This window comes from Bidens hawaiensis, unplaced genomic scaffold (genome assembly GCF_021521415.1).
Source record: "Bidens hawaiensis isolate Kalapana, Puna unplaced genomic scaffold, B.hawaiensis_p1.1 tig00034591_1, whole genome shotgun sequence".
Taxonomy (NCBI): domain Eukaryota; kingdom Viridiplantae; phylum Streptophyta; class Magnoliopsida; order Asterales; family Asteraceae; genus Bidens; species Bidens hawaiensis.
Genome location: NW_027505329.1, coordinates 64,753 through 136,494, shown reverse-complemented (window position 1 = coordinate 136,494; position 71,742 = coordinate 64,753). Strand labels below are relative to the sequence as shown.

At 36.9% G+C, this 71,742-nt stretch overlaps 5 protein-coding genes, 1 non-coding gene and 1 pseudogene across 8 annotated transcripts in view; 3 read left to right on the top strand and 4 right to left on the bottom strand.

Annotated features, from left to right (window-relative positions):
- Nucleotides 1-2,536, bottom strand: part of LOC143612461 (peroxisome biogenesis protein 5-like) — a 9,229-nt pseudogene extending 6,693 nt beyond the window's left edge. Inside the window, exon 1 of the transcript XR_013149947.1 lies at nucleotides 2,324-2,536. The product of XR_013149947.1 is annotated as a peroxisome biogenesis protein 5-like (transcript). The remainder of the gene's footprint in view (nucleotides 1-2,323) is intronic.
- Nucleotides 2,537-19,257: 16,721 nt separating this feature from the next.
- LOC143612462 (putative WRKY transcription factor 2) lies at nucleotides 19,258-22,732 on the top strand. Its single transcript, XM_077086445.1, has 5 exons — nucleotides 19,258-19,761; nucleotides 20,538-20,669; nucleotides 20,776-21,332; nucleotides 21,417-21,575; nucleotides 22,216-22,732. Exons 1-5 carry the CDS (start codon nucleotides 19,339-19,341, stop codon nucleotides 22,688-22,690), a joined length of 1,746 nt encoding a protein of 581 aa, XP_076942560.1. The 5' UTR covers nucleotides 19,258-19,338; the 3' UTR covers nucleotides 22,691-22,732.
- Nucleotides 22,733-23,580: 848 nt separating this feature from the next.
- LOC143612446 (AUGMIN subunit 7-like) lies at nucleotides 23,581-28,735 on the bottom strand. 2 transcript variants are annotated; one of them, XM_077086433.1, is made up of 9 exons: nucleotides 28,574-28,735; nucleotides 28,417-28,490; nucleotides 26,942-27,003; nucleotides 26,576-26,667; nucleotides 26,369-26,494; nucleotides 25,592-25,682; nucleotides 25,408-25,515; nucleotides 24,796-24,894; nucleotides 23,581-24,103 (listed from the first exon to the last, which is right to left on the bottom strand). In XM_077086433.1, exons 1-9 carry the CDS (start codon nucleotides 28,690-28,692, stop codon nucleotides 23,888-23,890), a joined length of 987 nt encoding a protein of 328 aa, XP_076942548.1. In that variant the 5' UTR covers nucleotides 28,693-28,735; the 3' UTR covers nucleotides 23,581-23,887. The 2 variants fall into 2 exon arrangements, with proteins under 2 accessions (XP_076942548.1, XP_076942549.1); XM_077086434.1 differs by having other exon boundaries at nucleotides 23,893-24,096; nucleotides 24,788-24,894.
- A 1,541-nt stretch (nucleotides 28,736-30,276) lies between these two features.
- LOC143612444 (chloride channel protein CLC-f-like) lies at nucleotides 30,277-35,297 on the bottom strand. Its single transcript, XM_077086431.1, has 9 exons — nucleotides 34,887-35,297; nucleotides 33,644-34,034; nucleotides 33,381-33,575; nucleotides 32,849-33,303; nucleotides 32,668-32,772; nucleotides 32,386-32,598; nucleotides 31,665-31,874; nucleotides 31,354-31,586; nucleotides 30,277-30,526 (listed from the first exon to the last, which is right to left on the bottom strand). The coding sequence occupies exons 1-9, from the start codon at nucleotides 35,238-35,240 to the stop codon at nucleotides 30,439-30,441; spliced, it is 2,244 nt and encodes a 747-aa protein (XP_076942546.1). The 5' UTR covers nucleotides 35,241-35,297; the 3' UTR covers nucleotides 30,277-30,438.
- Nucleotides 35,298-37,390: 2,093 nt separating this feature from the next.
- Nucleotides 37,391-39,082, top strand: LOC143612455 (uncharacterized). Its single transcript, XM_077086442.1, has 2 exons — nucleotides 37,391-37,626; nucleotides 38,471-39,082. Exons 1-2 carry the CDS (start codon nucleotides 37,488-37,490, stop codon nucleotides 38,926-38,928), a joined length of 597 nt encoding a protein of 198 aa, XP_076942557.1. The 5' UTR covers nucleotides 37,391-37,487; the 3' UTR covers nucleotides 38,929-39,082.
- Nucleotides 39,083-45,337: 6,255 nt separating this feature from the next.
- Nucleotides 45,338-45,409, top strand: TRNAW-CCA (transfer RNA tryptophan (anticodon CCA)). The gene has a single exon. It is a non-coding gene; the product is annotated as a tRNA-Trp (tRNA).
- A 1,141-nt stretch (nucleotides 45,410-46,550) lies between these two features.
- Nucleotides 46,551-53,111, bottom strand: LOC143612445 (phosphatidylinositol/phosphatidylcholine transfer protein SFH13-like). The gene is made up of 15 exons (XM_077086432.1): nucleotides 52,908-53,111; nucleotides 50,633-50,739; nucleotides 50,259-50,556; nucleotides 49,658-49,757; nucleotides 49,258-49,524; nucleotides 49,067-49,144; nucleotides 48,872-48,976; nucleotides 48,748-48,797; nucleotides 48,575-48,674; nucleotides 48,383-48,481; nucleotides 48,188-48,301; nucleotides 47,913-48,036; nucleotides 47,444-47,826; nucleotides 46,859-46,933; nucleotides 46,551-46,780 (listed from the first exon to the last, which is right to left on the bottom strand). Exons 2-15 carry the CDS (start codon nucleotides 50,637-50,639, stop codon nucleotides 46,763-46,765), a joined length of 1,818 nt encoding a protein of 605 aa, XP_076942547.1. The 5' UTR covers nucleotides 50,640-50,739; nucleotides 52,908-53,111; the 3' UTR covers nucleotides 46,551-46,762.
- Nucleotides 53,112-71,742: the final 18,631 nt, after the last annotated feature.

The following is a 71,742-nucleotide window of genomic DNA, read 5'->3' as shown; positions in this document are numbered from 1 at the left end:
TCTCGAACTTGGCTTCTATCATTTGGTGCTTTCATTCCTCGAATCATGCCTCCCCGCAAAGAAACTACATCTACCGACGATCCTCTGCAGGCTCTCCTCGAGAGGTTCGACCAGTTCCTTTCAACTAATGCCCAGATCACAGCCCAATCTTCTGCTCAAGCCAAAGCTCAGTTAGAGTCCTTGCAAGCCACCATGAACCAACAATTGGAAATATCCAACAAGCTCCTAACTGCCCTTGTTAAGGACAAGGACACATCCTCCTCCTCCGGATTCGGTTCTTCGTCCAACAACCCACCACCACCTCCACCACCACCACCACCCGGTTACCGTCCACCACCACCTCCACCACCACCACCTGGTTACCGTGCACCACCACCGCCCGGTAACAATCAGCCCCGCCCTCCTAAAATATTGCTCCCCACTTTCGATGGATCAAACCCTCTCGATTGGATATTCCAAGCCGAGAATTACTTTACCTATTACCAAGTTCCGGTGGCTAACCGTCTTAGTCTGGCCGTTTTTTATTTCACAAAGGACGCCCTAAGTTGGTATAAGCATCTGGATAACAACAATCTGTTGGGAACATGGACGGAATTCAAGGGGGCATTGGAGTTGCGTTTCGGTCCGTCCACCTACGAAAACCACCAAGCTGCACTTTTCAAACTTCGCCAGACTACTACTGTTTCCGCATACCAAACCGAGTTTGAACGACTTGCCAACCGAGTCGTTGGTTTATCCCCGGTGATTCTGATGAACTGTTTCATCTCCGGACTTAAACCGGAAATTCAAAGTGAATTGGTTGTCCATCATCCTCAAACGCTCCATCAAACCACGGGTTTGGCCCGTCTAATTGAAGACAAGCTTCTTGCGGGAAATCTCGCTCCTACCGGGGAACCTAGTACACTTGCCCCACCATCATCATCGCAGCCAGCTTCTCCTCCGTTGAAGCGTCTCACTCCCACGGAAATGCAAGCCAAGAAAGCCGCTGGCATTTGCTTCCTTTGTGATGAAAAATTTCATCCGGGGCACCGTTGCAAGACACCCCAGTTCTTGTTGTTTGAACCACCAGCAGAACTGCCATGGGAAAGTTTGACTGCTCCACTTGTGGGTCGTGAGGACACGACCCGTTTTAATGGGGCGGGTATTGATACGGATCCTCCATGATGCACAACTATTGGCTCCATGTTCTCTAGTCAATCCCATGTTTATTTGCATTAGTTGGTTAACTCCTTTATTTTAGTTGTTTCATCCTAGAAGTATTAGTGGGTAGTTATGCCACTAACCTATCTTCCTTATTTCATGCATATTTACGTTTCTTGTAAGCCTATAAAAGGCATATTTGGTTTTTAATGGAGAACATGAACAATTTGATCAAAACAAGTATCTTTACATTTAGTGTTATTTTGTTTTAGAAGGAGATTAGCCAATCTCGAACTTGGCTTCTATCACAACAACAACAACAACAATAATAATAATAATAATAATAATAACCTAGCAGTTCGAATAACTAAATAACTATCTACCTATAAACTCTTAACTTCACGATTGAATTTCAACAAAATTAACTACAATTAGGTCAAAATTAACAGAAATAGAACCTCAAATTATGTACAGTACAATTCAATTCTGCTTTAGAAATGATCTCCAAGCTCATGTACAATCAAATTAAGCATCATAAACATAATTCAACTTCAATAATAATAGCAATAGCAATAACAATAACAATAACCTAATAACTATCTACCTAACTATTTCTAATTTCACAATTCAAAACAACATAATTAGGCACAAATAGGTCAAAATTCGCCAAGCTCATGTACACTCAAATTAAACATCATAAACATAATTCAATTCCGATAACATCATCAACAACAACAACAACAACAATAATAATAATAATAATAGAACAACCTAACGATAAACTTTTGGATGAGCACAAAACTCAATAAATATAACTCAATTCTGCTTTAGCAATGATCTCCAAGCTTATACACAATCAAATAGAACATCATAAACATAATTCAATTCTGACAATAATAATAATAATAATAACAATAATAATAATAATAATAATAATAGAACAGCCTAATGATAAACTTTTGGATGAGTACAATAATCAACAGATACAATTCAATTCTGCTTTAGAAATGATCCTCAAACTCATGTACAGTCAAGTTTAATTCAATTCCGATAATAACAATAACAATAACCTAATACCAGCAGTGCGAATAAGTAAGCAACTATCTACCTATAAACTCTTACACGATTCAAATCAACATAATAAACTACAATTAGGTCAAAACTAACGGCAAATAAGCCGTACCTTTTGAGACGAAGAGCCAATAAGAGCGTTCGCAAGAGCACCGAGAGGATTTGACGACGAAGAAGAGCCAGGCACGGCACACGCCGCACCGCCGGTGACTAAATCTCGCATCGCCATCGGTCAATTGATTGTGAGTTCTGGTTCGATTGAGCTAGGGTTTGGACAGTAATGAATCTGTAATCTGTTAGCACACCGATGGCAGTAGAAGAAGCAGATAGAGATAATGGACCAAACAATATTATAATTATATTTTCAGCTGTGTATAAATAAATGTATAAAAATTATATAAAATTGCATTGCTAACGAACCTGGTATACATAACTCGTATGTGGTTGTTATTTGACCGTGTTATTAAAATGGGTTTGGAGTTGAGTGTAAGTACGGTATGGTTCGGTGTGGTTTTTGGTTAAAATCAAATTGAAAAATCAAAATTTCGGTTTTTGGAGTTTTTGAAACCGTTTGGTTTCAGTTTTTTTGGTTTCGGTTTTTTGTTTTGGTTGTGGTTGGGTTTTGGTTTTTTCGTTTTTTTCGGTTTGAGCTTAAAAATTATAGGCCGAAAAAAAAAATTGACAAAAAATAGTGAATTTAGATATGCATAATTTTGTTAACTGTAAAATAATAGACTGTTATATATTTGCTCAAAAATATTGGTTACATATTTATTAAGTTCATATAAATTACTTAATACAAAATATAAAAAAAACAAAAACTCAGGAATTCGGTTCGGTTTTTTCGGTTTTTTGTACATGCAAAACCAAAACCGAACCGTTAGTGCGGTTTTTACAAAAATATAAAATCAAACTGTCGGTTTTTGTTTCGGTTCGTTTTTATCTTTTTTTTGAAAGTGAAAGTCAGGTTAGTCCCTTCTTTCAATTCCAAAGATGCTCTCAAATTGCTGTTAAAGATTATTTTACTCTAAGGCTTCTCGCGGTCAGGCAAGCGTGGCAGAGCGTAGCATGTATCCAGCCATCCGAACTACTTACTGAAGGGCAAGCACCAACGAATTACTCACTTCATTCACAGCGCGGGGGAGAGACAGAGAGGGGTCAGTAATAACTCACAGCCGGGGTAAAAAGGTCCTACTTCCTTACTCACTCAAGTCATTGCTTTGACCGGCCGAAAAGAAAACATTTTTTAGATACTTGTTACAGGCCTGGCCAAGAGCGTAAAAGAGCTTTATTTATAATTAGAGTAAGGGCACGCCATTTGCAATGCCTTTTCTTGCTTTCGACAGGACCCCCTTCCGACAGGAGAAAAAAGATTACGTCAATGCCAATTAATTAGGGAGACCCCTACGTTCAGATCGGTGCTTCAGGAGATCATAAACAATTTTTCGCTAGGGGTTGGTTGCCCCTCAAAAATGATATTTGGATTCGGTGGGTTCATAAGGACTTCAGTTGTTGACTTCTTTTACTTACTACTTTATTTTTAGTAATAATAAGCAGGACTTGAGAAAGGGCAATAGGTCTTTCTTGGAAAAGATCCTTCTCTCCAGAGCGTAAGCAAGGATTTCTGATGCGCGGAGGGGCCCTTAGGTTTTCGGGGCATTGGATTCTCACCAATGTTTGCGTTACTCAAGCCGACATTCTCGCTTCCGCTTCGTCCACTACCGCTCGCGCGGGTGCTTCACTCTAAGGCGGAACGCTCCCCTACCGATGTCTTTTTCCTATCTTCAATTAAAGAGACCCATACATACAAAGATCTAGGTAGTTTATCTCCTTCTAAGAAGTAAAATACCCTTCCCGTGCTAAGAGCCTTTCGAAACTCTTGAACTGTAAGAGAGACTTCATTTAGGAGTGATCTTTTCATCCAACTAGAAATATCATAAGATAAGAAAGAGAGCTTTAGAAGCATCTTTTCTTTATGCCCAACAACTCCCATGCCTTTCTTGGTCGGACCAAGCCAACTATTTCCGACAAGTCTTTCCTCATTTTTAGAGCAAGAAGCGGAACTACAAGAAAACTATCGGAGAAGGTCCCACTCTGCTTGCGTCCGCTAGCTGACGACGTGTGTAACGCATGCTCCTGTTCCGCGGTTGGTGTTATATATAGAAGTTCTTGGTTGAGAGTATCGGGTCTTCGATTAGGGCTGATCTCCTCAACGCATCCGCTGTTCAATCATCTGCTGCTGATGGTCTTGTTGTCGTAGACGGTCTTCTGTTGGCAATTGAATCAACTCTTACTGCTCGAGTAGACGGTCTTCTTGGTGAGTGAATCATCTTCATCCTATAATAAATAAGGACATTTACACCACCTATTACAGGTCAGGTCCTAAAGCTATAGTGTAATTCCCTGTGACTATTGACAGGAGATCCTTCTATGCTTTCACCGATAATCACATCCAACTACATCCAGGAATCGCATCTGCCAGATGTGGTTTCGTGGATTTTCGGTTTTTTTGTTTTCAGATTGGTTTTTTCGGTTTCTTGCACACCTTACTAGAGTGCATAAACTCACTACATGACTTTTCCGACCAATAAACGTTTTTCCGGCGATATGTAACTAACAGCGTTAGGATTCTGTTAGTCGCGTACTGTTAGGAACAAATACGTTAAAAGTTGGGACCGTCAGCAGTCAATTCGTTAGTTGGGACCGGCAGTGACCAAAAGACGATAGTTTGGATTAATAAAAATCTATATAACTTCAACATATTAAACTTGTGAACTCGAAACAAGTTTTGCTGTCTAATTAGAACTTTTAAATTATTATTATTTTAACACCATATACTCAGGTCATTAACCGGTTTAAAACTCAAAATCGGTTTTGGTTGAAACCGGTATGGTTTGCTCAAAAAATGTCAAAATCGGTTTATGATCGGTTTTGGTTTGGGGTGAAACTGGTTTCGTGACCAAGTTACGATCTGTTTCAATTCGGATTTTCACAGGTTTTTTTTCCGGTTTGAGGGAGAAAATTACAAACTGGTTCTAAAGATATTGTTACAATTGCTTCCAAACTGGTTTCTACATAATTGGTTAGGGTTCGGTTTTTGGGTCGGTTTCGTTAACCGGTTTATATGTCCACCTCTAGTTTGGACAAGAGGTGGGAAAATAAACCAGTTAACTAAATTGACCTAAAAATCGAACCAAAACTGGTTATGTAGAAACTAGTTGGACTCGACTGAAACCATAGCCCGTAGGTTCAGAACTGGGTTGTAACTTTCTCGACCAAAGCCGGTTAACCGAACCAAAACATGGCATAACCTGGTCAAGAAACCGGTTTCAACCCAAACCGAAACCGATCATAAACCGGTTTTGACTTTTATCGACCAAACCAAAACGGTTTCGAGCCTAACCGGTTTTAAGTTTTAAACCGGTTTGTGCTATCTAGCATGGACCAATGATTCGTGAAGAAACTCTTGTCCGCATTCACAAAACAATTTGATCATGAAGTGGAGGAGTTGAGTTTCGAAAAAGGTTATCAACTCTTGTTGGCTTATCAGAAAGAAATTTCGAAGTGGGCTCGGTGAATTGTAGACTTTGTGAAGACTATGAAGAAACTAGCGAATAGGGATAAGATCAAGACAGCACATGTACCGTACTTGATTGTATAAATTTAAAAGTTATGTAAGGAAAGATTGCTGTAAAAACACTATGCAACTTTCGTTGTATTTATTGACTTTTGGTATCTAGTTAGTTTGAATAAAGTTTGTCATTCAATAAAAATTTGTTAGTAATTATTCATGATATGTTAAATTTATATTATGAGTTTTATTAAAAACACTTATTCCGTATTATCTTTTATTAACGTTTAACCAAATAATTAATTATCATTATTTTTGTAAATAGAAATAAGTAATAATCTACGATTATTTCTCCTAAATATGATTAACTCAAAACGTTTAAACTCTTTAAGCATGTTGATTAATTTACGTTGCTAGTTGTGTAACCTTTTTAGGTCATTTTCATTAGACATGTAGTCTATGTTTTAGGAACAACTATTGTCTAGTCTAGCGTGACACATAATATGTATCTTTTAGATCCAACTATCAGAATAGGCTTCGTCTAGACTCTAGACCATCATTGGACTTTAAGGTATTGTAAATTTTCGTTCAGATTTGGCTTGTTCTAAAACGTTGATAAAAAAAGCCCTTACTCAAGGTAGGATTTTTAAGAAGAAAAAAACTCAATACTAATGTATGATTTAAACCTAGACCTCAATTGTGTTGTTTTCTCAAATCTTGAAATTGTTCTTTCATTTGAATATGAATAAATTTGGTTCATCTCATATTTGTTTTAGGGGTTTTAGAAAGAGATTTTCACATGAGCAATAGGATTAGACTTGCATTTCAAGCCTTGAAGGTACATATTTGATTGCTGGCCCAGTTATAGGACCTTATATGCAACAAAACTTGGGTTTTAAGTTGTTTATCTACAGGCCCAATTTTTTGTTACTTATGTGTAGGGCTGTTTACGAGCCGAGCCGAACCGAGCGAAGGGTTGCTCATTGCTTGGCTCGTTTACAACCGAACCGAACCGAGCGGCTGAAATTCGAACCGAGCGAAAACCGAAACGAGCCAAAATCGAATCGAGCATTTTTCGATCGAACATCGAGCGATTTCGAGCATTATTTATTATTTTTCACTTTAAAAATTCAATAAGAAACAAATTTAAATGTTGTAAATAATATATTTTATAAATAAATTAGTAGTTTTTAGACAAACATTTAATATATTGTAATTTTTTTATTATAAATAAGTTTAGAGTGAGATATAATGATCATGTAAACAAACTTTTAGTTTTCTAAAAACTTGAATTGAACAAATAAAACTATAAAATTAACGGAATATGAAAAATTTTAAAGGGTAAAAATAATTGTAAGCTTATATTTATGTGTTTTGTCTATATATTTATATATTTGTTCATATATAATTATATAAAAAATAAATTAAAAATATTCGAGCCGAGCCGAACCGAGCATACCCTTGCTCGTTGCTTGGCTCGTTTACAAATCGAACCGAGCAGAGCGGCTCGTTTTCAATCGAGCGAAAAAACGAGCGAGCATTTTCCGAGCAATTTTCGAGCGAGCGGGCGAGCGAGTTCGAGCGTCGAGCGGTTTGGACGGCTCTACTTATGTGTAGAGGTGCACACGCCGGTTTCTAACCGATTACTAACCGGTCCAATCCTAACCGGTTACTAACTGATCCTAACCGCCGGTTAGTAACCGGTTTTTATTATTGATTTCAAAACCGGTTAACCGATTTTTTTAATTATTATTTTATTAAAAAATCGGTTTTTTCTGGTTATTAACCGGTTAACCGGTCAAAACCATTTCTCTAACCGGTTAATACCGTACTCGAAAAACCGGTCTAACCGGTTATTCCCAAAAAAAAAACATTTATCAAATTAACCGATTAACTGATTTATGCCCCTCTACTTATGTGGAGATTAAATAGTGTATTGTAATAATATTTGAATGATACTTGCTCTTTAATTACTATTACTAGTAATGTTGATAAGGACCAATAAATCTTTTCATTATATATTTACTATGATATCTTTTGTGCTTTTTCAACTTTTGAGCTTAAATCTCTCCATCAATTATCTATGAAATCAATTTATCAACTAGATGACAATTTTATAATTTCGCTATTAGAGCACACAAAGTGGCCTTGGTTTCCCCAAAACAATAATTTTCACATTTTTTAGGGGGGAGGGGGGTGACCCACTTTTTTCCCATATCAAAATCTTTTCACCTTTTCCCGCCGAATCCCTCTTCTTCTTAGGCTGAGTGGTGTGGGGGGCTTTAATGGGGCTCCAACCAATAATATTATGACGTGTGGCAGAGAGAGAAACTGGATAAGGAGGGTGTTGGAGTCCCCGTTGGAGCCCCTGGCCCTGGTGTGGAGGGGCTCCAGCAGGGGTTCCAGCGAATTTTTTTTTTAATTTTTTATAAATATATTCAAACAACGTATTATTAAAAAAACTCATAAATTATTAAAAATACACACAATAATAAAAAAAACACATTAATATCTAAAAATAAAATAAAAATTAAAGTACTAAAAAAAAACATTATTCTTATTCTTCGGCTTGGTCTTCTTCGATCAACCTCTTTCGGATACGTTCCTTTTGCTTTTCCATTAGCATTTGATCGACCGGATTTAGGTTACTGAAGTCTCTAGTAAGAAAGTCAAAATCTCTCATTCGACTTTTTTCCTTTTTGTCATTAGAGATCACCTCCATGGTTTTGTTGAATTTATTGAGGGATTCAACAAGATTGGCGATGTTTACGGCTTCCCCCTCAGCCGGTTTTTTCCCCTTGGCGTCCCTTCCCAATGGCCGCCTCCTCGGCGGTGAAGACGTTTCCTCATCCGCAATGTTTAGGTCGAATCCAACGCGGCAATCCGACCCGGTTGAAGTGCTATACGCTCCAGACGAACTAGTTTTAGTCCGTTTCGCCCTTACTTCCGCATCAAAGTCCGGCGCCACCAACTCAACCCACTTGGAACACCTTTTCAACCTCTCCCACAACAAAAATCGTCCCACGTCTTCACCATCCCATACCTCCGCAAACACTCCTACTTCCACTCTTCAACCGTGAAATTGTAAACCGCCAAATCATCACTGCCACTTGGTCTCATACGACCGCTGTTCCTGTTGAAAAGATTAGTAAACAAGCCGACAAATTTTCTGATTTCGGACCACCGACCCGAAATCATATCGGCGTTCCGCTCTGTACTCCCAACGAGCATGTAGAACGTCTCCCTAACCTTTGTCCAAAAAATCTTGCTCTTTTGGTAGTCGGCTGCAAAATGAATAAATAAATTAGATTTCCATTTAACTTTTTTATTTAACCTTTTTATTAAAAATCATTTTTAAAAACGTTAAAACAATTACCGCAACGCCGATCCTCAGAAATGACTATCCAAGCCCGACACAAGGCTTCCTTCTTATCCGATGACCACGGAGTGGCTTTCCGTTTCGTCCTCAGAGTCGAAGCCGGTCCCGACCCGTCCGTTGCAACTTGTTTTTTCCGGTGGACGCGTCTTTTTGGTCCCGTAGCTTCACCGTGTGATTCTTGTGTCTCCGGAACAACAAAGTTAGGAGACGGTTGTGTGTTGGATGGTTGAAAGCCGGATGATTCTTGCGGCTCCGAATAAAACATCGGTTGGTGCGGTGACGACCATAAATCATCGTCAAGATAATCTGAATCAAGGTTTGGGTACCAATTTCCAGCCATTTTTTAAAAAAAAAGCTGAGAAGATGAATTGATTTTGGGTGAAGGTTTGAAGTTTTGGTATAAAAATGGGTGAAATGGGGTATAATTTTATAGGAAAAATAATTTTTTTTTTGGGTTTGTTCGGCTCCCAACGGTCAAAAAACCCTCAAATCCCGTGCAGCCCTCTCTCTTCTCCCGCTAACCGGCTCACGCCTGCATTGTTTTTCGCGTTAGCGCCCCGTTAGCACCCCCGCTAGCGCCTGGTGGTGTGGTGTTAGCGTCTGGGGGCGCGAGCGGAGGGGCTCTAGCGCCCCCGTTGAAGCCCCACACCCCTCAGTCTTACAAATCGGCAACTGCTTCAATCATGAGGAAAAAAAGGACGGATTCAGGGGGGTGTTCAAGATCGGTGTCGGGTTTTCCCCGGCTTTTCACAAATCCAACTCCGTATCGTCTTACTAGTAGTTGTAGTACTTATAAAATAAATATCTTTATATGCCCATGTTTCAAACTAAATAACAAGAATTTGTCATCTTACTTCGCTTATAAGTTAAGTATAATTAAGATTAAATTTAACAAACAAAATTATTATTTAAAACTTTGTTTCATGTCAAGGTTATAAATGTTGTTTTCAATATTTGTATGTTGTCAAGTCTCTAAGTTAGCACAGACATTGATTGATTATTTGCATTTGATTGTATGTGTTAACTTTTAAAAGTTGTTTAAAAAATAATATGAACTAAAAGAAATCAATCAAAATGCATTTATAAAGTATTGTAGTGGGTCGGAAGTTGGGCCCAGTTGAAAATCTTTTACTGGTCCTTTATGTGGGCCGTAGGACCATCACTTATTACTTATTAGCTTTTTGTTAATGTTCTTAATTGTTATTAGACAGGAAAATATGTTTAATAATTTAATAAATATTATTTAGTTTAATTTTATAACAAAAAATATTAAATTTATTTTAATTTGTGTAAATAATGTAATATATTGTTGTAAATAAAATGTATCAACACATATTATTATTATATAATATAAAAGAGAAGTTTGGTGTCGTTAACAAAGTGGCGGCACTAAACTTGTCCATACAATTTTGATTTTTTTCTTTTTTAGTATTCGTAGCATTGTGAACGTAACGAGAACCGACCTAACGTCAATTTTTGTTTACGTAATGGAAACATAATGAATTCGTGTAAGCTCAGTGCATCAACGTCCGGGACTGACAATGCTAGGGTTTTGATGCCATTTGGTTTTTTTGTTTTAGTTCTGGTACGTTAACGAGCGTAACGAAAACTGACCGGATGCCAATTTTCTTTTTTATCTTTTTTAGTTCCGGTACCGTAACGAACGAGAAAGAAACCGACCAAATTCGTGTAAAGTCACTGCCTTTTGTTTTAGTTCCAGTACCACCATAACGAAAACCGACCAACTGTCATTTTTGTTTTAGTTCTGGCATCGTAAGAAACCGAATGAATTCACGTTGACTTATCATCTCAACGCTCAAGACCGACAATACTTGAGTTTTACCACCACCCAGATTTTATCGACATGCCCGGCGCAAATCGGGTAAATTCCTAGTTAGACGTAACTACAATGTGTTACAATAAACGTTATCTAATAAAATTAAATATTAACCGTTTAAAATAACACAAATTCGGTTTTGGAGAAGGGAAGTAGGTATGAGCAAACCCCGAGTTTTTTATATCATATAAGCGGATTAATATTTCCAGTGATGGATATTTATTTTGGTTCTCGTAAACGATTATCTTTCGAGATGGAGGAGGAGCTATGCCAAGGTGACCATCTTTCGTGTTTCTTCTTTTACAAGTCTCGAAAGGTTTGCAAGTCTTAGGTCTTGATGACTGTAACAAATGTCATTTTTGCTGGTAACTCCGAATCGTATTCATAAGTCGGTGAAGACGAAAGGAACTAAGTAACAAATCAGTTAAGTTGGTTTAGTTATCTAACTATAATATGATTATTATGGTAATTTTCTGGTCATCAAGTTAGGGTAGATATATACACATGGGGCTTGGGCATATAGTTTAGATGTGTGATCAATAAAGAATTATTATAATGTGTTTTGGAGTCAGTTTTCTCTTGAAATAATAAAGTGTTTGATTAATCTTGTGCCTTGAAGTTTAAATGTATTAAATATGTTTTTTCTATTATAAGATATACCATCAGCCCGACGCAACACGCCGGACCCTGGTTATATATAAGATTAATTTTATTGGTGATACCGCAAACACTTTTTGAATATTTTAATGGTCTTTTTTTGTTTGCTTAAATATTTTGTTGTTTTAAATATGCTAATTTAATTAAATTATTTTGGACTTAGTTACAGAAACACAACAAACCTAACCGAGATACTGATATAAATCGCATCAACTCGTTGCTGCAACATCAATGCTTTATCGATCGAATAAACGTCTTTTAGGATTTTTTATTTTTTGTATCATAAGTTAAACGAATACCACTAATATTCTGAATGTTTACTAATTTATTTGTTGATTCAGTGACGGTGCCATAACGAACTTATTATTTACACATGTGTCGATACTATTCCTCAACATTTACTAATTTATTTTTTAGATTTAGCGTCATTACTATAACAAACACAACTGTAGTTTATTATCGTTGTCATGATAAACTTAACCACTATCGACTGAATTCGTGTTACAACGTCGTTGTTACTCGGCGGGTTTGTTACCTTGCTATTAATAATAGGCTAGGCAGACAATCTAGAGACAAAGACTTGGTCAATCCATCCCTGTGTCCTGACCAACAAACTAAAATCAATAAATAAATAGAAGATATAATAAATTGTTTTATATTCATTTTTATTTTAATCCGACACATATGTTGTCTTTAGTAAATTGGATAAACTTGTAACCTTTAAGTTTGTAATCTAATTCCCTTAAACCGGTTTGGATCCGACCCGGTTTGAAAAACATGATTAAAAAACCGGGTTTTTTCTTTCAACCGGTTTCAACCCGACCCAAACAGTTTTATCGGGTTGTACCTTCTTGCCCGCAAATTAGTTTTAGACCTTATCCGGTTTCTTCGAAAATGGTTTTGACCATGGGTTGACCAACCCATACAAGTTTTGAACCCGAACTAGATTAGGATATAACCCGATTTTTACATGTCGACTAGATAGTATCAAGTACCTATAACTCCCATTGTTATAATATTATATTTTTTTAACAACCAGTTTATTGAGAGAAAAAAAATGATCTAGTCTAGCAAGAGACTAGACTAAGACAACACAAAAACACCTGAATACAAACACCAAGTTCACAAAATCTCAATACGAAAAAGAACATTTTTTTCCAGTCCAGTCCCACGTGTTTTCTCCTATTCTTAACCTATAAATAGCTTAGCCTTCTTATATCAAATATAAGTTAACTAGTCAAGTGGACAGTTGGACATTCCTTTGATTTTGTGTTCGTTGCGCTCGAGACAAGCTGATACGACCGAGCATATGTTTGGAGATTGCGGAGTGATTGTTCGGATTTGAAATGCGGTGGCTTATTGGTTTGAGGCAACTTTTCCTTCGTTTTTGGATTATTCAGATTTGGCTTTTTAGATCGATATTCTTACGGTCTTTTAGTAAAGAAAGAAGATTGATTATGGATGCTAATACGTTACAACATGATTACTTGGTGATTTGAAAACATATAAACGATATGATCTTCACTACATGTCTAAGTAAATGTGATTCTATCTCTGATGATATTATTAATATTAATTATTCTTTTTTATGGCATTCTAATAGGTATTTTATAGCTAGAATAAGTTTCGTTAATTGATTAAAAAACCCGTTTTTGATAATGTAATTTTGGTTTTTGCCTTATAGTTAGACTAAGGGGTGTGGGGGCTTTAATTGGGGCTTTACTGGGGGCTCCAACCAATAATATTATGACGTGTGGCAGAGAGAGAAACTGGATAAGGGTGTTGTTGGAGCCCCCGTTGGAGCCCTGGCCCCTGGTGTGGAGGGGCTCCAGCGAAATTTTTTTTTTATTTTTTTATAAATATATTCAAACAACGTATTATTAGAAAACTCATAAATTATTAAAAAAACACACATTAATAAAAAAAACACATTAATATCTAAAATTCAAATTACAAAAAAAAACATACTAAAAATTAAACAAACAATAATACTTAATAATAACACTAATCTAATACAAGATCATCGGGTCGCCTCGCCCACAAATGTTCAACCAACTCATGTCGAAGATTCCCGTGTATCTCACGGTCTTGATATTTGCTATGTTATGAAGTCTTTGTTGATCACTGATTGTGGACGGTTGTGGCGGAATGTCACATTGGTAGTTTTGGCAGATAGCTTTGCCCTCGTCTTCTAACGTCATGTTGTGTAGGATCAGACACGTGTAGACGACGTCCACTATCCTCTCCCGAGTCCAATAACGTATCGGGTTCGCCAGCACATAATATTGTTTTTTCAGAACTCCAAAAGCTCTTTCAATATCTTTTATAGCAGACTCTTGCTTCTTCGTAAAATACTTCCGTTTATCGGCGATTGGATCTGTAAAAGCTTGAACTAACAAAGCCCATTCGTTGTAAATACCATCGACCAGATAGTACCCGTACTTGCAGAGTTCTCCATTTGCAACAAAAGATTGAGGTGGTTCAACCCCGTCGATAAGGTCGTTGATCAAATGTGACTGATCGATAACATTAAGGTCGTTATTTGACCCAGCAACACCAAAAAAAGCATGCCAAAACCAAAGATCCTGTGACACCGCCGCCTCAAGTATAAGAGTCGGCCCTTCATGATCACCACGGTGGAACTGACCTCGCTAGGCCGTTTGACACATAGCCCATCCAACATGCGTACAATCGATGCTACCTAGCATCCCAGGAAAACCATGTTTTTCTGCGTACACCTCATATATGCGGTGGATGTCATACATTGTAGGTTTACGCAGATATCTCCGAGAGTAAATCGACATGACTCCTACGTATATAAAATAATCTATAAACATATAATATATATTAAAAAATGTAATAAATATTTAATAAAAACTAAAATTAATGTTTTTTACCTTGGCAGAAAAAATGAAGGGATTCACGTGCAACCCTTTTCGACATCTGTAAATACTCATCCAAAGCGTCCGACGAGATGCCGTACGCTAATTGACGGATAGCAGCCGTGCATTTTTGAAGAGAGGTAAAACCGGGGAGACCCCTAGCATCCTCCCTTTGTTGAAAAAAGGGATACCGTGCCTCTAAATCACTTGCTATACGCATGAACAATTGTCTGCTCATTCGGAAACGAGTTCGAAAATCCGACTCCTCGTATACCGGTTGAGGGCTAAAATAATGCCTAATCAAAGTATCGTTAGCACCCGATCGATCACGATCACGAGGTGGTGCTCTAACTCTCGGGACTCGAGGTTGATGGGCTTGATTTTGCAAGAGATCCACCACGGTTGCGGTCAAAACTCCCCCTACATGAAGAAGCAAATCATCCTTTTCGGAGGAGTTGGAATCAGACGAGTACCACGACATTTTTTTTGTGTTAATTTTGAGAGGATTTTAGGAGGAAAGGTGTATAATTGTGAAATGAAGTATATTTTATAAATGTATATATTTATAGTTTAAGAAAATATTTTTTTTTTAATATTTAAGAGCCCAACGACTCTTTTTCTAAACCCAATGCAAGTTTCTCTCTCTCTTCAGCCGCTAACCAGCTCACGCCTCTCTTTTTTTTCCGTTAGCGCCCCGGTGGTGTGGTGTTAGCGCCTGGGGGCGCGAGCGGAGAGGCTCTAGCGCCCCCGTTGAAGCCCCACACCCCTCAACCTTATATAAAGTTAGTTGTTTAAAAAAATGAATGAAAATAGTAAATATTAGGCTGAGGGGTGTGGGCCGCTAACCGGGGCGCTAGAGCCCCTCCGCTCGCGCCCCGGGGCGCTAACCCCACACCACCGGGGCGCGAGCGGGGCGCGAGCGCAGAAATCCAGGCAGGCGTGAGGCTGGTCGCGGGAGAAGAGAGAGAAAATGGACGTTGGGAAGGTAAAAAGAGCCGTTGGGAAGGGATTAAATTAAAAAAAAAATATTTTTTCCCTAAATAATACCCCATTTCATCTATAAAATACCTCATTTCACCCATATCAATCACCACAACTTCAAAATAAAACCCAAAATCAACCCATCTTTCCCAACTTTTTTTTAAAAAAAAATGTCGTCGTACTCGATGATCTTGTATTAGATTAGTGTTATTATTAAGTATTATTGTTTGTTTAATTTTTAGTATGTTTTTTTTTTGTAATTTGAATTTTAAAAAAAATGTGTGTTTTTTTAATAATTTATAGGTTTTTTTAATAATACGTTGTTTGAATATATTTATAAAAAAGTTAAAAAAAAAAATTCGCTGGAGCCCCTCCACACCAGGGCCAGGGGCTCCAACGGGGGCTCTAACACACCCCTTATCCAGTTTCTCTCTCTGCCACACGTCATAATATTATTAACTGGAGCCCCCATTAGAGCCCCCCACACCCCTTAGCCTTAGTTATTAACCAATAACCAATAGTGCATGGTTTAAATTGACAAACAATGATGGCTTCTTTTGATAGGTATGATTATACTCACAATTGGCATGACTCCTACACAACCCAACAAAATCATGAATATTTCCTTTTTGTACCATATTTTGGCCACACATGTGATGGTACTACTATGGTTTTCAAATATACAATGCATGGCTATTTTTGGTATAAATTACCTTATCAATATTTACAAAAAGTTATATACTATTTGGTGAATATAATTATTCATTAATTACTTAAAATAAAAACAGTTAATTATTGTAACACCCTTGGCTAAAAGACCGTAAGAGTATATAAATTACTTAAAATAAAAACAGTTTTTATTTTTACTTAAAATAAAAACAGTTCTCTTTATCCATGTGGATAGAGGTACGGTGTGCCTACATCCCACCCTCCCCAGACCCTACTTATAGCTATGCTATTGGTAGAACTTTACTGGGTATGATTGATTGATATATATGCGTGTGTGCAGTTATATAATTACACGCATAACATTTTCTTCTTTTCTTTTTCCTCATAATCAAATAAATGAGCAAATACATTGACAAGTGAAATTTAAGAAATAACATGACTTTAAATTTAAATTGATATATGTGGCGACTAAGGAGGTGTTTGATGGTTGTCGAATTATTAAATGCTTGTCATGTTACCCCGTTAAGTCTAGGAACTGAAGCGTCCATGACCAACCGATAAAATATGTCTTTTATCATATTTTAATTTAGCTAGCAGATACCAACTTTAATAACATTTGTTTATGTTATATCACAATCGTCCAAACAATCGATAACCTCTAAGCTATGATAGTCAAGACGTTCAAAGCTTTTACTTCAAACACCCGAGTCTTTTGATGGAATGTGGGACCAAGGAGGGTGTTACCCAATCCTCATTTTCTTGAACGACCAACAAACAAAGAATTGTTTAAATATTTCATACGTGGTGACCCAATGACAAAAGACCACCACCGGCTAACTCAACCCAACCGTACGGAGCCCTTACGCCTCAAAGTTATCTCCAATTTCAGGACAAACTCACCAGCCCGAAGGTCCAATGGTGATAAAACCTGGACGCCCTCATGATCGAACTAGAGATCACAAAGATCTTAGTCTTCTTTCATTGAGTCAACCATGCCCCCCCCCCCCCCATATTGTTGGTAGGGGATTAGGGATTAAACCCGATTCTTTAATGAAAATCTAAGCTTTCTAACACCACACCACATTAAAAAGGACCCAATCTCCAGCAATATACAATTTTTTTTCCTATTACAGTAAACTATATGGATCTTACTAGAATGTCTCTCCCTATCAGGCTTATGGACACCGGGGTTGTTGCTAGCTAGGTTGTTTTAAAAAAAATGTTAAGCACAAGAAGACATGTGCCGGGAATCAACACACTTTTTTTTTCGTTTTTGATACATTTGAGTCCTTTACCCTAGATGTTATTACGTTTCTGAAAAAAGTTCAGTATGTTGTGCACAGTAACATATCGACAACCGAATAACTGTAACCTTTTTTTCAGTAGAACCAGATTTGTCATTCAAAATGCGTTACGACGTAACTTATTACCCACTTACCTACCTCTATATTGTAACTACGTCTTCCTTTAAAAAAGGATATAAAAAACTTTAATAACTGAATTTAACTCTTCCTCTCCTCCCTCTTAAAGATTCCAATCATTTCTGGTCCACCACAATAATAATAATAATAATAATAATAATAATAATAATAATAACCTTTTCAAAATTTCCTTAACACTCCATTACACTTATCAAACAAATTTGTCTTCAAATATTTTGAGAGGACAAACCAACAGGAAAATTACACTGTTTTTTTCCCTGTTAAAAAAACCCCTGTTTTCAAGGAATAATGAAAGAAGCTCTTTATTATTAATAATCAAACACACAACAAGAAACAATAATAATAATAATAAAAACAGTTTACACCCTTTTGACTGTTTGTCTCTCTTACCAGGTGGGTATTCAGTATTCAGTAATCAGTGATCAGTTATTAGTTTATTATTATACAATCTTTTTTTCAGTTGGGTGTTTTTTATTTGTTTATAAGTATTTAATCTTTTTAATTTGTGTGTTGTAAAGTTTCAATCTTTATGTCTTTTTTTGGGTTTCTTGGATGATCTGCAGATCTTTGATCAGATGGGTCGTTTTTGGGTATAATAATAATATTATTAATATTAATAATAATGTTTTGATCAACATTTTGCGAATTTTTATTTGGGTGGATGATTGAAAAAGTTTGAAAATTGAAACCCATATTTGTTTTTATTGATTATTAATTATTAATAATTAATAGTTAATTAGTTGTGAATTTATCATGGAAACTATTGTATTCATATGAGTTATGCTGCTCATGATTCAGTGTGGGGTTCAGTTTTTCTTTTTCTTTTTGCAGAAATAAAGTCTTAAATTATGATTTATGAGCTACAAAATTTTAATCTTTTCCATTAATTGTTCTTGTTTCTGTGTGGGATTTCTTTATGTTTTGCAAAAAACAAAAAAGGTTTAAAATTATGGTATTTTGGTAACAAATTCACCATCTTTTTCATCATTTGCTCTTGTTTCAGTTCTTAAATTTTCAAAAAGATAATATTTTTTTTTTAGTTTTTAGTTACAAAGTTACAAATGCTGTCGGTGGGATTTTACTGGGCATGATTGATTGATTGATTGAGTTACAAAGTTACAATCTTTCTCATCACATGTTCTTGTTGTAGCCTGGAATTTATTCTTTTTTTCTGCAAAAAATGGTCTAAAATTTATCATCAATTGCTCTTGTTTTTGAGTTCTTAATTTGCAAAAAAAAAAAAAAAAACACTAGTTTTTTTTTTTTATTTTTTCAGTTGCAAATTTTCAATTTTTCTCATGATATGTTCTTGTTGCAGCATGGAATTTTTTTTTTTCAAAAAGGTCTAAAATTAATAATAGTTTTGTCACAACTTAACAACCTTTCTCATCATATGTTCTTGTTTCACCATTGAATTTATTCTTTTTTTGCAAAAAGGTCTAAAAATTCATGATTTATATAATCTTTATCATCATATATTTTTTTTCAACATGGGATTATTCTTTTTTTCATAAAGTTTCAAAATTTTTGAGTCTTGAGTAACAAATTTTTTTTTTATCCCAAATTCAATCACTAATTTCACTCATTTGTGTTGCAGTTGCACTTAACCAGGAGCTGATAATAATAATAATAATAATAATAATAATAATAATAATAATAATAATAATAATAATAATAATAATAAAAAGGTGTAAACTTTTTGCTTTTTAATGGGTGGATTTGATGATCATGTTGGGATAATGGGAGATTGGATGGCTCCTAGTCCTAGTCCTAGCCCAAGGTCTTTCTTTTTGGCTATGTTGAGTGAATCCGGGTCCGGGTCCGGGTCCGGATCCAGGTCGGTGGCGGAACCACCTAAAGATAACCCAACTGGTGGGTTCACATTTCATGGACCAGACAAACAGTTCGGGTCCGAAAACGGCCCGTTTGGTGAGCCGAAAGCTGCAGGCTCAAGGTCTGGTCTTGTTGAAAGAATGGCTGCTAGAGCTGGTTATAATGCTCCTAGGTTGAACACTGATATTATTATTAGGCCTCCTGCTGACGTGGCGAAACAGTCGTCTGTCTTGACGATCCCTCCTGGTCTCAGTCCGACTTCACTTCTTGACTCGCCGGTTTTTCTGTCGAATTCGCTGGTAAAAGTTGCTTAAACCGCTTTCTTTGTTGTTTTTCTGAAAGTGTTGTGATAATCATATTAAGGGTGTGCATGGGTTGGTTTTGGACTCGAACCGAATCAAAACCCGAAAATTCGATTTTTGGGTTTTTGAAAATCGTTTGGTTTTGTTTTGGTTCTCACAATGTGTTCTGTTCGGTTTAGGTTTTGTCATTTGCGCTTGACGTGGCTAAGTATAATAAACTTGGCCAACTTTGGGTCTAAATTTATTTGTTAATTAATAATTAATTCTTTATTACACCATTTTTTATTTATTTTTATAAATTCACTTAACCAGTTAGCCTTAAAAAAAGTTATAATCCACAAATTCGATGACAAAAGTCTTGTTTTGGGTTCGGTTTGGTTTAAAGTGGTTTGGTTCGGTGTTTTTTTATTTTTGTTATATGTAAAACCTAAACCGAGCCGGAAAGTTGGTTTATGAATATATAACATAAAACGATAACTTTGTTTTCAGTATGATCGGTTTTGCTATTCAAAAGGGTGTGGCGGCGCAACTTGTTGCCCGCTTACCCGCCTCTATGTTGTAATTGGATCAATTTTTTTTATTTAACAAAAAAGTTGGATTTAAAAAAAAACCTAAAACCAAATCGTCAATTTTGGGTTGGGTTCTATTATTATGGTTTTGGTTATGTCGGTTATTTCACGTACCAGTAGTTTATTTCGGTTTCATGCACACCTCTAAATCAGATACTTGAATATAACATAATTTGTGGATATTTTCTTGTTTTTTTTTTGCAGGCTCAACCATCTCCAACAACCGGGAAATTTCCATTTGCTCAAAATAAAGATGATTCGTTCGAAGACTTCAACACTTCATCTTTTGCGTTTAAACCCGTTCTTGAATCCACTTCCGTTTCGGTTTCTAACAAGGTAGTTGTTATACACTTGTACTCGTTTAGCCGTTTTAAATATGTTTAAATATCTAAATACAAGTATATGTTATTTAACTTATCGCGATTATTTCATATACATTTAGGCAAATCCGCTCTTTATGTCATGGCAAACCGAGAATCTTTTCCCGCCTCAAAACGTTGAAACGAACAAAAATAGTAATTTAAACGAAAATATTATTCAAGAGCATCATGAAGAAGACGCGGATCAAATAACGAGCGGCGAAAACGGTCATTATACGAGTGAAGATGGATATAACTGGCGAAAATATGGTCAAAAACAAGTGAAAGGCAGTGAGTATCCAAGAAGCTATTACAAATGCACATATGCAAACTGTCCGGTCACGAAAAAAGTTGAGCGGTCCCGCGAGGGGCATATAACCGAAATCATTTATAAAGGGGCCCACAATCATTCCAAACCTCCTCCCGGCCGTAAGTCCGGGTCCAACACAGAGTGGGGGCAAGATGGTAATCTTGAAGTGTCGTCAACTGCGGTCAACCATACTCATGTCGAGTCTAGTGATCATGTGGATGGTTCGTTGACCTTGTCTAATGAGGAAGGAGAAGATGATGATCGTGCGACACATGGCAGCGTGTCATTGGGCGGTGACGGTGATGGAGACGAGTCTGAGTCGAAACGAAGGTTTATATATTTTTTTTATATTTTTTAGCCTAAATATAATATTTTACGCCTTAAGTGTAAATGTGCATGTTTTTCGTATTCTAGAAAAATTGAAGCGTATGCATCGGATGTTAGTGGGGCCAGCCGAGCTATACGGGAGCCGAGAGTAGTCGTGCAAACCACGAGTGATGTGGATATTCTTGATGACGGCTATCGTTGGCGCAAATATGGGCAGAAAGTCGTTAAAGGAAATCCAAATCCAAGGTCATATTTTCATTTTTGTTATTTAGCTTACCGGCTCGGCTCGTGAGCCGATCCGAGCATATATATATATATATATAATTTAACGAGTTGAAATGTTAAGTCGCAAAGTAGTAGATGCGATCTTCAAACATTTGACACGTCGGAATACATGTACTATTTTATTATAATGGTAACGTGATTTTGTCCTTTAAATATAGGCAATTTATGGATTAGGTCTTCTAAAAAGTTTATTTGCAGGCGGTGCCCTTTATATAACAAAATACATTCGCCTTTTATCCTTTACATTTATACTAACTGTCATCCAAAAACTCAGTTAAATCCAAACATGCCAAAACTTAACGGGGTTTTTGTTTAACATATTTTATTTAGTTTCTTTTTCTAATAATATAATTATTTATTTTTTAATTATAAATACTTAAATAGTATGCGTAAAAAGACTTATTTGCCCTCACATGTCAAGACTTAACGGGGTTTTTGGATGCCAGTTAGTCAAATGGACAAAAATCAAACAAACATGCCATGTAAAGGACACCGATCTGATCCATAAATTGCATATGTTTAAAGGACAAAATTTGTAATTCTGTATTTCTGTCTATAAATTATTATAAATAACATTTTATGTTACTACTTTTCGATACAGGAGTTACTACAAGTGCACGAGCACGGGCTGCACGGTTAGGAAACACGTGGAACGCGCTTCACACGACCTTAAATCCGTGATCACAACATACGAAGGAAAACACAATCACGACGTCCCAGTCGCACGTAACAGCAGTCACGTTAACTCCACCATCACACAACCTCAACCGGTTCAACCTTCTCAGGTTCAACACACCGTGGCTAGGTTCGAAAGACCGCATTACGGTTTGCAGCCGGGTCCCACCAATGGCTATGGTTACGGGATGAATATGAACCTAAGTCAAATGAGTATGGTTGGGTTGGGACCTAATGGTCATCAGTTTATTGGACAAATGAATGAGATGGGAATGATGTTGCCTAAAGGCGAACCGAAGGTTGAGCCGGTGTCGGACCATGGTTTGAACCTGGCCGCGAGTGGTTCGTCGATTTACCATCATCAGATTATTAATGGGATGCCAATAGGTCCTCATATGTAATTTTTGTGGTGGTTTAAGAGGAGAATTATTCAAAACATAATATTATTATTTGGTCTTATTGATGTTGAAATTCTTGTTATTTAATGATATGTTGATATGTGCTATGAAATATATTGACAAATTCTTTGTTGATAATTATTTGGTAGTTTTAATTAGTTATTAGAGGGTATAACTTTATAGAATTTCAGCTCGTTTTTTTTAACGACCAACAAAAAGAGAATTGCTTAAGTACTTGGTACGGGGTTATTCAATATTAAAAGGCCACCGCCAACTAGCACAACCCAGTCGCGCCCTTAAGCGCCTCCAAGTTATCTTCAGTTTCGAGGAAAATCTATCAGCCCAATAACTTATCAGATTAAAATATATATTTTACATTGTTTATAATATGTTTTTCAGTTTTTCTTAACTAATCGAATAAGTTTTTCTTGTTTGTGTTTGTTCGTTTAGAAAACTATGAGGGTGTTCAAACAAACGAATAATAAATAATATAATGAGAAAATGTATATTACTTATTCAAACTAACAAAAATATAAATAAATAAACAAACATCCATTGAACACTAGCTTAACCAATAACAGGTCCTCAAGATTAAGTGAATGATTACCAAATAAACTTTAGGCTACTAATAACTTTCTAATATTTATAAAATTGTATGAAAACTTACAATTTAATTATTTAAAGAAAATAAATGATAAGTTTTCTTTTCTTTTATTCATCTTTTATAAATGAAACGTAAACCACACGAGCCAAAATAACTTTCTAATATTAATAAAAACGTAAGAAAACTTACAACTCAAAAGAAAATAAATGATAATTTTTCTTTATTTTTTTTCTTGTATTCATCTTTTTATAAATGGAACGTAAACCACATGGGCCAAAATAGCAATTTATTCATCGTAGATCACGTTTTTTCATCACTCGCTTTGAAGTAGATTTAACCGATTTAAAGCGTCTTAACGTAACTTTGTTTTCTATTTAGTACGGAAAGAAGTAAAGTTATTCGACTATAACATCCATAACTCCAAAGACAAGCATATAACCATAGTTGAGCATTTCTTAAACAAAATGTACAAAACCCGAAACACAACGAATCGAATGTATGTTTGTAGGTTAATCTTTTAGCATCATATTTGCAACAACAATGTTAGCGGATGAACAAGAATTGAATTAAGAAAGGTTTGACTTTGACTTTTGCTTCTACACGTTGTTTTGGTCAAACAACCCCGATTTCTTGGCTTCATCGCGAGCTATAGAAGCCGAAAGGATCCCGAGATCGCGGTTTATAAAAGTATAAGCCGTTTCACACTCGGATATTATTCTCGACACAGATGATGGTTGACCCGAAATTGTTTCGGATGATCCAACGGCCACCGCAGCATACGAGTCACGTAGGTTTTTCAAGTTCCCTAAAAACTGCCATTAACAAAAATAATGATGCCATAAATTACATTATTTAAAGATGCTTTAGATATCTATCGATTCAGGTTATATTTTATCTCTAACGGGTCAAACAAGTGAGACAATAAAGACCGCTAAAAACATGATGGTTAGAAAGTTAGCCAAAGTCGATGTTATCGAACCGACCGCCTTACATGTCCACTCGTTGGGTCGATCTAAAAAAACGAGAAGATGTCATATACACACAAATTATGAAACAACTTTATCGTTCACAAAACACGAACCCTCAAATAAACTAAATAAGTTTGAAGTAAATGAGACTTTGGAATGAAAAAAAAAACTGAAAACAAATAATTCCGGTCCAGCCACGGGTCCATTTTGCCAGTCTGATTTACCCAAAGTTTTTTTTTAATGTAAAAGACCCAAGATATGTCCTTTTATTTCAAAAACATAAGTTTTGTAATGATATTTTACGCACTTCTTATTTGTAAAACTTCAAAAAGATTGAGACCAAATGCGTTTCGGGTCAACCCAACCCAACCCAACCCAACCCTACCATTTTGTCACATCTACATTCCAAGCACTCAAAAAAAGAAAAAGAAAACATTTATGAAGTGTCTCACAAACTATTTATCACCCAAAAATAGTTACCAAAAGATATGATATGATATGAAAATTGCACACAATAGGATTTGAGACAAACTTACTTTTTTGAGATTCTTGTATGTCTCTAATAAGCGATGTGCAGCAGGCCCAAATCCATGCAGTTGAGGTACCTCCATCATATGTGTCCATGGACGGATTTCCTATAAAAAATAATTTAATTTTTAGTATGGGTTGGGTTGACCCGAAAGACTTGTCAGAATATTTAATTCTTCATGTACGAGGTTTTTAGGGGTGTGCATAGGTAGGTTTTTTTGGATAAAACCGAAATTCAGTTTTCCTGTTTTCTGAAAACCATTCAGACCTAATCCGGTTTTTTGGTTTCGAGAAATGATTTTTTTTTGTTAATTTATAATTAATTGATTATTACACATGTGGACCTAAATCTTTTGGCAACGCCTTTTGATAAATCATAAAACGAACAGCCGGTTTTTTATTGGATTACGTTATTTTGGTTTCATGCACAGCCTTAAAGGTTTTATGAATTAAAAAATGCACTGCGAGCGACTTTCAATTTGTTTGACCAGTTGACATGTTCCACTTTAGATGGCATATTTGTTTGATCTGGATCGACCCGTTTATAGTAAACGGGGCTAAATTGTTTCCTCTGATTATAACTGGGAGATTATAAAAGATGATTAAATAAGCAACCAAACCTTGGTGTATATTGTATTGAAGGATCTTGCGGTTTCTAAGAAAGACTCGAGATGTGCACGCAGCTTCATGTCCACCTCAGCATAATCCTCATCAGGATTATATGAATGCTGGATTTAAAAATAAATAAATAATATGAAAATGCTATTTAAGAAAAAATATAACAGTAATGTTTATGGGATTAACCTTTGATGCTAAATCATCAACCATCTCTTGCAGACTCGATAATCGACCAGATTGACTAGCGAGTTGTTTCTCTAAATCTGATATGTCGGGCCTGTAAAAACGTTTTCATTTACAAAAATATATAATATGCTAGTTTTGGTAGTCAAATGTCTAAAATACCCTTCAGTTATGACAAAAATTGAAAGATTCTTGACCTATTAATGGAACATTGTAAATTATTTGACATTTTGTAATTTTCTTTTGCAGGAAAATTGTTTGATCACTCTATTAACTATTTACTAACTAGTAGGCCTGTAAATGAAGTAATGAACCGAAAGAAACATGTTCGCTTGTTTAACTTTAACCGAACAAATGATCGGACATGAATAATAAACAAATCATGTTCGTTCATGTTGGTTTGTTAACAATATAAACCATCGGTTCACAAATGTAGACGAACAAACACAACTGAACATGATTAAAATGATTATATTAACGAACAAACTTAAACAAACGTATACTAGCAAACATAAATGAACATAAACAAATTTAAATGAACGAATGAGATATGTGTTCACGTTAGTTCATTTACCTAAACAAATATAATTGTGTTCATGTTTGTTCGTAAACCAAACTTTCTGCTGAATGGGTTCACTGAAGTTCGGTTCGTTTACAGACCTATTAACTAGAGATAACAAATATCCAGCTGTATTAAATTAACCTTTTTAAGCATACAATTGCTAATATAATAATTCAACGTGGAAAATGATATAGTAAGGGAAATATAAACAATCTTACAATGGATATATTGACTGAATTTGCACATCAGCAGGAAATAGTTTACACTCTTCAGAGAATATTTGAGCTTGTTTTTCAGCAATAGAATCTATCAACTGTATATCCTTTGCAACCTGTTCATCAACACTATCACAAGACACACATATAGATTTGTAAATTAAAATTGAAATAATGTAAAAGAAAATCACTGAGAAACATGATATGAACCTCCACTCTGGATTATCAGCATAAATGCTAGCTTCAACAAGATCTACAACCAAACGCAGCATCTCGGTACGTTCTTCATAACTTCCTCGTCCCTGCAACCAATCATTACCTAAAATTAGGTCAACTCGGGTTATGTTTAAAATTTAACAAGTCAATTGGGCCAATTTGTAAAGAAATATTTTCTTCGTAGTTTTAATTACTAAGACATTTGAAATCAAGATTAACAAACATATGCAACATTTATATGAATGTTAATATACTAAAATAGTAAAATAACAAATATCAAATTATCAATCACGCTATGAAGTACCAAAATCATCAAAGAGATGGCATTCTACTAGAGACTATGATGAGAATCAAACTCACTTGAATAGCTTCCGTGTCTACACTGGTGGTTATGCCAAGAAACTTTGCAATCTCTGCCAAATCTGTAAACGGAAAACTTGTCATAGGTAAAAAATGTCAAATAAACAGAAACAATATTAGCATCCTATTGTATATTCACTTTGACTTTCAAAAGTCTGTTTTGACAAATTATAAAAACTAAAACTTGACACTAATTGTTCCGTATATATGATATAATATAACCATAGAAATTTGTATCAATAAATAGTTCATTACTAGTTATTGTATATTTTTCAGATATATCTATTTTGCAGGCAATCAGGACTTGCAATCTTGGGGTGAAAACGAGCCGAGCTGCTCGCAAGCTACTCGAGCTCATATAGATAAAAATCTCAAAATGAACTGAGCTTTTTCGATAATTAAAGCTCGTTTAGTTATCGAGCCTGAGCTCAAGTGATGTATGGGAAGCTCGTTTAGGCTCGTAGATCCGAGCTTAGGCTCGTTTAAGTACAAGACGGGCTCGCTTAGGCTCGTTTAAAGTTTTTTCTCGAAATATATAAAACTAATTAAAAACATATATAAATTAATTCATAAGTGAGCCGAGCTTGAAAAAACAACTCACAAGCCGAGCTTGAGCTCTAGAAAATGAACTTGAAACGACCCTAGCTCGAGCTCAAGTTCTCGTAAATCAAAACGAGAAGAGCTCGGGCTCGGATCGGCTCGTTTACACACTTAAATCTGATTAGTAAAAGACATTAATACTAATACTAATAATAAAAATAAAAATTTTGAGTTATTTCTAACTTATCATCATTCATCAACTTTAATTGAAGATCTAAACTAAACAAATAACAAAAACAACAACAAATGATCAACAAGCCGAGCTCGAGCTCTCATAAGTCAAAACGAGCTAAGCTCGGGCTCGGATCGGCTTGTTTACACACCTAAATCTGATTCTTAAGATACATTAAATAATAATAATAATAATAATAATAACAAATGATCAACGAGCCGAGCTCGAGCTCTCGTAAGCCAAAACACGCCGAGCTCGCGCTCGCCTCAGCTCGTTTACACACCTAAATCTGATTTTAAAGACATCATTAATACTACTACTAGTCATAATAATTTAGTAATTTCTAACAGATTATTAACTTAGATTGAAGATCTAAACTAAACAAATCAAATAATAATAATAATAATAACAACAAATGATCAATGAGCTGATCTCAAGCTCTTGTAAGTCAAAACGAGCCGAGCTCGGGCTCAGATCGGCTCACACACCTAAATCCGATTCTTAGGATACGTTAATAATAATTTTAAGTAATTTGTAACATATTATTAACTTAGACTGAAGATCTAAAGTAAACAAATCAAATACTAATACTAATAATAATAACAAATGATCAACGAGCCGAGCTCGGGCTCAGATCGGCTCGTTCACACACCTAACTCTGATTCTTAAGATACATTAATAATAATAATAAAACAAGTAGTACATTGTATCCTTGAGGTTTCTTCCTCATCTCCTTGCAAATTCTGTTGTGAAAACGGAGATTTATCACCTAACAACCTGCAATTAATCAATCAATCATTAAGTAAGATACACAACACAATTGCATGAATCTAGGTCAAACTTATTATTATTATTATTACTTGAAAAATAGCCATTCGAGAAGCGAATAACGCTCCATGCCGGCGAATAACAGCGATTGAGATGGTGCGTTAGCTCTAGGGTATGATAATAGTGTCAATTTCCTCTGTATCTCTTCCATTTGATGCTGTAATGATAATAATAATAATATTATTATTATTATTATTGTTCACTGGATCGATTGGTTGGATTTAGGGTTCTGGCTTTGAAATGAGAAGTGTAATTCAACTGTTCATAACGAAATATTCAATTTAGTGATTTAAGTAATAATAATAAGAGTAGTAGCCAAGTGTTATTTTCGTCCTCGAGGTTTGACGTTTTATGATTCGTACCATTTTTTGTCTATTTTACTAGCGTGGTTAGTTTTTTTTAACGTTAAATGAGGGGTGTAGCGGTCGTTTAATTTCTTATCATTTTAAAAGAAAACTGTGGTTTTTGTCGGTATGATTTGACCAAATCTGAATCCCCCGTTTGTTGCATAGTGGTAGGAGGCTTGCGTTCTACAATGGAGACTCAAGTTCGAATCCCACTTTTGTCACTTTCGGGTGGATATTGACGATGAAGGACAAAAGTTTAGGCATTGTGCAAATGTTGTCAGTTCGAACCTTGAGCCCACCCGGGTTTTTGTCCCACCAAATGTTACGCCGGAGAGTTCTGCTCTTGTGGTGGCACAACGACTGTCAAGTGTCAGCGTGGGGCATCATGACTCTCAAAATGTGGATAGCGCGGTAGCCTAAATACAAGAAAGTCGCGTTCTGTTTTTTCCCCAAATATGTGGGGTGTAATTTAATAGTTTCAAATTTGCGGTTTTCGTCCGATAGTTTTGTTTTCACTTGCAATTAAGTCTGATCTTACTAACCCCGTTAACTCTAGTCGGTAAACCCATCAACATACCCCTTACGTGAGGGGCCATTTTGTCCTTAATTGGTTACGCAATCATTTGGCCCGTTTATCTACCAACGGTATCATGATCGAAGCCACCAGAGATGAATCATAATCCTCTTTTTTTCGTGTACGGTTTGTGGAAGAGTAGAAGACGAAGGGAAGGACAGGGAAGGACAGAACGACGGAGATGAAAATGGGATTTGGGAGTTCGATTGGTAACTGATTCAAGCCTGTTTATACTAAAGCCATATCTAAAAGTCTAATGTTTTACATTTGGAATACAAATAGTTTACATGAATTGGATTAACCTAATGTTGTGTTTGCTTTGGTGAAATAAATTAATAAGAGTGAAATTAACAAGGTAATTAAAACCCCAAGACAAAATGTGTCATTTTATTTTCTCCATGTTTATTTTACTCTACTTAAGCTACAAAAACAAATTTCTAAATATATATAATTTCTTTTTGGTTATATACTCGGTAACATAAAATATATATAATTTTCAATCATAATTATACATATGATACTTTTTTATATAAATACAGGTTAAATTATAAAAATACTATTCACATTTATATGCATACTTAAAATATAAAAGATCGAGCTAAGTAGTAGCTAACTTCTTAAACGAGCTCTGGTTATACCAAAGCTCGGGTCAAGCTCACTTAAGACTGAACCGAGCTAGACTCGGTTCAGTCTTGGTGAGCCAATCAAGCTCATAATAGGCTCACTTCGAACATTACAATGTACAAATCATCAGACTTTATTTACCACAACTTGTTAATAATCCTACGACTAGCGTTAAAGTATGTTACACGTGTAATATAACATCTTCACTCACAAAATACGAGTCCTACGTGTTTGGGAAAGTGTATACCCCTTGTGTCGTTTCGATCAGTACAATACGAAAGAGCAGCTTACTTTACAGTCTTCCGCTTTGGCAAGCAACGCTAAAAACATCCGATGTGGGAAATAAATTGAATTAATGACCGTTAGAAATCTTATCTTCGATACTGTCTTCTTCGATACAGTCTTCTAACCTCGTGTGTCCTCTACGATTCAATTCCTCTCTGCATAATAATAATTCAAGATTAGTTTAAGATGCACATAATAATCAAGGGAAAATGACCAAAATGTCCATTTGACTTGTCGAAGTTATCATTTGTCCATTGAAATCTGGTCTTCCCGAAATGTCCATCTCAAAACTAGTCGACCCGCTAAGATAATAATCATTACCCGACTCGATTTTCAACCAACCACGTCACGCCACATGTCATTATCTAGTCAACTCGCTAGGATTTTTTTTAACCATTCAAACCGCTTAGATGTTTAACCAACCAGGTCACGCCACATGTCAGCGTCTAGTCGAGTTGCCAAAATTTTTTCAAAAATCCAGTCGACCCGCATGAAATTTTGCCGACAATATTCTTGGTGGCCAGCCATGTTTCAGTCTGGTTGTCAGAGATGTCGACGGAAATTTAACTAAATTTTTCTAAAAAAAAAAAAGTCGCACCCCTGGGAACATACAACTACCAATTCTTCCGAAAAAGCCCAGAAATATAAATACAAATCCCGTCACACGATTTTTCCTAAAATTCAAAAAACCAGGCGGATCGATTGTTTATTCCAGGAGATCCGACCATTTTTGAAATCTGGGTGGTTTGTCTGGTACTCTGATTTTTTGAAAAAATCCTGGTGACTCGACCTGGTTGGTTGAAAATCGAGTCGGGTAGTGATTACTAACTAGACGGGTCGACTGATCGGACATTTTGGGGAGACCAGTTCAATGGATAAAATGGTAACTTTGACCGCTCAAATGGACATTTTGGTCATTTTCCCTATAATAAAATTTATTTTGATTATTAACTTATATATAAAATGGAAGTAGTTATGTCACCTGAGACAATTCCATATTGAATGATAATAAAGTATGGCAACGATCCTGCGTTTTCTTTCTTCTTGAAAATCAACCGCACGTTGTACCACAGGCAATTGTTTTATTCCTCTAGCTTCCATTAACTTTTTAGCAATTGCTAAATCCGTATCAGGATAGCAAGTTAATAGCCCGAGTTTTCGCCCACGATAACTTATCCCTCGTGTACATACGGAAGAAACAAGGTAATCGCTAAACTGCAACAAAACAATTCAGTTTATAATAATGAAGTAAACGAAGAGCGTGTTAAATATAAAGTAATAACATTAACATACATTTGGAACTGAAACACCGTCAATTTCATCGTAGTTTTTCAACATGCCACGTCTAATGTCGCCATAGGTTAGAATCCCTTCTAAATGTTGTTCTTCGGTGTCAATGACAAGCACACATGTTTGTTGACCGTTATCCATACATTGTATAGCCTCTTTAATAGTTGAAGTTAATCCGATATTAAGGTAGATGGTTGACATCGCCTGTGCAACCTAATTAACAAAATAATTGAAACTGTCACTACGCAGTTAAAACACATTTGTATAGTGACAAATTTGGCAAACTACATGAAATAGAAACGAACTTTATATTTTTTTTTCCTATTTTAGGAAAAACCAACTTATAACTTATTGTCAAAGTATGCCAATAAAATCATTATTTTATAGGTTGAAGAGATTATCTTTTTCTTGAAAAACTATCTTTTTTCCTGGAAAAATGATCTTTTTCTAGAAAAAATAACATTTAAAAAATTATTAAATGTCACACACATGCCAGATGACATAAATCACATAATACATGTTCCACTGAAATGACAAATATGACGTCACATCAACAATCTTTTTCAAAATCAGAGAAAAGGGCATGAGCCTAATCGTTGCTACGATTGGTAACAAAAAGTAATTTGGTTACTAAAAGCATGAATAAAATGTAAGTTGGTTTCAAACGTGTAAAGCTCATTTTAATTTCGTGCAGTTAGCTTCTGACAAAGTCTATATAAATAACCTTCAAGTCTTCAAGAATAATATCTTCATCAACCGATTCATGGTTACCATCGGGTCCCATGACGCATAGTTCCAAATCATCTGAATCACCCGTTGTTTGTCTCCACGTTTTGAATTTGTCAACAGGTGAGAGCATAGAATAACCTTTTTTCGTATCACCCTCCTTTGACTGGTTTGCTACAGACGGTACCCATATTGCTAATCCAACAGCTCCCTAAAAAACACAAATTTATTAACAGAAATCGTATTTAAATTCACACAACTTTCTCTAAAATAAAATTACCATAAGTGGAAGCAAGATTCTATAATCCTTGGTTAACTCAAACAAAAGTAGAACCGAAGTCAACGGGACAGAACAAACCGAAGCCAACGTTGCCGCCATTCCAATCTACAATATAACATTACACTCATAAATATAATTCATAACCACCAACAAAACTCAATAACTAAATAAAAAACGTTACCAACGCATACGCCTGCGGTTCAGCAATAGCAGTGTTCCCAGGAATAGCCGAATTAATCAACTCACCAGCCGAGCCACCAAAAACCACACCAACCGCAGCACCAATCATCAAACTCGGTGCATACAGCCCACCAACGAGCCCAGACCCTTTACACAGAGCCGTGGCTACAACTTTAGCTGCGGCTAACTGAGCCAGAAGCCAGATTCCAGGAGCTGAAGCTATCTTTCCAGTATGCAAAATTTCATCAACATTATTAAACCCCCAATATAAAACCCCAGGGTACTTAAGTGCTATTATACCAGCCCCTAAACCACCTAGGGCCGGGGTCACAACAGCAGGAAGATTAAATCTTTCTTCGATATACTCAAATGCATTACTAAACCATGTTAGCAAACGGGTGAATAATACACCAACCACTCCACATAGCATGCCCAATATCAGGTATAGAGGTAGTTCTGCATATATAAAAAATAATATTTATATATAAGATCTAAACATCACTAATGGGAATCAAGATGTAAGGATGAAATACCTGCAGCAGATTTCAAATCATAACTAGGCACTGTGAAAGCCTGTTTTTCACCAAGAACAGCATTTGAGACGGTTGAAGATATAACAGAAGCTAATATTATCATTGCAGTTGTAAATGGAGGTGAGTTTTCGGCGCGCAGAGGTCTTAAAACGGTTTCAATAGCGAAGAATGAACCAGCAACTGCTGCATTGAAACCTGAAACAAAGGATAGTGTTACAATATTACGATTATTCAAAAATTATTTGTAAAATGGCATAAATAACCTGAAGATATGCCCGCAGCAGCACCAGCAGCAACGAGAGCTATCCTGCGTTCTTTATTACTTTCCATCATTAACGAGCACCCATTGGCACATGATTTTCCAATATCTACACTTGGGCCTTCTGGGCCCAAAGAACAGCCCGTACCTAAAGTAACTGCAGCTTGAATAGCCTTCACTGTTGGATGGAATCCAGATAGAAAGCTTGACCCGTGTGCCGACTGCTTTATTTGGTCCAAAATTTCTAGTAAACCGTGCAGCATTCCAACAATTACACCTCCTGTGACTGGAATCAGAAGAATACGGTGCCAGGTATCAGCTAACCGTTGTAACCGTAGCCAAGCAGCACCCTCGTTTGGAGTCCCGGCCCATACCCATCCATGTATTACATGCACCTGTATTCAGTATTTCAATGTCAGGTAAAGCTGCAGGGGTCTTAGGCAATGTGATTTAGAAGTAATTGTAAGAAGATAACAGTCTAGGTTTACATGCAAAATGATCCCAAAAAAAGAAGATAACATTTTAGGTTTACATGTAAAATGACCCAAAAATAAGAAGATAACCGAAATCATATTTGTTTATTTAATGAAGCTGTAAACGAACCGAACGTTTGGGGAATTGTTCATGAACTGTTCAGCAGGAAGCTAGTTTATCTTTGTTCATTTAATAGAATAAACACCAATACCCACACAAACTTGTTAGCCGAACCTAGGTCTGGAATAACAGGTCAGGTCAGACACGAATACGATAACTAATTGTGTCAATTTTTTCCAAACACGGACCTGCTTAGATACAGGTTACACAACACCACTTGTTTAGGGACATGATACATAAGGGACTAATTTAGCGACCTATTTAGATATTGTTTATCGAACATTGACTGGAATTGAAGCCCATTAGGCGCTAAGGCAGGAAGCCTAAGGGCGAGTAAATCTAAGTAGGGTATATATTTAATTCAAATATATATATATATAAACAGGTTTAAACAAGTCATTTACAGTTTAACAGGTATGTAACCTGTTTAGAAATGAATTTAAATAGGTCTTGGACGTATCGACCTCCTTAGGAAACATACACTAACATAAACTTTCGTTCCGTTAGCTGTTCGTAAACCGTCCGTTTATCCAATAAAAGCTTAAAGAACAAACATAAACAAGGCCTAGGTCGATTCATTTACATCCTATAACTACTCGTAAACTAATTATCCAATCCCTAAATAACATATTTACTCAACAAGTCAACATTACCGCGCGATTGAACGCCGCGACACACAGACCCGTAGCAAGCCCTAACAAACATCCAATAACCAACAACGCCCATTCCGGAGGCGCGCCATCACCTAAAACCTCATCATCATCACCAAAGTCTCTATCCGGCCACCGCGCCCGAGGCGACCGCAACTTAATGCTCAACCGGATATCCGTAAACGCCCTGTCCACTTTATTCCATAGAGCCTTAATACTTCTTCTACTACTACTTCTTCTTCTTCCACCGGATGATGATGCCGGTGAAACTTGACATTCCAAATCAACCTTATTATTATTATTATTATTATTATTATTATTATCTATAAGAACCGCATTATCATCAGTGAGATTCATGATGAAACCCTAAGTAGTGTCCGTACGGTTCATGATGATCCAATTGAGCTGTTGAATTGGAAATGAATCGATTAATTACGAGATTTGGATCGTGTTGATGAGATCGGTTGCGTGAAATTGATTAATTATTATTATTATTATTATTAATATGAGGAATAATTAGGTTATTATTATTATTATTATTATTATTATTATTATTATTATTATTATTATTATGTGTTAGGTAGGAGGAGGAGTGTGTATAGAGTAATGTTAATGTAATCGTGGTGGTGGTCGGAAATAGAGAGAGGCAAACGGTGATCGGAAATAATAATATAATGAAAGCGACGACGGTGATGAAAACTGAAAATAAAAAAGATCGTTATTGTTTGTAATGCATTTTCTAGCATTTCTTAAATAATATCAATCCATCATACCCAGTAAAGTCCCACCGACAGCAAAGCTATAAGTAGGGTCTGGGATGGGTGAGATATAGGCATACCGTACCTCTATCGAAAGGGAAAAAGAGGTGACTTCCAAGAGAGACCATCGGCTCTAAGTACATATGTATGGAGCAAAAGAAAGGAAATCAAAGTTCAATAGCTATGTAAAGAGCTAATAATACTAATACTAATACTAATAATAATAATATGTATGAAGCAGGACAGAGGGGATCAAGTTCAACAGTTATATCAAAACTAATAATACTAATAGTAATAGTATTAATAATAATAATACATGCGGGTGAAATACCATTATGGTATGTGTCCTAAATAAGTTAAGTATAAACCCTAAGGTATTCATTTATTCATAAAGATCCTTAACTTTAATTCTACTTCTCCAAAGATTCTTATCCTCAACCATGTCCTCGGAAATGTTTAGGTCTATGAGATCATGCCTACTCCTCTCATCCCAAGTCAATTTAGGTCTTCCTCTACCCCTTCCCCTCTCTATAGTAATGTTTTTTACGGATCTAACAGGACTTCTTAAATAATAATAATAATAAAAATAAAAATAATAATATTTTTGAGCAGGCGACTAATCCTTCAAATTAGCTACCGACTAAATTAACTATATCCAAATACATTCGTCTTTCTATCCAGAGAAATCTATAGCCTAAGACCAATGAGATAGAACTCGTTCAGTTCAATGATCCAATTAGTGAACGGCATCTACTCGTCTAGTCGTTTTTCATCACTCTTACCACTCCACCATCAGCTTATTAGCTATGTAAATAAATAATTACTAGCTTGAAACTGTCTCCTCTTCTTATTAATGACGACGATCTTGGGTGTGATTGTGTGGTCGCGGGTTGGCTTGCAGCCGACCCGGTTTGGAACCCCAAAGAGTTTTTCCCAACTAGGTTCTCCCCGTGTCCTCGGAGCACACCAGTTGCGCCATCACAAGAGTCGAAACGCTCTAGCCTAACGCATGCAGAATAAAACCCCTGTGTGGCTCGGATTCAAACTGGCAACCTCCCAAAGAAAGTTTAGATCTTATCTTCATTGTCATGTTCAACTAAGCTAGCCCAGAAGATTGCTTGAAACCGTTTACTACAATGTTTTTTTTTTAAAATATATCACGATTCACTTGAATTATTAAATAATGGCATATAAAACATCGAAACAATTAACGTCAACTGGTTGTCGTAACGTCCGTGCTTTACTGACCGAATAAAAGTGTTTTAAAATATTATTTATTTTATCATAATTTATACGAATGCCAAATTTTTTTGAGCATTTACTAATTTATTTTTAGGGTTTAATATCGGTGTCGTAATAAACCTATAAATTGTATGTGCATCGATACCATTCTTGTCATTTACTATTTTTTATAAGATTAGTGTCGTTGCCAATGAATTTTATTACCTCGTTCAAACTATATTTGCATCATAGTTTTAACTTTTCTTTTTTAATTATATAAATGATGTACATTGTAATATAAAACTAAATTAAATTTATTATTATTATTTTTAAATATTTAACGTTATGTGACAACTAAATTCATTTAAATCCAGATAACTCAAAAAGTACACCACCACCTGTTTATATATCTCCCATGTGGAACCTCTACATGCATCCACGTGGAATTTATTTACATATCTGTTTATACTTTCTATATTCAAGTTTCTTCATCTTCATCTTTTGTGTTTAAACTTTAAATGTTTAATGTGTGTTCAATTTCATCTTCAAAGTCTCTATGAAACACTAAGGTAAGCTGCTAATTTATTAAAATAACGGTTTATAATTTGGTATCTTGTACTACTTAATGCAGGACACCAAATCTGTGACAAGTTTTGAGATAGATGATGATGAAAAACAAATCGACGAAAACGAGGTAGATTACGAAGATGTTATGACAATTTCTATGATGAAACTATATTATGCACAAGAAGCATTTAAAATTGGTAATATCTTTGTCTTTTTTTGTTTAAGGGGCGTGTATGGGTCAGTTTGGGAGTTTGGGTTGTAACTGAACCATGATTAGAAATTTAGGTTTTTATGTTTTTTAAAATAGTTTGGTTTCGTTTTTTTTATGCGGGCTTGAAAATCTTGGATGAAGACAAAAAAAAGAATGAATTTGCACATAAATTTTATTGTTAGTTAAATTGTTTTTGTTAGTATTAATTGATTATTGTAAATTTGGCTTATTTACATAAACTATGTATATATTAAATTGTTTATAAGTTACTTATAAACAGGGCCGGCTTATGAGCCAGCGTAACAAAGCTGAAGTTTAGGCCACGCTTAATTAACGTCTCTAAATTGAAAAAAAAACCCCAACAAATATAGATATATTATAACGGGTAAACTCAAAATGATGTGTTGGTTTGGTGGTAAAGTTGGCAACTGCTTAGCAGTAGCATGTAGGTCATAGGTTAGGTCAAAGACCAGTTTTAAGCGGATTTTTTTATTTGGGATTTTCTTATTTGGGTTATAAAATCACATTTCGATTTAATCTCATTCGATTTAGGCCTTCAAAATCGCTAAGCCGGCCATACTTACAGATAAAAAAACGAAAATGTATAGGCTCGGTTCAGTTCGGTTATCCCGATTTTAAAATCGATTTTCTAGAAAATATAGAACCAAACTATCAGCTTTTGTTTCGCTTCAGTTATTCTGTTTTCAGATTCGTTTTTTCAGTTTCATGCACACCCCTAATTTTTGCTAATCCACGCGTAATTCGTAATTTCTCCCTTTTTAAACAACAATTTTGGTGCTTAATCATCAAAAGATTAACCTAATTTGCAGAATTGCATAAATTAAAGGATGTTGGGAAAGAACATGAATCAGGCTATCCGAGTTCCAACATTATCGAAACCGAAACGAGATTGAATCAACATGCAACTCTCGATGACATGAAAGCTGAACTTAATGAACTGATGAAGCAAAAGATGGAAGTCGAGGTGCAATATATAGCAATGTCGAAAGCGATTGAACACTACAAGGTACAAGCCGAATTAATGGTGGGAGAAAAGAAGGTAATGTTAGAACAAATGGAGATGATGAATAGGCTTGAAGAAGCAGAAGTAAAAGCCGCGGAAGTGAAGACGAAAGCGGAGAAGTTGCAAGTGACATGTGAAGAGATTTTGGAGAAGGAAGAAGTATGGGAAGCAAGAAATATGGTAAGTAGATTAACTTCATTATTTTGTGTTGAGTTAATGGTATTGTTTGGGTTACTTGTATTTTTATACTTTTTAAGTGTGTAAATGTTGCATGTTTTTAAATCAGTAATGTATAAATTGTACACATATTGTGTATGTGAAATGCGAAGTATGTGAATGAATGCATGTAATATGTATGAGAGTTGGACCTCACATGCAATTAGACCCATATAGGCAGATGAAAAGTGTTGTTGGGCTTGGTGAATGGGTGTGAATTATTGGAAATGTGGGTGGTTGGGACTTGATAGATACTAGTGGCATTGTAATTATACTATCCTATATGGCAGAGGGGCATCGAAGCTATCCAGAGTGCCACGTCAGCGCCATGTAAACATCAGGAAGGGCGGTCATTTACACACACACACACGTGTGTATAGGTGTGTGAGAGATGGAGAGAGAGGGCCCACCTATTTTCCTCTTCCGTGTCAGCCGTTCTGACCACCCTCATCGACGGCGCCTCACCACAAAGAGCGCCCCTTGGTGGTGTTCAATGCCCAACGGCGCCCATTTTTGTTGTCCACCGCGCCCATAGCGATGGGTCTTAGATGTGCGCACACAAACCAGTTTGTACCCGATTTCGTAACCGTAATCCTAACCGCCGGTTAGTAACCGGTTTATATTATTGATTTCAAAACCGGTTAACCGATTTTTTTTATTATTGTTTTATTACAAATCGGGTTTTTTCCGGTTATTGGCCGGTTAACCGGTTCGGTCAAAACCGTTTCTCTAACCAGTCAAAACCGGTCTAACCGGTTAATTCCTGAAAAAAACCGGTTAGCATATTAACCGAATAACCGATTTGTGCACCTCTAATTGCAATCCTGGAAAATAATTAGATTTAAAACTGAGATTTGTGAAACTTGAAATACATAGTAAAACATTCCAGGAAGCTTTAGATGCTCTTAGAAAAAATCCACTCAAGTGAGAAAGAGAAATGAGAAAAATAATCTAAGAGGTTTAAATTGAACTATCAAGAGAACCGGGTCAATAACCATTCCGACAGCGCCTTGTATGTATAAGAGTTAACCAAGTCAAGGTCATGCGGACAAAACACCATCCGCTTTGATTGAGGCATTATCTTATAATTTGAAATATTGCAGATTTAGTTTTTTTTTTTTTTTTTTTTTTTTTTTTGAAAATTGACTTTCATTAAAAACAAACACAACCAACGACTATCACCAAGACGGAGAAAGACGCTGAAATCCAAAAACCAGAAACAACAATCACGTTACATCAAATAAACACCATCTTTTCCAATCCACTACCCCTATCTTAGATCTATTTTTGTACCAAAGAAAACCCAAAGATTTTATATCCGCAACCATTTCTACCACCTTAGTGTTCTTGCCCGAAAAAATCTTTTCATTCCTAGCCCGCCAAATCCTCCAACAAGTAATGATGACAATTCCATGAATAATCAATCTCTTGTTCCCCGTCGCACCACAAACCTTATGCACTTCCACCAAATCATTGACATGAAAAACAAAAGATTTAGGGATGTTGCACCATGAACCAATCGCATTCCAAACGGCCATAGAAATGAAACACCCGGTTAACAAGTGCTCGACCGATTCCTCATTACTCTCACATAAAGCGCAACTATGATCATCACAATGCAAATGACGTCTAGCTAAAGCCTGCTTGGTTGGAAGACTATCCAGAACGGCCCTCCACATAAAAATATTACATTTTTTCGGGACCCAATCGCTCCATTGGAAACCGAAACTCCCAGCATCCACAACGGACCGCACCATCCATCTTTTAATCGCCGAAACCTCGAACTCTTTGCAGCTACCAACCGCCCAAGACCATGAATCTTCACGGTCAACCATCACCACCCCTTGAAGGAGATCTTCCAACTCTTGCTTCTCGATCACCTCCTGTTGGGAGCAAGGAGCTCTAAGCCAATCCCACACAATGCGACGAGAAGATCCAGTGACCACCAACCGATCTGCTAACAAGACATTTTTATGTTTTTCTACCGCATATAAGGACGGATACTTGTCCATAATCGGCGCCGAACCCAACCACAAATCCATCCAAAACCGAACTTGGCGACCATTCCCAACTGTGGCCCGGATCACTCTATTAAAACCCACACCATCAACCTTAAATTTGTTCCAAAACATAACACAATTCTTCCAAACCCCGGGAACCCCATTATTAACCGGAGCAAGCCTCCAACAGCGCGAGGACCCGTGAATAAACAACACTACTCTTCTCCACGTCGCGTGATGATCATTTAGAAATCTCACAAGCCATTTAGTAATCAGCGCTTGATTATTAACCTCTAAACGAGCGATACCTAAACCCCCTTCTTTTATAGGTTTGGTGACTACCTCCCAAGCCACCCATGACATCTTCCTCACATCATCCGAACCACCCCATAAGAACCTTCTCATCAAAGCTTCTAAATCATTGGTAACCTTCTTGGGTGCCTTAAAAAGCGAAAAATAATAAGTGGGAAGACTATCCAGCACCGATTTAATAAGGGTTAACCGACCGGCAATAGATAACGAATTAACTTTCCATTTAGATAGCCTCTTCTTGAACTTGGACACAACCGGTTCCCAATTAACCACCCTATTCATGTTAGCGCCAACCATAATCCCTAGATAAGAAAACGGGATTCTACCCGGCTTACAACCCATGAAACTAGCTTGGATATCGATCTCACCATCTTTTACACCTACTCCAAATAACACTGATTTATGGAGATTAATCTTTAGCCCCGAACACAAGTAAAATATGCGAAGAATACGTTTCAAGTTATCAAAATTAAAAGAAGACCACTCTCCCATAATCATAGCATCATCCGCATAAAAAAGATGGGATAAAGTAGGACCTTCATTAGGAAGAGTAATACCATGAAACGCACCTATATCACAGGCTTGTTTCAACATACCTGAAAAAGCCTCCATCAGAATAATAAAAAGAAAAGGTGATAGCGGGTCACCTTGACGAATGCCTTTATGACACCCAAATTCGAATGTAGGAGATCCATTAACAAGAACAGATGATCTGGTCGCCAACAAGATACCACTAATCCAATCGCACCAGACCGAAGGAAAACCCATCTGAGAAAGAACCGACAACAAGAACTCCCAATTCACATTATCAAAGGCTTTATCGAAGTCAATCTTGAACATAAAAATTCTTCTCTCCCTCTTCTTAGCCCAAGCAATAACCTCATTAGCCACCAAAGGGCCATCAAGAATATATCTCCCGGATAAGAAAGCCGACTGATGCTCTGAGACAATCTTATTCATAACCGTTTTGAGTCGATTCACTAACACCTTCGACACAGTCTTTAAAATACAACCAATGAGACTTATCGGTCTAAAATCCCCCAAAGAAGACGGATTGTTTACCTTAGGAATTAAGGTGATAAAAGACGAACCAACCCCCGAGCAAAAACTTTTAACCCTATGAAAATGATCAAGAATATCCGCAAAATCCTTCTCGAACAACTCCCAAAAAAACCGAATGAACCTAAAATTAAAACCATCCGGCCCAGGAGCTTTGTCACCACCGCCTTCTTGATCTCATGCACGGAAAAATCACTGATCAAAAAATCCGCCTCCACCGAAGACAAGACCGAAAACCCATATCCAATCAACCGAGGCCGATGTGTAATAGATTCTTTAAACTTACCAGCAAAGAAACACAAAACTTCCTTTTTAATGAGAACCGGGTTTGTTTCCCACGCCCCATTCACTTCCAAACCCGGAAAATAATTTGAAGCTTTACGTTTATTAATAAAACCGTGAAAAAATCGAGAATTTTCGTCTCCATGAATTGCCCAATTACACCGAGCCTTTTGCTTCAAATCCCGGTAATAATGATTATCCAACTCGCCTAGCCGTCTTTTAATTTCGCTTAAAGACCATGTCTCTTCTTCCAACAAATCCCGGACCTCCATGGTTTGGTCTAAATCACGCAACTCTTGCTCCAATAAAACCCTTTCCTCCTTTTCTTTGGCTTTACAATCGATCGCCCATCTAGTGATAGCATCACGCAAAGCTTTAAATTTATACAACAATCTCGCGTCCGGAGAACCATGAAACGAGCCATCAACAAGCGTCTTCTTAACCAACGTCCCAAAATCCTCTCTACCAAGCCATGAATTGAAAAACCTAAACGGTTTGGGACCATAGTTCTTGGAAGAACCAATTTTCAAAACCAACGGACTATGATCCGGCTTATTCCTTTCGAGAGCAATATACTCCGCACACGGCCATTCCATAAAGAAATCCCAATTAACGAAGATTCTGTCAATACGGCTTAATTTATTTCCTGCAACAAAAGTAAAACACCTCCCTTTCAAGGAGTACTCGTGAAGATTCGAATCATCAATGAAATCGTTAAACTCATTGGCCTCACCCACATTAAACAACGAATTACGCCTATCCTCGGCACACCGAACCGAGTTAAAATCTCCTGCCACAATCCACCTCCCATTACCCTCCCCGATCAAATCACGAATTTCCCCCCAAAGTGCTTGTTTAGTAACTAGATTTTGAGGAGAATAAACATTGAGAATATGAAACAAGCTACTCTTTCCTTTCACAGTGCCCGAAACTAGAAGCCAATTATTATTCTTGACCACCCTTTCCATACGAAAGACTTGGGAATCCCAGATCGATAATAACCCACCGACCTTCCAGACGAAGGAACCCAATCAAAAGAATACTCACCATAACCCCAAAACCGTCCCACATCCACAGAATCCAAGGAAACAAATTGCGACTCTTGTAAAACAATAAAACTAACCTCATGATGGACTCGAAGACCTCGAATCCAATCGGCTTTGCTAGAACTCCCTAACCCACGAATGTAAAAGTTTATTGTGTTGTTCTCAGACTTTCCGATGTACTTCCCGGTTCTCATTAAAAAGGATAGACTTGAAGAAAACCAACTCTCCACCTAATTAGATATTGTGTTGTTCTCAGACTTTCCGATGTACTTCCCTCTAGTGAACAACTTGATCGTAGAAAGCCCCACAACTCCCCGATTCGGTAATGCCGACAATAATGCTATAATCGTCAAACATCTAGCTTCGATGATCCTTTTTCTTCGCTTGATTATTGGAATTGCGATAATGATTTGGTGATATGTCTACAAAAACCGAAAAACAATCAGCTAATAAATGGCCAGGGTATTCAAAAGAAATATTGAAAAATGGGAGCACGTAACCCTACCCTACGATCCTCTCATCTTGCCATACCATGTGGTCGATCATTCCAATTGCAATCAATGAATCCCAATAATACATTGCACATATGCAGTGGTTAATTGTTTGTTACTCGTAGTGTACTCCAAACATGTTTACAATCTGTTGAACCCAATCTGTACAACAAGATATGGTTGGCGCTTGCTATCAAAGTTTGGTTGGTGAATCATTTCTCGTCAAGATGGGTAACCACTCTGTGATAATTTTTGGGACCTTACAGGCTTTTATGAGGTTTTGGAGCTAACTTTGCCCGACCAATGAGTTAGAGGCAATTTTATGGGTGCTTTGGAAGAACAATGTATAAAATGTTGGTTTTGTTAATTTCAAATGTTCTGCTAATTTCTTTTAGTACACTATATATAAATTTAATATTTGATCTACAAATATAAAATCCATATAATCCAAACATATATAATGGATTCAATAATTCAAACCAAAGTGAAGCTTGTTTAACAAATATATACTTCTATTGAGTTTCTACATTATCATCCTAGTAACTATTACAACTTTGGCATTGTTAACAGCTCCTCCTCTACATATATAGATCATTTGCCACCTTTTGTTCGTCCACTAGACTTTCTTATGTTTTGGATCCGAAAGCAAAATCGTAGAAAAACACAAATGAAGGTTATAGGCAATTAATTTGCTAGTATAACAAAGCAAAGTTACAATAGAACATGAGTTTGTTGCACAATATTAAGTATCTAAAAGCAAACACATATATACTTTCCAGTTCCCAGCCTTCAGGCAAATCAATGGTCCACTTCTACATGGTCAAACATGAGTTCAGTCTCGAAAATAGAGAACTGACAAATATCAAATTCTACCAAAGATTTCGAGTAAAATATAATAGCTAAAAGCTTCATAGTGCACCTACATATCGAACTAATTTCCCGACTATCTTAAACACTTACTTTTTGCTGAAAAATGTTACGTGAGGTATAACCGTATAAGCAAATTTTTATATTCCAAATGCATTTACACAATAAATCATAACGTAACGGATAGTTTAACCAAATATTTTAGCTCAAACATAAATAATCAATTAAGTAATTATTATTATTATAAATTTAACATTTAAAAAATCTAACAAGGTGAAAGAATGGGATTAAAGATTAGGTTGGTGATTGGTTGCTTTTGAATCAAAGATGCCTTCAAATCTACTCTTTTTTGTATTATGATTTGAGTTATATAATATGAAAAGAGATAAGTTAATACCAAGGATCCTTGGCGCAATGGTAGCGCGTCTGACTCCAGATCAGAAGGTTGCGTGTTCGATTCACGTAGGGTTCAATCCCCTTAATGTTTTTCTTATTTTTTTTTAATTTGTAGATTTTGCCATAGATTGACTATTTATATTTTATATATTCAATTCTAAAAAAGATTGTAAATCAAACATTTTAGTTTAGAATTACCCCTAAACAAGGAAATTTTTTCATTGATACGTTCATGTTTATTCGTTTGCTCGGCTATCTTTAAACCAACGAGCTTGAACATGTTCCATCCGCATGGCTACTCTACTCACACGGTGAAAATGAAGTTGAAAGCAGTGGCGGAGCAACATGCTATCCACCAGGTTTGGCTGAGCCCGGTTTTTATTTGGTTTTATATATAACATATAGTATTGAATTAACGAGCAAACTCATTCTTTTTCAGCGAGCAAACCCAATATCATTTAAAAAAAATATTCGAACCCATTGGTTATGAAAAATTTAGTCAAAAGATTTTATTAGTTGACGAGTCTAGGGATGTTTCTAGAAAAAAACAAATGGCTCTGCCGTTGAGATATGTGGATAAATTGGGTTGTTAAAGAACGGTTTATATTTTTAGTTCATGTCATGGATACGCCGGATTTATCTCTTAAACATGCTATTGATGAACTATTTGCTCGATATAATCTCAGTTTGACTAATGACCAACCCGACTTAGTATAATTTGAGTTTGACTATAATTTATGATATTGATATCGCATTTTATTTATCTGACCAAATGACTGATCCGAACCGACCCATCCGAGCCCAAAAACCTTTTAACGCCGGAAAAAAATCGACCACCGAAAAATTCCGAACCCATAGGAAAAGTTTTTTTTTGGCTCTGCCACTGGTTGAAAGTCAAAAGATGATGCACACTGTCATAACTCCCTAATCAAAGCTTTTTAACCAAAGTCGCATATTTTTACATTCGTTACAACTACTTGAACCATAACTTAAAAGAGTCAAAATATGGGTGCATCTTATCATGTCCTACTGTTATTAGCTTTATCTACTTTAATAGTGTCAAAATACTCCGACCGCTACAATGGAACTAGCTTAGTCTCTGATTCGTAATCTTAAACTGTAATTCGAGGATATCCTATGTTTAAAATAAACGTCCATACAGTTTAACGAACAAAAGAGTTACGGATAACCGAACATTGAACCGTAAAAGATTAAAAACAAAGCAACATATAAAAAAGGTAGAAAAATCATATCTAAAGTAACCATTTTTCTTTTTTAAAATTTAAGTTAAGAAACAATCAACACATGATCATTCTAAATACTCGCCTCTCGTAAAAGGGGGGTAATTTGTGTCTGTATGGATGCAGTTTCTCCATATATTTATATGCTACTAATTTCACTTCTTCCTATTTAAGCTGTACATTCTCTTTCAACATATCAGTCGCCTCTGCACCCGCAATAAATAAAATATTTAAACAAATAATTAATAGTTTATAAAACGAAAAATAAGGGAATGGAGTTTTACATGGAATTTGGATTGCTGCAAATTCTCTATCAAGGCGGCTATCTCAAGCTGCTTCACCACAGTAGCATGTAGTACCTATAAAATACATATATAATAATAATAATAATAATATAATAATAATAATAATAGTTAATTGCAAAGACGGTCCGTGTGGTTCAGGCAAAGTAACAGGTTCTGGCACCAACTTTGAAGAGTTGCATGTTTGGTGTTTGTGGTTTTAACTTTGTAACAAAGGCTAACTTTTCCGTTACATCTGGATAAAATGACCAAAATACCCTTGAACATAAAAAAACAAATAATTAAAAAAATCTAACCGCGCTTTCATTTCTTTCAAATGAGGTACAACCTATTTCTTTATTAAATGTCAGGGGAATTTGGGTCTTTTTGTCTAGACGTAACAGAAATCTTAACAGAAGTTAGTACTAATACCTAAACTTGTTACAAAAATATAACTACAATTCCGAAACATGCAACTTTTCAAAGTTAGTACTCAAATCTGTTATTTCGCCCGACCCACACAACGACTATATGTTATATGTGTAATTAACTCTAATAATAATATATGATACATTAAAAGAAACATACTCTTTTGGTTTTATTTAAGTCAAACTCGACTGATTTGATCCGGTCCAACGAATTATGCAACATATGCTCCTTTTCAACAGGGATTTGAGCAGGTCTTTTCTTAATTTCTTCTAGTATTTCTTCAAGTTTTTGAAGGCGTTCGACGCACGGAAGTATTTGGTTTTCCCTGATAGCTTCTGTTTGGACATGTGTATAACTCTGTTCCACTGCATTGTTTGGATATACGTTGTTCTGTTTTCTCGAATAATATTCAATTGGTAGACTGAAAATATGTCCAATTAGTTTTGCCACCAAAGAAACCAGTGGTCTTGCTATACAATTGAAACCCTTCTTCACAACCTTCTCGAGAATGCTATCCAAATATCGAATAACAAATTTTGTACCTAAACGAGAATAAAATTATAGTTTAATTTAGACTCGTTTAATTTGCATGTATCTTGTAATTATTTTGCAACCAAACAGAACTTACCTTCTGTATGGTGAACGGTTATATTAGAAGTAGGAGATTGACTTGGAGAAATATCTTGTCTTTGGTCAAACGGGCTAAAATGATCGTTGCAACTGTAAAATGTGGGTGAATCGGATGTTGTCGCCTGCAGAATTAAACTTACGTTAAAAAATTCAAATTATAATAATAAACAAACACATGTAGAAATATAGAAATATGAACTTGTGTTTAAATGTAAGCGGTGGGAAGATATTATTATTACTATTACTACTACTACTACTACTACTACTACTTACTTCTTCACGAACCGACGCCAGTTTTGAGATTCTAGGATCGTTTAAAGTAGTTACTGAATAAGGATCATCAACGTCTGATCCAGATTCTATGTTTGACATATCACTTCTTCTCCCCTAAAAAATACACATAATATTTAAAGAAAACCATCTAGTTTGAAAGTCAATGTTGTAGTTTGACTTGGATATCATATATACCTTCACGGGGTAAATCTGGGTGTACGAGTCGACTTTCTGTTGATCATTAGAGAAACTGGTGATTTGCCTTACAAATGTGGCTTCTACGTTATTAACAACCTGCAAAAAAGACGGTATTTATATTAATAAGTTTTAAAAATCAATAATATTATATACTTATATCGACATAAATGCTAAAAAAAAAAATCACACCTTCATTATTTCAGGGTCATTCCATGGACCCTGGTTTGACCTTAAGCAGCCACCCTCAACGGGACACACGCACGTACCGCCAAGAAAGTCAGGCAGTTGACTAAAAAATACAAAGGTCAGAAATCTTTTGTAAATGGAAAGTCAAAAGGTCAAAACCAGGTTAACAAACAAACCTTGGGTCAATCACTTCTTGTAGTTTACTCAATGATTTCGGTTCCAAAACCTTCAAATTCAAACCGTAAGTGATACTGTTACAGAGAGTTGATAATTCTTAGATACAAAAGCACAATTAATTACCTGAATTTTCGCAATTGTTTTTGGATCAAGAAACTTTTGAGCAGCGGGCCATAGGCAGTTCTTGAAGGTCGAGCTCGCATTAACAACGAACATGCGGTGTAGTGTCTGCCGGTGAATATTATAGTACATTATTGACAATAACATAGGGCAATTTTGGAAAAACAAGTTTGCTGAGAGAGTGAGTTAGTTAGTTACCTCTGGGTAGTAGTTACTATCAACCTTGGACATTGCCCCGAGAATACTCGCTGCAGTTGGAGTGAAATTCTTCAAGCCCTGCACATTGAAATTCTATGATATTAACATTATTCCTTATTATTATTATTATTTAATTTTAATTTTATTATAATTATAATGATTATTATTATTACTGCAAAAAGTTTGCATACCAAGCCTTGTACATCCAAAATAGTGGTAGTTGAGCAAATATGTCTTTTTGCTGCAATAGAACAAGCAGGGAATTTTTCACTAAACGCCCTCTCAAACTCTTGAACATGATATTTTAGGTAACGGTCGATTGAAGTGATGCGCATAAGCCTGCTAGGGTGTGCTTTCCCGAGCCTTTCAATATAAACGGGCCTGCCTTCTTTATCAACTCCATGGTACCCGTGTGGATAATGCTGCAAGACTTCTTCTAGCTCATCATAATGGAAATCCTGAGCATTCCCATTGTTAATTAATATCTTAGATGCAATTATCTAAAACTGTGTTTTATTAGTTTTAAACAGGCATACAGTTCAGAATATCATGTTGTATGAACTATGAAGTTTTAAATATCTTTTTAATTACCTCCAATATTGTGTCGGTTCCATACTCTTTTCGCCAATTTAGCATATCCTCCCACATGCGTGCGGTTTTTTCAATGTTAAAGTCACGCGCCGTCAAGAACCTAAATTAAATCAAATATAGAGGTTGAGCTCGAGCTCTTATCATAAAACTAAATTTTGATCATTTAACCACCTAATAAAGACAACAATATCAGCTACTTTCGCATATTGACCCTCTCAAATCTCAAGACTCGATGTATGTTACTACAATATACAAACCGGTCATGTATTTCTACTTCTTAAGCTTCAAGTTGAAATTGACATGAACTTTAGTAAATAGTTAAATACTCTCTACAATTTGGAATTAAAAGTCTAATCCATATCTAATATAAAGTTAACTCATGAAACTGATTAGCTAGTATAGCTACTAACATCAATCGTAAAATGTGCTTTCGATGTTAGTGTTTATATAGCATGTGTGTTCCTTTATAATTTCAGTTAATAGTTTAAGAAAGTGCCCATAATCCCATATTACTCATCTTGTTTCTTGGCATGTCAAATGTAACAGCAAAGGCTTGACAATGATTTAGAATTTAAAACAGTGAGAGAGTATAAATACTAGCCTCAGCAGTGTGTGATAGTCATCATGCCTAGGTGGCAGTAAGTCTCTATCAAGAAGCTTTTGCCTCAATTCATGGACCGCTTTCTCCTCGTTTGCATTGCGCACGTCTTCAATCGAAACCGAAGGAACCCTGTAATCAATTTTCCTTTTTCCCCTTTTCTTGAGTGAGTGAGTGAACTTGTTTGAAGCACTTATTGCCTTCTTTTTCAAGGCTCCAATTTTAGATTGCCTTCTTTCATCTTCAGAAACCTCAATATCTGACCTCCTTTCTCTTGTTTCATCAAAAGCCTCAATTCCTTCTAGACCCATACACAATTACATTTTAAAATCAAACTCTGAGTTATTTGAAAATGTAAAGAAATTATATTAATTTACCTGACATTTGAGCCAAGGTGCAGAAGGGTAGAGACTGAACACTAAGCTTCAGCACAGACAAATATGTCTGTTAGCAAAACCATAAAAAAACCATGCTCTTTTTTGACCTGTAACAAGAAGTACTATTTATTATGAAACAGACCACAAAAAGAGAAACCACAGTGTAAAAAAGACATGCAAGTACAGATGCATTAAATCAAGAATAAGACTACCCTTTTTCACAGTTCCCCATGAAATTCATTCATCAAGACATTTCAGAAATTACACACAACAAGACAAACTACTCAACCATCAATTTTGCAGCCTAACTTCGTGTCTACAATTGATAACAACATCTAGGGATGGCCATTTTCTTTTTTTTACCAAATACTGGTTCCTTATCGAACACAATGGACACCGATACGTTTTTTCATATTTTCGGTTGAGGTATTTTCGGAATTTTCAATAATACCGGTACTAATTGGTATCGGACCCAAAATATCAGCATGACATTCGATTTCGGTATTCTTCGACAGATCCATAAAATAAAGTAGATCCAGAATCTCGTAAATGCCAAATCAGCTATTCATAAATAACAAAAAGTAATAATAATCTTAAACCTTCAATTTTGCAGCCTAACTTCATGTCTACCAGTGATAACTACATATAGGTATGAGCATTTTTTACCGAACCTACCGAACACAATCGTTGCCGTTCAATTTGATATTTTTAGCATTATCAATGGTACCGATACCAAACCGTAAACATCGGTACTGTGGTTTTACTTGTTTTCGGTATCGGTATTTTTTGGTATCGTATGGTACCAATCTCATCCCTAAGGCCATGTGTAGTGGGCAGGAAATATGGGCGAATTTGGGCGAAATTAAGCGAGAACACCGTCCCCGTGGGCGACAAAAGGGGCGAAAGGGGGTGGGCGAGATGTTTTTGTCGCCGGCTTGTTTGTGGGAAATATTATTATTATATTATTATGTGTGTGATATATATATATGTATATATATTAGGCTACAACACCACTACACCCCAAAAACAAAACCCACTATTTGCTGACTGGGCGTCACATGACATAAAACGCCCCATTTTGTAGCCCATCCACTACACATAGCCTAACAACATCTATAAAATAAAGTATATCTAGAATCTCTTAAATGTCAAATCAGCTTTCCATAAACAAACCATAGCAAACAGTAACAAAACAATCTTAAGTCTAATTTTACTAGATACACCACAATTTATAAACAACACTAGTGACCTCTCAAAGTAATCATAGGTAACCTAACATGTACAGAATTAAACAAATGCAACAAAAGTAATACCTAATCTCTAACACATCCAATTAAACAACAAAAACACATAAATTACAGCAATCCGAGTAATAAACCTAATCAAGTAATTAGATCTCAAACTAGCCTATCTAGAAACATCTAATCTGCATTTCGTTTAAGCAAATCCTAACAAAAGCATTTGATTCAAAGAGACGAGACTATATGAACATTTTCTCCCAAATACATGTACCATACCGTACCGTTTTTTTCATGTTTTCGGCATAAGCACTAGGGGCGTAGGAAGCTTTAGGGAACGCGTTCGGCCGAACCCGTACAAATTTTTGTTTTAGTGTTATATATTAGTGTATTTTGACATCGAACCCGTAAAAAACCCAAATTTAAGTGATAAACAATCGGTCGTCCGTCCCTCGAAATTTTCCGAACCCGTAGGAAAAATTTTCTAGCTACGCCACTATTCAGCGCCATTCAGTTTCGGTAATTTGAATGGTACCGGTACTGCTCGGTCCAGTACCGAAATATCAGTATTCGGTATCAGTATTTTTCAATACATACCAATACCGTACCGGTACCTATCTCATCACTAACAACATCTATAAAATAAAGTAGATCCGGAATCTCTTCATTCTTAAATGTCAAACCAGTTTTCCATATATAAACCTAACAAACAGTAATAATAATAATAATAATAATAATAACATACTTCAATCTAATTTCTTAGATACCCTGCTCTGTAACTACTACTAATAATAATAATAACAAAAGCAACACAGCTAATACATAATCTCTTAACACATCCAATTAAACAACAAAAACACATAAACTACTTCATTACACCAATGCGAGCATCAAATTAATCATTCAAACCTAATCAGATCTCAAATCAATCCAATCTAGAAACATCTAATCTGCATTATATTCAACAAAAGCATTCGATAAGAGTATTATTAAGTATTAACTATTAAGTAATTAAGTAAACGTAATTATTATTATACCGTAACCGTTTGTAACAGAATCAGCGAGATCACAAGTTGTTGCTAATTGCTGATTGATTGAATTCGTTCGGTGCAGAAACTACGATCAATTCGAATATTAATAATCGGATGGATGAGATTAGTGGAATTGAGTGGAAGAAGATGATGATGATAGTGGAGAATGAATGAAAACAGAGAGGATTTGGTGCGTGTATATTATTATTATTATTAGTATTATTATTGTGTATATATTTGTATGTATAGGTCTCTCTCTCTCTCTCTCTTACTATTTCAGTTTCAACTATTCCTTTTTTGTTCTTCTCAAGGATTCCAGCTGAGCTTTTTGGGATTAATATTATTATTATATTTATTTGTTTATTTATTGTTTGTATATTACGTTTTTTTTATTTATTTTGTTAGTTTTTTTTAGTTTAGTCCTTTTGTAAGAATAAACATGCATGATACTCCCTTTTATTTTTTTACTATGGACGTTTTAAGCGGTTTATTCTTATAATGTCGTTTGATATATGTGAAAATTGCATCCGGGGCTATTCACAAGCCAAGCTGAATCGAGGGAGGACTTTCTTGTTGCTTGACTCAATTACAGATCAAGCGAAAATCAAACCGAGAAAAAATCGAACCAAACATTTTTCGATCGAACATAGAGCGATTTCCGAGCTTCTCACTTTAAAATTTTCAATAAGCAACAGATTTATTGTTGTAAATAATATGTGTGTGTTTTTTATATTTATATATGTGTAATTAATTGATTCGAGCCAATTGAACCAAACCAAACCGAGCGTACCATTGTTCATTGCTTGCCTTGTTTGCAAACCAAACTGAACTGATCAAATCGTTTACAAACCAAGCCTAAACAAGTGAGTATTTGCTAGCATTTCTCGAGCAAGTGACGAACAAGCTTCAAGTGGTTTTGCACAACCCTAATTGCATCTATAGTAGTAATTGTATAGATACTCAATAATGTCAGGTTGTTTAAAGGTTGAGTCCTGACAACATGATCTTATCCACGTCAACCCACTTTAAAGTCAGACTAGTCACGCTACAGGTAAACCAAGATCATCGAACAGTTGGTTCGAATTGCTCATAGGCTTACACAACAATTTGCATAACTTATTATCTACGAGAATCAAATAGAACTTTAGTGTACAGTCATCGACGAGAAAAGTACCGTTAACAACTAACAACATCAGGTATCTCCACGGTTTGCTTATAATTAAGCTGAAAACCCAAGTGTAGTAGTGTTCTCCTGCTTCACTTCACTAACAGCATTACCAATACCACTACCACTTGCACATTGCTTCAACACATGTCTGCTTAGGACAATCCGATCAAAGTTGACCCCTTCTCTACATTCATAAATTTTCACAAACGATGTGACTCTCTTGTTACTTGGACAAACCGAAAAGGTACAAGCATGTATGCATGTCAAGGTATAGTACTCCAAAAGTACTAAAAATGTTTTTTTTTTGGAAAATCAAGTTTCTCGATAGCAGTGTTATTGATTGAACTTTTTATACATCTCAAACCAGCTCCTTTATCTAAAACTAGATAACCTATCCATTCAAGATAACAATAAAAATTATATATGTGAGATTATGTCATCTTAAAATATGTCCATAATATAGATATTCATATATTGTTACCAGTGTCATACAGTAAGTGTTATCCTCTTTCATTTGATCGATTATGAGCTTATTGTTTAAGAGGTTATGCTGAAATTTAGAACATGTGTTCCGTGTGACGGGTCTATCACGTTGAATGGTCAGCTATGAGTTTAAAATACTCCAAATAAATCTTTACGCATATTAATCGATTTCTTATGTAAACAATCACATTGTATTCCTTTGGGTAGTACTTATTAGTGAAAAATATAAAGGGGGTAATTGGGACATATTGACATAGTGTAAGGGCCTAAATGAAATTATACGAGTTTCATTAAGTAATATCATGTATCTTTGCTTGTTTCCAGAGTGACGGTGCGGTGGAAACCAATACACAATTCTCCCCTTGGATTCCTATTTGCTACAGTATTAGAAACCAAATTGAAACGGTAGTTATTAAATATTTAGTAACCATTTTGACTGTTATATAAATATTTTAATCAGTAAAAAGTTATTTGTAAAACTACTAGAAGCTATATTATATTTATTGATTTATTGATGTATTAGTGAATAAATTAATCTCTAACTATTTTATAATTTTTATTTTACTTTAGTTAACCGCTAATGTGTGGAATGTCGATTATCGCATACACTCTAAACTCTGCCATTGTGTTACACACGAGTAAGAAGCTGAATGACGGAGAAGCAGAGGGGTGTTGTCGTCGGACAAGGAATAAAGGCTTGCAATCGAACGAAGGATGAGGTGAAGGACCATGACATATAGGGTTTTCAATTTCGACATGATTTTACCAAATTAGCCCTTGGTCTGATAAAGTTAAATGTAAAAAAGAAGACCGGGTTAGGGATTTGGACGCAGACGATTTTGCAGGCGTTAGTGGTCAAGTGGACTATTACTCAAACCATTGTTGCAACTTATATCTGCCAGTTCAACACATCAACACAAATACTACTTATCTCTATTATATAACTGTTTTTTAATGTTTCATCAACTTAAAAGAAAAAATACCGTCACATGCAAAAAGTACCGGGATGTTATAAGAGTGTCGGTAAGAAACTTGCAAGTGGTGGATGAAATTTTCAAACCAATACTGAATGTATGTACGAGTAATATCATCTCAAAAACAATATCTATTATCATTATCTCCAAGCTTCTTTTAATATCATTACTAATCTGTCATTGTTATTAAAATTATAACACGTTATCAGCACGAAGCTCTAAATCAAGAAGGTATATCCACCACAAAAGATATTCATCTTAAAGCAAGGTAAATACTTTATTAATCAATAGAATTCAATAATATACATTGAGAAGATAATTACTCTATAAAACATAAATGACACCTTATTATGGACATTTGACGATTATGGGACTACTAACAATCTAACTTTTATTTATGCATCTAACATTTATTTATGCAACTAACTTTTCCTGTTATGTTATCTAACTTCTGACTAACATTTATATTTCTGTCAAGTAACTTTTATATTTATGTTAACTAACATTTAATTATGCTTACTAACATTTATTTATGCATACTAACATTCTTAATTCTATGTATTATCTAATAATAGTTTTTTATCTTCTTTTATTCTTCTACATTAATACACATACACACACACACATACAAACGGTAATATTACCGTTATAAAACGGTAATATAGCCGTTGTAAAACGGTTATAAATTTTCACTATAAATAACCAATTATCAACTCCATTTCATTTACAACAAACATTCTTCGTATTAAATTTATCCAAGATAAAGCTTTTAAAATGATTCACCCGGTTTTGTTGTTGGTCACTATAATGCTTATACTACTTCTCATTCTAATTTTTAATCTCTCATCTGAAGATTTCGACATTTTCTTTTTCTTTTATATGTTTATAGCCTACCAATGTATTGTATCTCATTGTTGATTGATATATATGGATTCTAATATTTATCTTATTATTTGCTCTATTATGTCTAGCAACAAAATGTCAAATATATCAAAACTTGAATTCCCTGCACTCAACATTTCTGGAGAAAACTATATGTCTTGGACAGAAAATGTCAAAAGACATTTGAAATCAATGGATGTGTTAGAAACAATCCAAGAATACAATGATTGCTCTGACCAGGATAAAGCAAGAGCTGATGTTTTCATCCATAAACATATTGATGAATTACTAGAGCATGAGTATTTTAATTGTGTTAACCCATATATGATATGGGAAGATTTGAAAAGCAGATTTGGTCATCTAAGAGAAGTTTTACTTCCTACTTCTAGAGATGAATGGAACAGTCTTAGGTTTCAAGATTTTAAGAGGGTAAATGATTACACCTCTGCTTTATACCGAATTTGCTCAAAGCTAGAATTTTGTGGGTATCCCATAACAAAGGAAGAAAAGTTAGAGAAAACTTTCTCCACGTTTCATGCATCAAATATAAACTTGCAAACACATTATCGTTTGCAAAATTTTAGGAGATACTCTGATCTAAATGCATTACTCCTTGTAGCAGAGAAAAATAATGAATTATTGATGAAAAATCATCAATCTCATCCCACGGGTTCATTAGCAATACCAGAAACACATGTTGCTCACAAAAATTCTCATAAAAATTCTGTTCATAAATGGGAACAAAGTCGTGGACGAGGCCGTGGATGTTTTGACAAAAGGCATTTTAATGATCGTAACCATTCATTTAAATGGAACACTAAATCTTACGGTCGTGGTCGTGGTCGTGGCCGTGGCCGTAGCAAGAGATCCAACAATTACCATGCTCCACAATATAACAATTCCAACCAACACAACAAAAGGAATGAAGTTGGTAGGTCCGAAAACAATGGCACTTCTTGTTTTAGGTGTGGAAGTACGAACCACTGGGCAAAGGCTTGTCGCACAGCTCCACATCTATATGAACTGTACCAAGCTTCCCTCAAAGGAAAAGAGAAAGAAGTGAACCATGTTGATAACTTTAATAATATCAATGCTGAGCTGAGCGTTGAAGACTTTGAGGTGAAACTCTGAAAAAAGTTGCTTGACGACTATAATTGTAACACCACGGGAATTTTGGGCAAAAAATGTCAACTTTCCAAAGTTAAGAGACTAATTCTGCCAAAAATCCAAACTCCAAGGTTAAAAATGAAAAATCTGATTTCTTGTCCTATCGCGCTACGAGACGGGACAAGGGACAAGCCCATCGCGTAGCGCGATGGGGCTTGGTCAAAGATTCTAGAAGACGTCAACGGCGATACGCGATCGCCGTTGAGCCTACGTCATCGCGTACCATGATGACGTGGCCTGACACGCCTGACACCTTTTCACCACGTGTCCACACGTGGCACACCGGTCGCCACGTGTCCCAACACGTGGTCACACGTGGCATGTCGTCCGCCACGTGTTAACACGTGGCACACCGTCTGCCACGTGGTGACACGTGGCAGACCTACGTTGCGACTTGTCAAGGTTACGTCGCGGTACGCGACGGGTGCCAAGGAGCCGGGCGCGTACCGTGATGGGACCCATAATTTTCCTATAAATAGCAAGGTCCGGGTTTGATAACTTCACATCTCACAACCTGCTCTCATACCTCTCTCTAACATCTTTCTAAACCTCGAACTTCGTGCCATCGATACACCTACATTTATCGAGGAATCGGGGCACGATTTTCGAGGTGTATCGATGGCACGAAGTTCGAGGTTTAGAAAGATGTTAGAGAGAGGTATGAGAGCAGGTTGTGAGATGTGAAGTTATCAAACCCGGACCTTGCTATTTATAGGAAAATTATGGGTCCCATCACGGTACGCGACGGGTGCCAAGGAGCCGGGCGCGTACCGTGATGGGACCCATAATTTTCCTATAAATAGCAAGGTCCGGGTTTGATAACTTCACATCTCACAACCTGCTCTCATACCTCTCTCTAACATCTTTCTAAACCTCGAACTTCGTGCCATCGATACACCTCGAAAATCGTGCCCCGATTCCTCGATAAATGTGCCATACCTTGATATTCGTACCACTCCCCGATGAAGTTCCGAGCAAGATGGTGGTGCCGTTTTTACAACCCGACGATCACCTCGAAGTGCATGCCGAGAAGATTGGGTGTCTCGATTTGCGTGCCGAAGTGAAGTGGCGATCAAGGCGTGTGTTGAAAAGGCTAAGCGACGTAGAAGTGCTGCTCGAGTATCTAGGAAATTATAAGCCGAGAAAAGGTAAGGCTTACTACCCGACTAAAACAATAATAAAATATTATAAAGGCTTAATGCCCTAAGTCGGAATTATACTCGATGCTTTTGAAAAGAAAATATATAACAAAGAAAAGAAAAGAATAGAAATATGAAAGTATAAGTATATATATGTGTGTGTGATTATATATATATAACTCTTTGTTATGATTATTATTTAAGTAATAAGGGTATTCTTAAATAATAAAAGAAAGAGAACACGTTTCTTAGAAAAGAAGAAACGTCGGGTTTTTGTAAATAAACTAAAGGTTTATAAATATTGTTTTTAAAACTAAAGGTTTTAAAGTAAAAGAAATGAACTAAAGGTTCATCGAGATACTAAGACTAAAGGTCTTAAGCCGGATTGTATATCCGACTAATAAAAGTTATACTTGTACTATAGGTGCGAGATAGCAAGAAAGAGTACGCAAGGACGGTGTTGGAAACCGATCCCGATCAAAGGTGAATACGCCCCACTTTTACAAACTTGTTTTCAAATAAATAAACGTGTTATGTGTAAAACTTTACATGAGACTAAGTGTCTCTAAAAATATTATTAATAAAAGTAAAAGCCTAGCCCTCAGGCTGTAGTATACGTTTGTCTGGATCCTTACATATGTGGTAAATGCTGTGGGCACATCGCACCACGCCTGGTCACGACCTACAGCCACGATGGGCCGAACCAAAGTGTGTTCGAGTGAGAATGACCTTGTGTATATTTATGGTACCTAAGTACGTCGAGACGCTGCGGTGTCTTGCTGGGGTGACCTAGGTAAAGGCTCGAGTTTATAATGATGTTGTTTTAACTTTGTTATTCCTAAGCCAAGATGGGCCGAGGCATGCGTAACCCTCGAGGGGTAACAAAGTAAAAGAAAATGTTTTCACGTCAGCATATTCACCAGCATTCGTTGCTGACATATTTTTATAACATTTTGCAGGTAACCAAGATTAGAGCTAAAGGACGAAGGCTCAAGAATCCGATGGCTCGGATAATTTTGTTTAAATATAAAATATGATGTTTTTGTGAAACTTACAAACAAGTAAATTCAATCGGGACTTTTGTCTCGAATTTTGTAATGTAAATATTTTACAACTTAAATCCTTATATTTTATCAAGTCTTCCGCTAACAATCGTAACTCTGATTTATTTACAAATGTGGTATCAACTGTCGAGTCACGCCCCTAGGCCTAAGATGGGGGTGTGACAATAAACAATTAGGGTTGTCGGGATGCTCTTCTTCCGGTTCGGTTTCTTTCATAGGATCCTCCTCTTCTTCCTCCATAGGCTCTTCCTCCTCTTCCATATACTGAGTGGCTTCGTTGATCGTTGCAGGCATCTTGAAACTCTCGTAAGGCATCGTCACCCTCATTCTTAGTTTGCGAGATGATCCTTCGCCATTGTTGGTAGGGGTGTTCATCGGATCGGATAACGGATTATTCGGGTTATTTGGTTCGGGTTATTCGGATTTGAAAATTTTTGACCCTATCCGAAATCCGATCCGAATTAGGAATATTCCTATCCGATCCGAATCTATCCGAATTCAATTCGGATCGGATTCGGATAATATCCGAATAATCCGAAATAAACCTAAAAAAATTCCGTATTTTTTTGTTTCTAACATTTAATAGTTTCGAATCACAATAAACATACAAACCGGAAAATACGAATTACTCTTATCACAAATTTAAAGTTTAAACTTCAAATAATAGTCTAATAAATATATCAAACCGGAAAATACCACTAAAAACATGTTTTTTATTCGGATTAAACGGATATCCGAATAATCCAAACAATCCGAATTTTTTCAAATTCCATATCCGTATCCGATCCGAATCCGAAATAGTTATTCGGATTGATCCGATCCGAATATCCGAATAAGAATTGGGATCGGTTTATTTGGGTTTCGGTTTCGGTTCGGATTTCAGTTTTTTTCGGATTTCGGATTTCTTGAACACCCCTAATTGTTAGTTTGTGAGTTGACTTCATGAGCGGTAGAGCTCCCAGTATGCCACATTCGCTGGTCGGAGTGGCACTGCATACAATCGGAGGATGGGGATTTTGGTTCTTCCTTTATGGGTCGGTTTGAAAGGAAGGTATAGGATGGGTGTGCATTTGGAAAATATCCGGTTGGGTAGTATTGTGGTGGTTGGTAGGTGGGAATTTCCGAGGGGTGGTATGCTGGTATTTTCGTGGGTTGATACATAGGCATTGTGGGTGGATTATAGCTCGAGTGTCTCGAGGGTTCGATTCTTGGTGGTGGCGGACTATCGGGTAATTTAATTGGGCATTGCTCAGTCCCGGGGAAGTATATCGGTTTGGGTCGTTCGATGTATTGGTCGTGGCTAAAGAAGGCCTCAAAGTAATCTTCATCCATGACGTCTTTTGGGAATTTGTAGTATTTCCTTGCTCTTCTTGCTTCACGGTCATAATACTCCATTAATTTCTCATAAGACATATTTGGGTGGTTTAGAATGTAGAGAGGGAAAGAAAAGGTTACCAACCAATCTTATCCCTATTCAAATAAACAAGTAAATTATTTTCCTATGCTTGGATCGAAGCTTGGGTATTGTTTTATGATACCCAATTCGTTAAGATCGATGGCTCTGATACCAACCTCGACAAACAAAACATTCCCACTCGGCTAATCCTTCTCTAAAATCTGTTTCCAAACCCCGTTCTAGACCCTCGCACATAGATGAGAGTGTACATGAATCAAACGCTGATGGAGGCGTTCGTCAAGAATTTAAAAGGCTTAAGATTGGTGGGTGTACGTTCAAAGACTTCAAGTACTATGGGCTGAAAGAATTCCACGACGATAAGGGAGCCATCGCGACTGTAAGGTGGCTTGAAGAGATGGAGACGATTGTAATCACGAGCAAGTGTTCGGAAGAAGAGAAGATTCAATACTCCGCCCTTATGTTCAAAGGCGAAGTACTAGAGTGGTGGAACACACTAATCATGAGTAAAGGAAGGGAAGTAATGTATGGGTTGTCATGGAGCGAGTTTAAGGAACTGTTAATGTCGAAATTCTGTCCGATGCATGAAACGGACCAAATCCAAACCAAGTTCCTATCTCACAAGGTTGTTGGAACAAACCTTCGTGAGTATAATACCAAATTCCACGAATACTTTCGCTTGGTGCCCCAACTAGTTACCCCGGAATCCAGCAAAGTCACACGCTACATATGGGGGTTGCCACGAGAGATTCGTGATATGGTGAGGTTGCACTTGCCTCAAACCGCCGACTCCGCGATGAAGTTGGCCGGATACTTAATGGGCGGAATGATCCGCAACAAAGAAGAAGATAAGAAGGTCGTGTCGACGCAAGATACGAAGAAGGAGGGAAATACCCGTTTTAAGGGTAAGGGAGTCGACCAACGAAGGTCGGGCTTCAACTCCGGCATTGCACAATGCAAAACTTGCAAGAAATAACATAGGGGTCGATGCCCTCTAACTCCCCGTCTTTGTGAGTCATGTCACAAACTCGGCCACGCCACGGCCGATTGCTGGAAGAAGAAAATGACTTGCTACAATTGCAAGGAAATGGGGCATCTTAGCTTTGAATGTCCCAAGAATAAACCCGCGGCCGGTGGTGCGCGTGGTAGCGATCAGAAGAGTGAGCCCAAGAAGGGCAATGCAAGAGTGTTCGTCCTTGATACGAAGAAAGCGGCCGACACACTGGAAACCATTACCGGTACGTTCCTTGTTAACAATGCCTATGCTAGAGTCTTGTTTGATTCATGAGCCAATTTAAGTTTTATAGATTATAAGTTTTGTAGTCTATTAAACGAACCCTTAATCAAACTTAATAAAACTCTAAGCGTCGAGACCGCTAGTGGTGAAATTGTTAAAATCTCCGAAGCATTAGAAAACGGAAAAATCCTATTAGCCGGCTACGTTTTACCTATTCAATTGTTGCCCATGACTCTTGCTGGTTTTAATGTTGTGTTGGGGATGGATTGGTTATCCGACAACCATGCCCGTATCCTTTGCAATAGTAAGACCATTGAACTCCAATCCCCGGACAGACGTACCATACGAATCGAAGGGGATAAAGACGCTGGCCAAGTTAGCCTAATCTCAATGATAAAGGCTAACAAATGTTTAAATCATGGATGCTTAGCATTCATGGCCTACGTCACCGAAGAATCTAAACCTAAAGAAATCAAAGACGTTCCTGTAGTTTCCGATTTTGCCGATGTCTTTCCCGACGAACTCCCCGGCATTCCTCCCGACCGCGAGGTAGAATTTAGAATCGATCTCATTCCCGGCACTGCTCCGATCGCCAAAGCTCCATATCGCCTTGCACCAACCGAGATGAAAGAACTGAAGAAACAACTTGACGAGCTTCTCGAGAAAGGATTTATACGACCAATTTTATCGCCATGGGGAGCGCCGATACTTTTTGTCAAGAAGAAGGATGATCCATGCTAACGTGCATCGATTACCGAGCTCTCAATAAGGTTACCATCAAGAACCGATATCCGCTTCCTCGAATCAACGATCTCTTTGACCAACTTCAAGGTGCTAGCTTCTTTTCCAAGATCGATCTCCACTCCGGCTATCACCAACTTAAGGTTCAATCCGAAGACATTCCAAAGACCGCGTTCCAAACAAGGTACGACCATTATGAGTTCACCGTTATGCCATTTGGACTTACTAATGCGCCGGCTACGTTCATGGATATGATGAATCATATCTGTAAGCCTTACTTAGATAAGTTTGTAATCGTATTCATTGACGACATACTAATTTATTCTAAGTCTAAGGCCGATCATGAGAATCACCTTCAAACGTTACTTGAAACTCTTAGGATCGAGAAATTATACGCCAAGTTCTCGAAATGCGAGTTCTGGTTGCACGAGGTGTAATTTATTGGTCATATTATCAAAGTCAATGGTATTCAAGTAGACCCCATTAAGATTGAAGCTATCTCTAAGTGGGAGATCCTGAAGTCGCCAACCGAGATTCGAAGCTTCTTGGGATTGACCGGCTATTATCGAAGGTTCATCGAGAACTTTTCTCGAATCGCTGTTCCTCTAACCTCCTTGACTCGAAAGAAAATAAAATACGAATGGGGAACAAAGCAACAAGAGGCATTCGATATACTTAAACAAAAGCTTACCCAAGCTCCCATACTGGCATTGCCAGAAGGTATCGAAGATTTCGTTGTCTTTTGCGATGCATCTCATTCCGGCTTGGGATGTATGTTGATGCAACGAAAGAAAGTAATCGCTTACGCCTCTCAACAATTGAAAGTACACGAGAAGAACTATACGACTCACGATCTAGAGTTAGGCGCCATAATCTTCGCACTTAAGATATGGAGGCACTATCTCTATGGAGTAAGATTTACCGTGTACACCGATCATAAGAGCTTAAAACACATCTTTGATCAAAAGGAGTTCAACATGCGCCAACGACGCTGGATGGAGACTCTTAACGACTATGACTGCGAAATAGTTTATCATGAAGGTAAAGACAACGTTGTGGCTGATGCCTTAAGTCGAAAAGAGCACGAAAAGCCAAAAAGAGTCCGAGCGTTAAGGCTAGAACTTCAAATCGATCTCGTTGACCAAATCAAATCCGCTCATGTAAGGCCCCGAACCCGGTAGCCCTACTTTAGCGTCGGATTTACTCATAAACACAGTTCTTACAAATCAGAGTTCATTAAAACTTTCGCGGAATATAAAAACTTTCATGAAACGTTACAGCAATCCAAAACTTGCCTTAATTAAACATTCTTGTCTTTAAAAATAAACGTCAATTACATTAAAACACCTTGAGTCTTCAGATGCCAGTCTCCTATTCGCCCACCATGTGCCCGCTCAAGCTAGTTGTCTCATTCTACTCACCTGCGTGCATACTAAAAGTCAGCTACGCTGAGCGAGTTCTAGTTAATCGGACGCCATACAATACATACACATACATACATATCCGAAGATACATATCCATACCTAACTAGTTACCCTTCTGTTCTACATACATACTTACTACCATACATACATACATATCTACAATCACTAACCTCAGTCTACCGAGAGTACGTTCATAGTCCGCCGTCTATACCTGTACTCAAGGTCGTGAACACGTAAAAGGTCCGCAGTCCTTACCTATGTTCACCATTTATGGTACGTGCAAGGTCCGCAGTCCTTCCCTATACCATCCTACATCCACAACACGTACAAGGTCCACAGTCCTTCCCTATGTTGCAACCTAAACCATAGCACGTACGAGGTCCGCAGTCCTCCCCTATGCTACCACAATACAAATACAGCACGTATAAGGTCCACAGTCCTTTCCTATGCCATCCTACATCCACAACACGTACAAGGTCCACAGTCCTTCCCTATGTTGCAACCTAAACCATAGCACGTACGAGGTCCGCAGTCCTCCCTTATGCTACCACAATACAAATACAGCACGTATAATGTCCACAGTCCTTTCCTATGCTGATGCCTATCTATAATACGTATAAGGTCCGCAGTCCTTAACTACGTTGTCGTCTATTATCTGTAACACGTATAAGGCCCACCGTCCCTATCTACGTTTACATCTATCATCTACTTTACATATAAGGCCCGCAGTCCTTAACTACGTTGTCGTCTATTATCTGTAACACGTATAAGGCCCACCGTCCCTATCTATGTTTACATCTATCATCTACATTACGTATAAGGCCCGCAGTCCTTAACTACGCCATCACCAGCCGAGTCTATGTCCGACAAAAGCTAGAGGGATTTGCCATCCTAACTTACTATGTCGAACGTAGAACTCACATACCATTCGTGTACCTGTATACACATACTTCACATATACAATAATTACATTATAGCATAAGAACACTCTAGGCGTTCTTTACATCAATCATTTAACAACCATACCCCTTGTCGATACGTGCAATATCCGAAGATTGTTCACGCCCCGACAAGTATTCATTTGTAATGTTCACACATCTTCGATATATAATATTCGTACCTTTATTTTTAACCTGACAGTACGCGCAATATCCGAAGATCGTTCGCGTACCGACAAGCAATCATTCATATCCATCACATATATCACATATGGCATACACTTATCACTTAGGATAAATGTATTAACAACACATCGAGTATGCACACAGCCCCGAAAACATAACAAGGAATGGGGCTAGAAACTCACCTGAACTCTTCTTCTTCCTCCGATAGTTGTAAATCCCTTCTTTAACTGAGCTCGGCTGACTGTATAAGTTACACGTATCAATACTCGCCTGATTTAATCTGGTGGCCTAGTATTAGATTACTTTTACTTATCGTTTTAATTTATTTTCTAATCGAACTTGACTCTAGGCGAAGTTAAACCTTAGGCGAACTTAGCTTCAGGCGAAGTTGTCATCAGGCGAACTTAGCTTTTAGGCGAAGTTGTCATCAGGCGAACTTAGCTTTTAGGCGAAGTTGTCATCAGGCGAAGTTAGCTTTTAGGCGAAGTTGTCATCAGGCGAACTTAGCTTTTAGGCGAAGTTGTCATCAGGCGAACTTAGCTTTGCAGGCGAAGTTCATCAGGCGAACTTAGCTTGCAGGCGAAGTTGTCGGCTGCAGCTACTGTTCGTCCTTAATCATCTTCGTTTCTTAACCAAATAACTCGATTTAGGTATCCACGGAATCGTCTGACCAGCGCATACAAACCCCAACCATCAAATCGGCCTAACATCGATGTTTAAGGGGTGCGATTTAGGCATATAGGTTACGGGTTCTTTTATCAATCGATTAACCCATCAAATCTTAACCATTTTCAGTAAGTTTAGCTTTGTAGGATTCGTTTTTACCATACAAACACCGATCTATCATTTCTATACTAATCCAAACCTAAACGAACATGTTCTCGATATAAACGTACCGTAAATGAGTCGAACTACGAACACGAGCTGGTCGTGTTGCTTTGGTTTGTCACGACGATCTAGCACCAACGAGCTCGGGTCCTTGCCTTTGGATCTTGGTTCGGGTTGTGTGTGTTTTGGAGTGTGTAGATATTAGGATGGATAAATGGATGGAATGGAAAGGATTGGGGTTTAAGGGGGTATTTATACTCCCTTAAGCCCATGGACCGAAGGCCCATATTTCGTTTTGGTCCATATCTAATCCCATCTAATTATCCTACTAAGTCTTCATATTTTGCTATTATTATTATCGTTCCACTAACTCGTTTATTTCACCCGACAAAATAATATAATAAATATTACTTTAGAAATTTCGGGATGTTACAGCTCAAACTCAAGCGATCAACGAGAACCAAATCTCTGATGAAAAACGTAATGGCACCATTGACTCGTTAATCAAAGGTGATGATGGTATTCTTAGAATGGGTAACCGAATTTGGGTATCAATTGTTGGAGGATTGTGTGAGAAGATCTTAAACGAAGCCTATAAGTCTAAATATACGATGCATCCCGGGAGCGACAAAATGTATCATAACCTTAAAAAGAACTATTGGTGGAATGGAATGAAGAGAGATGTCGCTTTGCATGTGGCGACATGTTTGACGTGTTTAAAAGTTAAGGCTAAGCACCAAAAGCCTTCGGGATTGCTTCAGCAACCCGAACTTCCCGTATGGAAGTGGGAGTTGATTACCATGGATTTCATTACCAAACTCCCTAAAACGACTCGACAACATAATGCAATCTGGGTAATTGTGGATCAATTAACAAAGTCCGCACACTTCATACCCATCAATGAGTCTTACTCAATGGACAAATTAGCTCGTATCTATGTTAACAATATTGTGGCCCTACATGGGGTACGTTGTCCATTATTTCTGATCGAAACAGTTGTTTCACGTCTCACTTCTGGAAAAGCTTCCAACAAGCGCTAGGTACGAAGTTAAACCTTAGCACTGCCTATCATCCGCAAACCGATGGGCAAAGCGAAAGAACAATTCAAACGTTAGAAGACATGCTCCGAGCTTGCGTGATAGACTTAGGTGGAAGTTGGGATGACCACTTACCCCTAATGGAACTTTTATATAACAATAGTTATCATGCAAGTATTCGAGCTACGCCGTTCGAGGCGTTGTATGGTCAAAAATGTATAACGCCCGTGTGTTGGTCTGAAATTGGAGATAATCAATTATCTGGACCCGAGATAGTCCAAGAAACCACCGACAAAGTTATTCAAATCCGAGAACGACTTAAGATGGCACGTGATCGCCAAAAGAGTTAGCCGATGTCAGTCGAAAGTCGTTAGGGTTTAGTGTCGGTAATAAAGTTCTTCTGAAAGTCTCGCCATGGAAAAGTGTAGTCCGCTTCGGCAAGAAAGGAAAGTTAAGTCCTAGATTCGTTGGACCCTTTGAGGTACTTGAACGAATTGGTACCATCGCATATCGATTGCGACTACCCGAGGAAGTGCAAGGGATACACGACGTATTCCATATCTCGAATCTGCGTAAATGTTTAGCCGAGGAATCTCTTTCGATTCCATTAAAAGATGTTGAAATTAATGAGAACTTAAAATTTGTTGAGCGCCCAATTCAAATCGAGGATTCAAAACTTAAGAAGCTCAAAAGACGAACCTTGAAAATAGTGAAAGTAAAACGGGATTCTCGACGAGGACCCGAGTATACTTGGGAACTCGAGTCTGAAATGAGAAAGAAATACCCCCACTTATTCTCGTGAGGCAATCTCGAGGACGAGATTTATTTCAAGGTGGGGAGGATGTAACACCACGGGAATTTTGGGCCAAAAATGTCAACTTTCCAAAGTTAAGGGACTAATTCTGCAAAAAATCCAAACTCCAAGGTTAAAAATGAAAAATCTGATTTCTTGTCCTACCGCGCTACGCGACGGGACAAGGGACAAGCCCATCGTGTAGCGCGATGGGGCTTGGTCAAAGATTCTAGACGACGTCAACGGCGATACGCGATCGCCGTTGAGCTTACGTCATCGCGTACCGCGATGACGTGGCCTGACACCTTTTAACCACGTGTCCACACGTGGCACACCGGTCGCCACGTGTCCCGACACGTGGCCACACGTGGCATGTCTTCCGCCACGTGTTAACACGTGGCACACCGTCTGCCACGTGGTGACACGTGGCAGACCTACGTTGCGACTCATCAAGGCTATGTCGCGGTACGCGACGGGTGCCAAGGAGCCGGGCGCGTACCGCGATGGGACCCAAAATTTGCCTATAAATAGCAAGGTCCGGGTTTGATAACTTCACACCTCACAACCTGCTCTCATACATCTCTCTAAACCTCGAAACCGTGCCCGGATTCCTCGATAAATGTGCCATACCTCGATATTCGTACCACTCCCCGACGACGTTCCGAGCAAGAAGGGGGTGCCATTTTTACAACCCGACGATCACCTCGAAGTGCGTGCGAGAAGATTGGGTGTCTCGATTTGCGTGCCGAAGTGAAGTGGCGATAAAGGCGAGTGTTGAAAAGGCTAAGCGGCGTAGAAGTGCTGCTCGAGTATCTAGGGAATTATAAGCCGAGAAAAGGTAAGGCTTACTACCCGACTAAAATAATAATAAAATATTATAAAGGCTTAATGCCCAAAGTCAGAATTATACTCGATGTTTATGAAAAGAAAATATATAACAAAGAAAAGAAAAGAAATATAAAAGTATAAGTATATATATATGTGTGTGTGTGTGTGTGATTATATATATATATATATATATATAACTCTTTGTTATGATTATTATTTAAGTAATAAATGTATTCTTAAATAATAAAAGAAAAAGAATACGTTTCTTAGAAAAGAAGAAACGTCGGGTTTTTGTAAATAAACTAAACGTTTATAAATATTGCTTTTAAAACTAAAGGTTTTAAAGTAAAAGAAACGAACTAAAGGTTCATCGAGATAATAAGACTAAAGGTCTTAAGCCGGATTGTATATCCGACTAATAAAAGTTATACTCGTACTATAGGTGCGAGATAGCAAGAAAGAGTACGCAAGGATGGTGTTGGAAACTGTCACACCCCGGTTTAGGGCCTAGGCGTATGACCAATAGTTGGTACCTGTTTTGTAAATACATCAGAGTTGCGAGTTATTTTAGCGGAAGACTTTAATTAAATAAAATATTAAATTCATTTGAAAACTTCTCGGATAATAAATACCCGATGTTTTATAAAGCTTGTTGAAATACCGTTTGCAATATTTTAATAATTAAAAACTGAGCCATCATTACCTTGCGAGCATCTAACTCCATGAATGTCTTGCTACCTGTACTAATCTGTATTCCCTGAAATGTGGGGAAAAATACATCAGCTATATGCTAGTGAACACGTATGACTCAATAAAACATTTTGAATGACATTATAATACAAATATAGTTTTCTCTACATGCTCAGCAGAAGCATTTCTACTTCTGGTCTATGTACCACTGCCCTACACACACAATTGTTCCCGAGCCACGTAGCCCTTTCCGGGAGAATAGTTATGACCATTAGCCCGCGACCACGTAGTCTTAGAATGATTAGGCTGAATGGTTATGTTTGGATCCAGACACATGTGTATTCGGTCCGAGTTGTCTTTATTTTCTACTTTGTATTATAAAGTTTTAGAGATTACTCGATCTCATATAAGCATTGATTGACTCGTTAAGACAAACACCCGTTCATCTCATTGAGTATAATATGTTTTGACTGATTGAAAAGGTTAACGTATTCACCTGTGATTGTCTGTTCTGAATGATATGGTGATTTCGTTTGAAACCTTGACTGTGAATGAATGATTGATTGATTGATTGACCTATAATAAAATAGGTATATAAATATCCGGATCGTCATCTGATCCGGCTACAGACCCTTAGTCTGGTTTTGATAGCTTTAAACCTTGATTGATCATTTGTTTGAATAAAATATTTAGACCCGTAGTCTTTCTGTTTATTTACCAAATCATATGATGAGTTTCTTTTTCATGAAGAAACATCTATAATCTGTTTCTTCTTCAAGAAGAAACATTCATTGACTGCTATGTATGAAAAATCTTATGTTTCTTACACATGAAGACCGCGTTCTTGGACTCATCGCGTAGCGCGATGACCGCGATGACCGCGTTCTTGGACTCATCGCGTAGCGCGGTGGGTCCTTATATCCCATTTTTCATTTTCAGTCCCTTGTCTTTGATAGCTTGTCACTTTCGGGTCTAACTCCCATTGTCCAAAAATACTAAGGCGGCTCTCGGCGATGCGAGCGTGCGAAGTGCAAAGTGCGCCATCAAAGCGCCACATTGCGCCCATCGCCCAATGCCCAACGCCCTTCGCCCGAGCCCGAGCCCGTGCGCGTGCGCGTCGGGTGCTTCGCACCCTCCGCTAGGACCACTGGGTGCATGCTAGGCATATAAGAATATTATTATGGAAAATCTCTTCCTTATAAAGAGCTTCTATTTCTTTACCACTGTCCATGTGAGATGGGTTTTAATTTCCTTATTTATACCCATGTGGAATGCTTCAACTTTCTTACATCTTTCAATGTGGGATGGAATTTCCTTATTCCATATCCTTAACATACGATGGAATATTTTAATTTCCTTATAGAATGGTTTTATTTTCTTTATTTGAATTTTCCCAACACTTATTTTAGGGAATAGTTTTGATCCTCCAACTTTACTTAGTCTTCAAAATTTGGATCGAAATTTTGGGGATGTTACAGAAACCGATCCCGATCAAATGTGAATACGCCCAACTTTTACAAACTTATTTTCAAATAAATAAACATGTTATGTGTAAAACTTTACATGAGATTAAGTGTCTCTAAAAACATTATTAATAAGAGTAAAAGCCTAGCCCTCAGGCTGTAGTATACGTTTGTCTGGATCCTTACATATGTGGTAAATGCTGTGGGCACATCGCACCACGCCTGGTCACGACCTACAGCCACGATGGGCCGAACCAAAGTGTGTTCGAGTGAGAATGACCTTGTGTATATTTATGGTACCTAAGTACGTCGAGACGCTGCGGTGTCTTGCTGGGGTGACCTAGGTAGAGGCTCGAGTTTATAATGATGTTGTTTTAACTTTGTT

What these genes read in the sequence shown, in the direction of transcription:
- LOC143612444 (XM_077086431.1), bottom strand. Translation starts at nt 35,240, where the DNA reads ATGAATCTCACTGATGATAATGCGGTTCTTATAGATAATAATAATAAT. An exon ending in AACCGCAGGCGTATGCGTTG is followed by an intron (nt 32,773 to 32,848) that starts GTAACGTTTTTT and finishes GTTATATTGTAG; the next exon opens with ATTGGAATGGCGGCAACGTT. An exon ending in TCAATATGGAATTGTCTCAG is followed by an intron (nt 30,527 to 31,353) that starts GTGACATAACTA and finishes ATTATTATGCAG; the next exon opens with AGAGGAATTGAATCGTAGAG.
- LOC143612446 (XM_077086433.1), bottom strand. Translation starts at nt 28,692, where the DNA reads ATGGAAGAGATACAGAGGAAATTGACACTATTATCATACCCTAGAGCT. An exon ending in ATTCAGTCAATATATCCATT is followed by an intron (nt 25,683 to 26,368) that starts GTAAGATTGTTT and finishes ACGTTTTTACAG; the next exon opens with GCCCGACATATCAGATTTAG. An exon ending in TCAATACAATATACACCAAG is followed by an intron (nt 24,895 to 25,407) that starts GTTTGGTTGCTT and finishes TATTTTTTATAG; the next exon opens with GAAATCCGTCCATGGACACA.
- LOC143612455 (XM_077086442.1), top strand. Translation starts at nt 37,488, where the DNA reads ATGCAGGACACCAAATCTGTGACAAGTTTTGAGATAGATGATGATGAA. An exon ending in ACAAGAAGCATTTAAAATTG is followed by an intron (nt 37,627 to 38,470) that starts GTAATATCTTTG and finishes CCTAATTTGCAG; the next exon opens with AATTGCATAAATTAAAGGAT.
- LOC143612462 (XM_077086445.1), top strand. Translation starts at nt 19,339, where the DNA reads ATGGGTGGATTTGATGATCATGTTGGGATAATGGGAGATTGGATGGCT. An exon ending in CCGTTTCGGTTTCTAACAAG is followed by an intron (nt 20,670 to 20,775) that starts GTAGTTGTTATA and finishes ATATACATTTAG; the next exon opens with GCAAATCCGCTCTTTATGTC. An exon ending in AAAGGAAATCCAAATCCAAG is followed by an intron (nt 21,576 to 22,215) that starts GTCATATTTTCA and finishes TTTTCGATACAG; the next exon opens with GAGTTACTACAAGTGCACGA.
- LOC143612445 (XM_077086432.1), bottom strand. An exon ending in GAACCGACACAATATTGGAG is followed by an intron (nt 49,525 to 49,657) that starts GTAATTAAAAAG and finishes GGGAATGCTCAG; the next exon opens with GATTTCCATTATGATGAGCT. An exon ending in CCCAGATTTACCCCGTGAAG is followed by an intron (nt 48,302 to 48,382) that starts GTATATATGATA and finishes TGTATTTTTTAG; the next exon opens with GGGAGAAGAAGTGATATGTC.